The following is a 72,089-nucleotide window of genomic DNA, read 5'->3' as shown; positions in this document are numbered from 1 at the left end:
AGACAGGAGTAAATCAAATTATATGAAAACATTCCCACGGTTTTGATTTACTTCACAGAAAGAAGCAAAATATTAGACATCTTATATTACTTTACATTCGCCTGCAGGGCAAATGTGAGGTAAATGTTCAGAAAATTCTAAAAATGTAGCAATAAGCCCTTTCTACTAAGTTCTGTATGAGTTCTGCATCACTGAGATATATTATTCTAAGATGCTGAATAGCAGTCTCTAATCCAGTTTCAGAGGCCAATAGATTCCATTGGTTTGGATAAGCTATTCTTTTGTAAAACTGAAATAGGAAAACTAATTAAAATTGTAAACAGAAGGACTCTTAAACTGGGCAAGTTTGTAGTGTTGCTGACATCTACTGAGAGAAAGCAAAATTGCACACTTTAGCAAAGGGATGAAGGGAGGAGATTTGGCCCTTATTTTTTGTTTGCCATTTTGCTTTTCAGCTGTTTTTTATGCATGCTTGCAAATTTACTTTTAATCTTGTATCAATACTTAGTTGCTTCATTTAAGGTGAGTCAACTGAGATGCTATACGTAATGTTTAAGAGGAAATATCAGGGATATTCAGGAAATAGATGTATCCCTTACATAAATGCTGCAGACTTGTTCCAAAAGTCAGAATGTCTAGACTGACATACAGCATCAGGTTCATCAGGACACATCTAGTTCATTCTCACTGCACATAAAGCCCTCAAATTGTGGCAGCTGAAGACAAAAATCTACTCAGGGCAAAATACTGGACTGGAGAAACCATACTGCACAAGTGATATTGAACATTTACACATCATTTGTTTCCCATAGGAAACTGATAATTTAGCTAAGCTATGGCAGGAATAAAAATAGCACCACTAAGTGAATGAAAATCAAAATAACAATTCTGAGATGCATTCCAATCTGTGTATCTGGTATCATGACAACATAAAGCAGTCACATTTTTCAGGCAGTTCAGGAAAACATTTTGTTTGTATTTCATGCATTATAAAGCATATTCTTTCACCATGCTGAACAAAGAAGAATCCATAGCCATCCTTATAATCACAGAACAATAACCATTACTACAGATCTCAAGTAGAGATTTCATTCTAACAAAGTTAACAGGATAGGTCTGTGTATCTCAGTTTTGGTTATAGCAGAAATGAATTATGACAGTGAAATTAAAAAAAAAAGAAATGAAATATAAAATTCTAATAGAGTGGGAATGAGTCAGGGTGATAATGATTATGAGTGGATTTGTGTTTTTCTACTTCTGGGCAAATTTCTCACCACTGAAGTTATACTGAATTTACAGGATTATAAATAAAAACTAATTTGGCCAATAAATATTTGTAACATAGGGCAACATTATCAATAAACGAGCTTAATTAATTTGCTTTTTGCAATAATATAAATATTCACAGTCAAAATTAAATATCATATTACAAGTTTTGGTTTGTGATTAAGTCTTTATGAAATTCCCCTCTTACCTTGACAAGGACGGGATTTCAGTGTCTGCATGGGTTTTTCACATTTGTTTCTGCAGTTTCTGAAATGGATATAACCGTAAAGTAAGATTTATGATTTTAGAGACATGAGTCACGTAACTTCTGACAACATAACCTATGAACCTTTTCTCCTGTCAGAAACCAGACTGAAAATCCAGAGTACTTGGATGTGCTTCCATACTGACTGCCTTTTTGTTTTCTGGTGAAATCTGGACTTTGCTTGCTCTTTCAGATGGGACTTCTCACACATTATATAAGAAGCCCTGGTGCTTAGCTTAAGGCTGTGCCTTTCACTCTGTGGTCAGACATCTAAAAACAGCACAGCACAGCACTCAACACTGTAACATACAGGTCTCTGAAAATCTCTTAATTAAATGCCATTTGTACACTCATATCAATCCACATTAAATGGGCATTTAGGAGGGTTAAGTATCTAGCAAAGCAAAATCCCCCAGCCTGGCACTTGGACAAAGTTCTAACATAGTGTTATATTTAAAAATACATGGATCAGAAATAGAGAAGAAGGAGCAGATATATTTTAACAACTGTTCCTGAACAGAAATCATTTCCTTATTCTATTATAAACCTATTTCTGATTACCTAAAAAGAATGTTGAAACATTTGGCTTTCTAGAAATAACTTGGTTCCAAAGATGAGTCTCTGAAAAGGCTCATTCTGGCTTGCACTCATTGAAAACCAAGACACTCAGATTAATATCAACATTTTGGCAATTCTAATAACAGAGACTGCCAAAAGCATGTTGTCTATCAAATGTACAAGGAAGAAAGATGTTAGAATATTAAGAACAGATGTCACAGATATCTATGAAAATACTCATGCTCCCCAAGTACTCTGCAAGGCAAGATGTACAAAAGCTCACGAAAGATGAAATTAATGCATTTTGCTCAAATGTTTCCAAATGCCTAAAATGTATGTAAACTTACTTACAAAATACGTATATTTAAAGATGTTAAAAAGGAGGATTGTGACATAATTTGATAATGGCCTTGTATATTAAAATGTAGAGCATTAACAGTTCAATAATATATTAAAGACTATTGTTCATAGTTTCTTATTTAAACTGCCATGTTCTGTTCCAGAGAAAATGTGAACAGTTTTCCAGTTATTGAGTATTCATTTATTTACATTTTATTTCTTATTCTACTCACAAAAGAAGTTTATAAAAAAGGCTCCTACTAGAAAAAACATCTACACAATCATGACATAAAAAGAGTTTATTGTCTACAATTATAAGACCACTTAGAAAACTTAAATATCTTGAGAGTTTATTTGAGCAGGAACAGAACATGTTTTCATCTTCTGCTCTAGCTATTTTCATTATTGACAATTCCAAACAGTAAAAGCTAAACTACCTTCCAAACAGAAAATCATGGGGATTGGCAGATTATTTTTTTCTCCATCTGAAGCATTGGATTCTTTTTAATTGACAGATAAGAAAAGATTTTACCTCTAGAACAGATGGTTTTGGATTTCAGGCACAAAAACATCACCTTACACAAACGAAGCCAAAATTTTCACATAGAACAGATTCAGGGGGTAGACTATTAAAAAGAAAACACACACCAAAAAAAAGTCAAAAAAAATAATATTGTAAAGCTCACAATATAATAATGGTCAATTACAACATTGTGTTTCTCATGGGATGATATTATTTAAAGACAACAAATAAGAAACTTGAACATAGCAGTTTTGAGCTAACAATTTTGGTATTTATTTCTTTACTGAAATCAGCATTTCAGTAAAAAGAAGATGATGGCTCTCTAAAACTTGTTACAAACTCTCATTTACTTGAGTAAGCTGAGCCAAACAAGACTCGTCTTGATTTTAAGCTTAAACTTGTGGGTATACTAAACTAAAATAAATATTTTAAGAAGGAAAAGACCAGCTATTTGACGTTAAAATAACTGCATTGAACTTAGATGTGTGATGTTATGGATGATATATATAATTGTAATGTGATAACATAGTAACACAATCCAATCACAATGTCATAATAGGAACAATAGTAATATTTTCTGTTCTTTAAAGATTTTAAAGCACTGCTCATTTCCTCTTACCATTTAATGCCAATAGGATAACACCACCACAATACCAACAACTACAACAGTAATAATTTCTTGGCTGAGGCCGGACTAGGGTGCCCCACAGCTTCTTAGGACGCAGCATGCCAAGCATCAGCTCTGCTGCTGCAGCCCTGCCAGAGGCCAGCTCTTTGCTGAACTAGGCCCTAAACCATGACTGCTCTTGTTTTAAAATCACCCCCTTACAATTAACAGATGTGAAGGCAAACTTGGCATATATGGATGGCTGAATTTTTTCCCTTTGAATAACCTGGTTATATCCAGTTTCCGCAGCAATCGTAAGAGTGTTTACATTGTTTTTTTTCATTTCCCTTTTCTAATAATACGAAGCAGACGTGGTGTGTCTGATTTACCTCAGGAGGCAGCGGGAGAGGAAGGGTGCTCCGGGCTCCTCCGTGGAATGTGCTGACGGGAGTGGAAGGGGGTGCTGCGGTCGGGGTTATTTATTTTGTTAATATCTTCGGAACCCAAGGGCCCCGTTCTCGTCCTCCCTGGCTGATCTCCAGAATGAGGCTGTCAGCCAGGGAGAGTATAATATCTTCAGGCTATGGCCCATTTAAAGTTTTTCCTCAGCTCTCACTGAGCTTTTCTCTGGGCTCATGGGAGGCCATGGTGTCCTGCCCTGCCATGCAGCCGCCACGGCCACAGGGCCCCACAGGGCGCCTCATAGGCCTGTGCTCCTCACACCTCATGGCGCCAGGCCCCACAGGGCCCATCTCCTCAGCGTGCCTCACAGGGCCGTGAGTCTCACCTGGCAGCTCCCATCTGCCCGAGCTCCCCAAGGCCTGTGTCACGCCTTGGCCACAGGCCTGACTTCTGTCACCCCAAGTTTTTCTGTCCCCTCACGAACCCTGCGAGAAATCCCTGGGCTGGAACTCGGGGCCTGGATTTTCCCCCTCAGGGGTGACTCACGGGCAGTTACTCCCCTTCTGCATTTTCCTTCTTTTTAAACTCCCTAAAGAGGCCTGATATTTAACTAAGTATCTTGAAAGAATTTATATTTAATTACATGATTATGCCAGATAGCCTAGCTTAACAGGCATTATAAATCCTCAAAAGCGTTTTTATGCTGGTTTTAAGCTGCTACCCAGAAATTGCAAACAGGCCAGTTGTATTCTTCGAGCAATGGAAACAGAAGCAGTATCAGGGGCCACATACACCTATATTTTTCCAGTAAAAACACTAAACAACATTTTAAAACCCTTTTAAACAATATTCAAAATTCAAAATCTTAGGTGCTTATTCTACTGACATGAGAGTACAGTTACCTAGAACAATGTAATTCATTAGCATGGCCTCATTAACCCAAGCAGAGCTTGGTGCTAATGAAACTATATTGCCTCCAGTGCCCTGACACGCCAGCCAGCTTGCTGTGGTGCTGCCTGGTGCCGTGTCGGTGTCTCTAATGGCACTACACCAGGAGCACACCAGCTAATTACGAAAACAAAGAGTTACAATTTTCAAGCCCTACAGCAAGTTCCAAACAAGGCCATTTTGAGGGATATAAAAAATAAAATAAAATAAAATTATATATATATATATATATATATATATAGTGTTTTCTCTCTACCTTAGCGTTTAAAATTATTATGGCAGCCTTGAACCAATGAATTATGACAAAGCCACAAAAAATCATGCACGACATAGCTCTGCAGTGGATAATCCCAGGGAGTCATCAACTCTCCAGACAAAAGCACAAATTGGGATTTTACTAAAGTCACAGCTCAATCTGACAGCAAGCCTGGTTTTAAGCACCTAGTCTGTACCACAAAGACACACTATTGCATATGTGAAAAAAAAATGCTACACTGGTTCAAATTGACCCCATGAGGTTCATATTTGTTCCAGCTGCTCTGAAAAACTACCTCTGTCCCGGAGAGCTCTGTGCCATATTGAGTATAGCCTGTCCTTACGCAGCTGGCATAAAAACATAGAGGCAGCATAACCAACAGTCTGCTCTGGCTAAATAGGAATAAACTGTGCATCCATGTGGTATCCTGGTTGAGTTAGTACTAGTTGGTGATCCAGTATTACACAGTATTACTGATAGTGAAACCATAACTCAAGAAAACATTTCTTGCAGTGACAGGCTGTAAAGTGGAGAGTTTGTCTTTCAGAGAGTGTCCTGGTTCTCTACTGGCCAGACATGGCCAGGTGGTCCTTGATCAAAGCCCATGTGTAATGTATTTAAATGTCATATGATCCAGGGCAGCCCCGTGACATATACCACTCCTACAAACATCATCTTATATTACTACCACAAACATCCATCTCACTGTCCAAGCAACAAAGTACGGATTTCATATCAAATTCCATGATAAAGTGTAATCTGACTCTCACATCTCCTCTAGTCCCAGTGGCAAAGCTATTTATTTAGATATCAATTTAGCAGGGAACATAAGATTAATTGTAACCTAGGTTTAAGGATGAGTGTCATGCTCCCCTCCCTAACATGACTGGAAAAGGTGTTCTAGGCTTTCATACTGATCATTGCATCATAGAGCCCCCAAATATTTTGGTGCTATTCTTTCTTACACGCTGACATTCAAAAGAGGAAGCACACTACATTCTCTGGAGCTCTGGCCTCCTAAGCTGTTGCACAAAATTACAGATCACATAGACAGGTTTGACAGATGTGACACAGGCTGAAACACAAACTGCTGCTCCCTCCAGGCCTATGAAACTTTATCTCTCATCTCCCTGTTTTTAAAAGGTAGGAAATGTGCAGTTTGGGTGACAGTCTCCCACAGATCTTCAAATCACCAGTAGAAGAACAGTCTGATCTCTCTCTAGGACAAAACAAAAGGCAGAGCCCCTTTTCTGTGGAACATGAGTGTGATAAATCATAAAACAGTCATAACGAGTGAAATCTGAAAAGCTTTGCCAATTCCCTTTATGCCAAAAGCCAAACACAATTGATAACCCTGAGCAGCTACTGGTAAGATAGAGAACAGAGCTCCTCTGAACGTCTGGCTAATATATCTGACCTGTGTTCTGTTTTGCAGGAGGATTCTGATATCCTAATAACAATATATGCTGTTTGTGCTCTAGCTTTGGTTTGTTGGTTGTTTTTTTATTTTTTTTTCTTTTACAAAGTGCTACTAACAAAATGCCAAATTGTAGCTTTATTGTGTAATGAAATATATACTTGATTAAAATATTTTTTCATCTTTTTAAAATTATTTTCTCAGCATATAGTGTAGGCGCATGCCACAGAAGTACAAAAGTTGGCTTATAAAGCATATACTTAAAGCTTTGTTATCTTTGGTTCTCTACAACTTTATATACCATTTAGAAAATAAAAATACCCAAGTAGAGAAATGACATAACACCAACGTAAGTGATTCTATGATTCTACATATGTTAAGTGTCTCAGCAGCCACTAAGAACAAATCCACTTCACTTCCTCTCTATTGCATGGTAGTTTGAGTCAAGGGAGGGGTCAAGACACGCAGTCTGAATGCTTTTGTCTTTACACAAAGCACAAAAAGAATGCATAAACAGAACTTACATCTGCTACAAATAATTTGAAGTGGATTTTATTACTGTTTTCTATGAGCATTTTTCATTATTGGGAAAAAGCAATTAATGTTGGAACACGGCACAGCTGATGAGTAAGGAGATTACCCAGACTTCCCCATCCTTTCAGCAAGATCTGAAAACAAAACTGGAGGAGGTAACCAAAACTGTCAATGTATTTCAGATTCAGGATCTGATGAGCAATTTCTATTAAATTCCATGAGAGTTAAGGCTGCCAAACCAGGCTGTCATGTTTTAATTAGCAATAGAATAATAGAATTGAAAACAGTGGCTGCCTTGTAAGAGAAGAATATGCTGCAATTATGGCATGAAGCAGCACAGAAAAAAACAGCACAACCTGATTACTCCTCTACTTGGTCCACACAGGACTGTTCTCTGCCATCAGTAGAACTTTGTCCAGTACATTTTAAAGACCCACAGATGAGAGCCAATCACCTTCCCATAGAAGATTATTCAACAGATAACTCCTCTTTTACAAAAATTTTGTCTTTATAGTCACAATCCATATTTTCTTCTTAGCTACATCCATTCAGCTTTATTCCATGTCTTCCTCAAATGCACCTGAGTAATAAACCTCTGAAAAATTTGTCTTCCTCCTCTGTGTTCCTGTAACAACGAATAGATTACACTGTCTGAACTGTAACACTACAAATTTCTGGCACATAGTTTAGCAATAACGAATGAGGTATTCTAATAAATACAAGGTTATAACTAGGGGAAATGAATTACCAAGCTACACGTAAGCGAGCAAAAGGTGAAACTGCTGAAGAGATGCTCTTATTAGGTTATCCGACTCAAAGCTGATTTATAGCTTTCACTGTGCTTCCCTATCCATCATTTTTATGGTATGTAGAAAGGGCTACAAAGCACAAATTGCCTTTTTTTAATTAACATGGACATTTTAGATAGGCTCAGGATATCAGGATAACCAGCCTATGTTACATTTTTTTCCAAAATATGAAAGCAGAAAATGTATTTTATTGATCTGGAAAAGCTGTAACAGCACTAAATAAATTCCCCCTCAGAGTCTATACAATACACTTGTCAGCCTGCAGCTTCCTAATAGCTTGGCTATGATTTGCCAAGAAATGACAACAAGGTGGAAAGCAATTCTGCTGAAAAGGCCCTGAGGGTCTTGGTAGAGAGCAAGCTGCACAAGCCAGCAGTGTGCCTGTTCAGCCTGGAGCGGGAGAAACTCTGAGGGCATCTAACAGCAACCCTCCAGTACCTATAAGGAGGTTCTCAAATAGACAGAGATAGGCATAATCTGAAACAGGAGATGTTCATTCAAAGTGGTTATAATGAAAACTTTTCTTCCCAGAGGCCAGTCACACATGGGAACAGGTTGCCCATAAAGGTTGTGTAGTCTCCATCCTTGGAGGTTTTCAATACCAGACTGGATTAAAGCTCTCAGAAACTTCATGTGGCCTCACAGCTGACCCTGTTTGGCACAAGAGACTGGATGACAGCACTCCTGAGGTCCCTTCTAACCAGAACAACTCTATGAACCCTAGGCGAGACTCAGGACACACTGATCTTAACAGTAAGCATCAAAGAGACTTTCTAAATTGTACTCGCACACAATTCCACCAATTCCAACTCTGAAAAGGTTGGTAATATGTAGGTCAGGCTAACATAGCTGTTCCTTAAAACCTTCTTAACCTATTGGTATAGCATAACTCAACCAGTGGCTTAACAACGCTGGCAGCCACTGTACACTAGTGCTCCTTCTAGTGACAGCCGAAGTAGGAAACTGTGGGAATGTGCTGATGTTGACAGTCTGGGCTATGGGGAAGCATAAATTAAGCTGAAAGTGGCAATGAAGATTATTCCTAAATCACCTTGTGAAGAATCCCTCAGTTTGTCCAGGGACACTGGCAACAAAGATAGAGGTCATCTCAAAATAAGAAGAAAAAAAAATACATGAATGTAGTCATTTTAACATAATGAGTAAATAAATCTGCAACCTCAGAGGCATGATTCATTCCTTCCAAAATAAGGGATTTTGCAAGTATAGCCCACCCTAGAAGCTTTGCTGAAGAATATAGAAATTGCACAAGAACTGAGCATGCATTTACTAACTATTCCCTCATCACAGTTGTAATGTCAGGATCAGATCTGGACTGTAACCAGTGTTTCACTCAGTCCTGTAGTTTTATTGCTATCTCTTTTAAATACTTCAGTACATATAAACATTTCTTCAATGTCTGTACGGGATACCACATTCTTAGCACTGCTATATTATCAAAAATAAATAAAAATTAAAAATTAAAAAATAAAAATATTTAAAAGTATTTAGAATAACTTTAAAAAATTATTATTTATGATTTTCTTTTCAGCACAATTTAAGTGGTTTCCATAGCTGGAATGAATTACAGTGCACTGTCAGGATTTCCAGAAAAGGCCCTTCTACCCCAGGAAAAGTTCAGTTGCATTCTGCTTTAATGGCTTTTGGCAAGCTTGCCCTATTGTTTTTGTACAAACAGAAGTAAATTTGGTATAAATAAAAAATGGAACTTTATGTGAATGAAGCAAACATCAAATTCCTTAATCTTCAAAAGAAATTCTATCCCTGAATAATTAACTATGATATATTTATAAAACTAGAATAATTGAAAACAGAATTCTAAGTTGATTCATGTAGACTGCGCTGAAATATTTATTATTGCAAGTCCAGAAGATCTGTCTGGGTTTTGTCACTGGAAATGTCTAAACTCAGTGTCCAGATGTTTATTTAAGTTGCTCCCACATAGTTCTAATGTCAATTACCAGGGGTTATCAGAGAGCATCACTGTGTATCTTCCTTGACTAATATTCTCATTTCTTCTGCATCTTTGATGTTTTCTTTCATTAAAATTCCTGGCTCACAGCCACAAAAATCTGCTGTGCAGGCAAAAAAAAAAAGGTCTGCAGACATGACATATGATGATGTCCTATGTCTGTGCAAGGATAATATTTATCATCAGCTATCATTTAAGCAGTACTATAATCAGTACAATGCCAATTTAAAGCAGCTCATACAAATGCACGTGAAACCAAGGAATGAGAACTTTTAACTGATATGAAATAATTTGGGGTCAGTAAAGAAAAGACTATTACGTAAAATGAAGATTTTGTGAATCTGTGTTGCTTTTTTTTTTTTCCCTCCCTCTTCAGGAAAAAGCAGGGAGAAAGCCAATGACAAAGTAATTTCACACATAATTACAACTGGAATTGATGGATCTGTAGCTCTGGAAACCACAATTGCATTGAGACTTTTATAGTAACCAGGAGAAAACACAGGACACGCATAACAGTGACTTAAACAGAAAGAGCTTAACACACAGTGTATGAAGATTTCCTACATTCAAATGTAAATAGTTGACTAACAGCTCATTTATACACACACACACACACATATATATATACCTGTTGCCCAAACTGAGTTGGTTCATTTGGTTTGTAGGCAAGTTCTGGAAAATTTGTTTTTAAATATTTGTAAGAAAACAAGAAAATCAATGCCAATTCAATATAAATGGAAGTAGAAACGTGAAGTGCCTGGGGAAAATACTGCCTATGCCATTTCATGTTTTCATATTAGTACCCAAATACAACAGGTCCCTCTCCTGAGGTAAGAATGTTATCCATTTTAAATCTAATTGATCAGTAAAAGCAGACACCTCACATTAGTGGGTAGTGGTCTAAATGACTCGGAAAGTAAAATCTCATTGATTATGTAATTTACTTCTCACTTTCTACAGTCAGTTTGGGAAGGATGTATGCATCTACCAGATATTGTCCTAGCAGCTACAAGTATTCAGCCTCGCTAGGAGTCATTCTCTCTCACTGAGATCTTCTACAAGTGACATCATTGCACCTATAGTTTCAGTTGCAATTCCTTGTGCATAATAATAAAAAAATCCCGTAGTTTCTTGCAGAATGGGATTGCATGCAAACTGCATTCCTCGGGAGGGCAGTACAGATCATAGCCCCAGTTCAGAGATGGATGCAGGAAATCACATGCTGTTCTAATCAGAGCTGGATATTCCCACTACCGTCTGACTAATCTCTGAATAAATTAAACATATGCATTACTGGCATCATGTAACTGAACAAATATTTTGAAAACAAAAAACAAAAAGAAGAAAAACATGGACAGAATTTTGGCAACTGAAATTTCTATTCAGCAGAAGTATGCAAAAATATCTCCTATCAAGTGCTCAGCTTCAGAGACTCAGCAAAAGCTCAGACTGCCACTACTTGCCACATTATATCATTGCCTTGATCTAATAAGCAACTACATTAATACCAGCTGTGTGGATAGGGGGAAGAAATATGTATATGTTCATTAGGCATTACAGCCTCATTCATCTCCCTCATGACTGCAGTGGAGATGTGGCAATTTGTGTGTGATGCAATTATGGCTCCCAATACCAAACCTGAAACAAAAGCGTTGAGGGTGTCACTCAGTATTAATTCTTCTAAATTTCCCTGACAGGAAATCATTCTTACGCTTAATACTGGAGAACACATTCACTCACATTTGGATGATTAACAGTAAAATACTTAGTTCAATGATTCTACCAAGTTAAAAATCAATTTGCTTCCCATATACATTTAACTGTGCTTGTTTGTGTCATCTCCTCACATGAAGTAATTGCTTCACAACTGTTATTCATGTATTCCCTTGCACATAGAGATTAAACAGAACACAGAGCCAATATCCCAGCTCAACAGAGCACTTCCATATAAATGGTCCTAGAGGAATCAAGCTTTGACTTCGGTACATGCTTTCATGCTTCCCCAAACCAAGGGCCCATTTAGTAAAATCTTAATAACCAAACGATCAAAACAGTTGTTTTAAATAAAAGATCACTTAATGCCTCCAAAGCTTTGCATACATATGGAATAACAATTACAGTATTTACAAAGGAGTCAAATGGACTTAGACACTCATATCCCATGGAAAGTCAATGTGAGTGGAAGATGTTTGGACTAGTCAGCTAACATTTGCCCACCACAATGTCAGCAGTGACACAGCACTGCAGAAGTGTGAGAATAAAACACAACCATTAGCTTACTGGAAAAAAAAAACACAGCAAAATAAATGTTGTTTTCACACAGCTGTCCATTCTACTTCCCTTTCCCTCCCAGAACGTGGGAGTTCACAACCCAAAAACAAACACTAGGAAATGAGGAAATCTCAGTGGTGATCTCCACAGTTACCACCCTAAGAGCTGTGGATTTGCAACAAAACATGAACCACAAACTCAGGAAAAACATAGTTCAGTTACCACCTCCCCGGAACAAGACAACACCGTGCAAGACCCACTCCCTGAAAACGCTGTCCTTACAAGACACTTGGAAGAAATTACACTTCCTACACTGCTCTGAAAAAGAAGCAAAGATGGCAAAGCAGAAAATGCTACCTTTTGCTACAGCAAAGTCCATAGGGTAGAGAATAGCTTCTTCCCACATAGGACCTGCATTCCCTTATATGCCACTCATTTAGGGGAAAAGAAAAAAAAAAAAAAGAGGTCAAGAATTCATTGCAATTTGCCTGGCCCAAGGATATTCCTTACAGGCACTAACTTGCTAGGGGCAGGTGATAAGCCAGATGTTACTCAAATTAGGCCAAAAACGTTCCAAAGAGGGCTCCACTACAGTTCATTTTCACTGGCAAAACCCAGCATAGTACACAACTGAGATTACAATCAGCCTTCTGGATCCAGCTCTGCAATGGAGCTGCACAAAGCAACCAGCCAGCTGGATCTCTACTTGCAGCTCAGGCTAGTCAGGTCCTCCTCCGCGAGGCTGCTAAAGGCTGCCAGCTTGTGGTGTGTCTGCAATACGGGGTTGTCTGTGAGTTTAAGTAAACACACAAACTATTGCCCAGAGGCTGCACACCGAGTAAGACCAGATTTGCCATGTCTTTCCACACAAGTTTTAATTCCTAAGTCCGTAGTGTCTGAATGTTTTTTTCCCTGACTCTTGATACTGTGTCCCTATGACAGGTCGAGAAACTCTGTAACACAGAGCTGTACTTCTTGAATTCTCTCACTTTGCAGGCTCCATTTCTTCCACACAGGAACTTGCAGCTTTTTATTTTTATTTTTGGATTGTAAGACACCTAGAACCAAAAACTACTAACAGAGAAATGCTGATCTGTCAGTTAGGTCTATGAAAACAATGAAAACCTCTGCATCTTTTCTAGCCTTTAAATTAAAAAAATAAATCAAAAGTTAAAGTACAGCAGCATTTAGATTTTTAATTCCTTCAAATGTTATTTCCCAAATAATTAACATAAATTTTTAGGCTGTTAAATCCTCTTGCTCATGCTATCTCCACACCTGGCAAACCAGACTCCATGCAGACCCCATGTTCAGGAAACCTCAGGAAATGTTACAGCTGTGAACAGAAATTTGCCAAGAGGTACTTTCCTTCTATGCAGTTTGGGGATCAGGTACTCCTACCGTGTTTTAGACAATGCAAAAATCAAGGGACTGCAGATGCTGCCACACTGATTGATACCTGCCTCACACGCTACAGCTCTCAGACTTGCAACACATCATTTAAGCTCGGTCTGTGCCATCTTTCAGACCTGCATGACTGCCCAGCTTCAGGTCTTGCAGATCTTTTCTTATGCATTTACGTTCCCAAAAGTTTTCTTTCCTTGCACTGCAAATGTTTCCTAACTTCATCTCCAGTGTTTTCCTTGTTAAGCAACTGAAGCAAGAGTTCCTGACTTTCCCCAAAATTTGACTGCAAGCTTTACATGGTCAAAACAAAGCATTATCCACACAAGAATTTCAAAAACACAATTTAAATTCTTTATTTTCTGCCAGATTAACAGTCCAGTCCGACAAAACAGTTCACTCCCATAAAACAGAGCAAGATCCTCAATTCCCAGTCTATGTTTTGAAATGTTCTGTAACCTGAGAACAGTGAAATACACAGTAATAATACTACATACGATAAGAAACTTAATTCAGGATGACTAAACCCTTCAGGATTCAACCTCTTATTCTCTAACCTATTACAAGCTCCTGGATTGCACATCCTCCTTATCATGGGACTCTCTTTATACGTAACTCTTTGCTCTTCTGCCACTCACAAAATCTTAGCATGGAGTACACATCTGCATTCAGAATCTGGGAGCAACAACCCCCCCATGACAGCTTCCCTATTTTGCAATAGCTTACAAGTCACACTTTAAACTTAGTTTTGTGTTCTCACAGCACTCCCTTCTGCGAGGATTCCTGAACGTTGTGCTGAACAGCTGCTAAATGTATAACTATATAATCCACTTTAACCATTACTACAGCAATTCTTTTTCCTTAAGGGTGAAGTTTGCCCATTCAGGGGATCCCCTTTGGCAAGTCCCAACATGCTGAATGCTGTCAAAACACAGATCAAGAAATCTGCCTCTGCTTCACAAAGTTTAGAAAGCAAAAGTAAGCCTTGAAAGCACAATGAAGACAATGTAATTTTCGTTATTATGAAGCCCACATTAAGACTTCAGTAATCTAGAAAACAATTTCTTAATTGCACAGCTTTGTGAAAATTCCTTTAGCACTGAAAAGCCAGTATGGAAAAACCACACACAACTTGAAAAGGGTGCAACATAGCAGTCAGTACAAGGACAAGGGTGATGATCTTAACAGGGACAGATACACACAGGCCTGGAAATGGTAACAACCTGTGCTTTGTGCAACAGCAAAGGGAAAGCCAATACACCTGTGAGGCCCCTCGTCCTTAGGCAGTTCAACAGACTGAAATAATAGGAAGACCAATGACGAGACTCAACTGGACTAGTAGCAGGGAGCATGGATGGCAATGCAGGCAATAGTGATCTGAGAGGTGAACTGCATCCATGAGAGAAGAACTGGCCTCCTGTGCAGCCAGAGCCACACACTGAAGAAAGGGGCTGAGGAGAGAAACACATGCAGGGGAGGGATCAGGTGGGTTATCAATATGGGAACTGAGGTCTGAAAGACTGAAAATATGCCAAAAATTAGTGCTGATAAAGACAAGTGACATTAAGAAGCCGTGAGGATGAAGCAGGAGCACAAAAACAAACAAACCAACCACTCAACAGCAGAGGTACGTGGTAAGGAGAAGGTCATAAGGCCTGGAAGTGGCAAACACCTGCACAATCTACAGTCTGAAACCAAGATAGGAAATGAGAAAGCATAAGAAGCCTCAGTAAGAGAGCAGCTGTGGCAGAAAACACAAAGACGTTCAGGTCTCCGCAAGATATTCAAGTGACTGAGGTATGCAGAAGGTGTCCAGGTGCACAGCTGGTTATTTAGATGGACCCGCAGAAAGCGAGAGGAGATAACAATGGCAGGAAGATGCATGACACATGACATAAGTTAAATACGTTTGCATTTAGCTGGAAGTGGTATGTGATACAAAAGGGAATAGGTGGTGCAGATGTAGAATATGAACTTGCTCTTAAGAGCAGATGAGTCTTATGAGGAGAAGGGAAAAGCAGAGAGTCAAGAAGCCAAGAAACAATTAGAACAAGAAAACAGTGGGAGGAAAGGGTATAGGAAGAGGCATCACAGATGACATAGCAAAGAAAAAAAAAAGCCACGTATTAGCTTAGCAGCAGTTCTGCCTGTCAAACTGCAGTGCCAGGGTATGGACTGTACCACAGGGACTACGTAGGAGCTTATGGAGTGTTTGGGAAAGGGTAAGTGCCTGGTTACAAGGCACTGTTGATAGCATTAACTGATTTATGCACTCAAGAAGTGGTAGGGACTTTCAGTCTCCTTTACTAAATGATGTTGTGCAGCTTTTTGAATGCCTCCTGTCTTGGTTTCCAGGGACACCACTCCTGCAGGAATATGTTCACATCCAGCGGAAGCCTTGCACACAGAGCTGCCCCTTATGCATTGCTGCTGGAGTACCTCAGAAAATAGGATTTGCCAAGCCACACATGGAATTTGAGAATGTTTTTTTTTTTTAAACTAAAATGAACTCATAATAGGGTTTGAATATGCTAGTCAGCAGTGCAACATCATTGCGAAATACCTCTCATTTGTGTTCCTTATCTTTCAAAATTCATAATGAAAGGCAGAAAATGTTACTGTAAGGAAGACTTTTTTTTTTTTTTAAATCTTCAAAGAACAGATAAATCTGCAAAATACAGAGAACTTATTTTCTCTAAGAAAACCACAGGGTGGATCTGTTAATTTACAGTATCAGACTATGAAAAAATAGTATTCCAAAGTTTGAAAGCACCGTACAAAAATATGGAAAAACACTGAGGCCTTTAATAAAAATATTAAAGTCTTCAGATTAACTTGATCTCTTGATGTGCTTTGCAGTAATCTCCAAAAATGAAACAGCAGAATCCCTTAAAGCCCAAACAGAATTTGAGTTAGAAAATAATGAAATTTTGTACCTGTTTACAGTACAATGGCAGAAAGTGTTATTTTAAGCTACGGGCACAGAAACAAGTTCTCATTTGATAAGAAGATAAATGTGTGATAGTTAGGCTGCAAATTACCAGGCATGTATTGTCACCATATGGTAAAAGCAAGATAATCTTAAATAGTTTATGCCTCAATAGAGGAAGTATCTTACATTTATACAAGACATACATGCATACATTTCATACATGCAGTTTCCATCCAGCAGTTCACAGGCACCTTAGCTAACTTTATGGATATGAGTTATGATGCCCTTTGCACTCATATTTCTTCACAGAAGAAATCTTCTCTTATAAATGATTTCATCATAGCCTGCAAAAGTGTGTTAAGGAGCTTGTTTTACTATAGTTGAAAACTATTCGGCTTTCCACAAGGCTTAACTGCCCAAAGTGCTCCTAAAAAGGTCTCCAAATAACACTTGGGGTTGCCACTTAACACTTAAAAGGTTTATAAAGAACCCTTCCCACAGCTGTAATGTTAAAATTTTCAGAAATAACTAACTAGATCAATGATTCTGAATATTCACGTTTGGGTTTTAAGAAGTACTGCAGAAAGATCAGTTACATGGTTCATCCTCAGACATCCCTTCTTGAATTCAGTCCTCTGCTGAAAAATAATCTTCATCTCTCACTTCTCTGTATTGCATTGTGGCCTCCCCCTCTGGTTCAAAGCTCGTCATTTTTATATTCAATCTCTCTGCAAGCTTCTGTGCTGCAAGCTTGGCTTGCATTTCCTATTAAAAAAAAGACAAGTTAGAAGTGTTTTTGTCATTTTTATCAAACAAATATACTAGAGGAGAAACTCAATGTAATAATATCAGTAACTTCACAGTAAACTTAATTAAAATTTCCAGTAACTGATGAAAAAATTTTACATTAGTACATAATTGTGCCATTAATATCTGAAGATTGACTTTTTTTTTTTGAGTTAAAAAGCTGAAATTCCCCATATGGCAGTCCTCATCTGTGATATACTTATGACAGCTTTAACAGAACAAAATCAGTCTATATAGCAGACTTGTACACTATCCATGTAGCAATAGCAATGCTCTTCATTCAGCAACCCCAGAAAAAAAAAGTCCTTTTTACAAATAAATTAGCTCCCTTCAAGTATCAAGAAGACTACATTAGCAAGTGCTTGTAAAACAGTAAGTAGCAACAAACACTTTTACAGTAGTGTCTAGTTTAAAACATTAGCCCAGTATCACCTAGAAAGTTAAAATCAAAGTCCATTACAGGTGAATTTAGCAAGAAATTTCCTTAATATTGAAGAACTTCAGAACTTGGATTCTTCAGACACAGCATAAACTAAGGCAAATACAGCTACTTGCATATTTTAAGAATACCAAATACTATTAGTCTTTCATTTATGGAAAGACTGAAAGCTATTTAAAGGCTAGTAGGCAAGGTTTATACTTTCTAGTCAGAGGTAAAGAGACTGTAATGAAGTTAACGTAAGTGCACATGAAGAGTAACATTAGATTTTGTTTAATGCAGGAATAGCAGTTTCAGAAGGGATTAATATATTTTTTAATCACAGCTTTAAGAGATTCAAATACAAGAAAAGGTGTTTTTCTTCAGTCTGGCAATCTCAATTTCATCACCAAATTCAACAGTATCAAAGAAGTTATATCTTTTTTTGTGTGTGTGTAGTAATTAAGTAATTACTTTTCAGACTAAATCAAAAATACTTACCTCATAAGCTTCTTTTTGCTGTATCTGAATTGCTATGGATTCCTCTATGGATAATAGCTTAGCAGGGGCATGGTGAAGTGGTGGTAGCCGAGCTGCTGTGATGTCATTCAAATGTTTCTTATCTCTAAGTCGTCTTTCTTCAGTAGTAATTGGAGAGCCAAATCCCCCAGGTGACTGACTGGATGAGGAACCATGTGATGATCCACTTTGCTCTCCTGATAATCTACAAGTAATAAAACATAAAAGTTGTGACCCATATTTGAAATACAAGGTTGAACTGCTTCAGTTCTAAAACTTATTTTCAGCATGCAAGAGCAGAAAAGTTGAAAGAACATGTGAAGTGTTGTGATGCCATCCACAAAAATCAATTGGGTAAACTACAAGATCAGTCTTCTCCTTAGTAATATACACCGTCTCTACAGATAAACAATATCACAAGTTACTCCTGAGAGTGAACAAAAAAGGTAGGCCAATGATTTGGCAAGCACCAAATAGCAATGCTTTGGGAGTCCAAGGAAAAAGAAATTGTTACTATTGCCAATACAATGTGAACTGCAGTTTCTGTAGAGATGCAGGAAAACGAAAGGCCCCCTGCTGTTAAAGTTTTATAAATTCTAGAATCAATTCAGAAGAATTTTTTGCCAATTGTTTAAGAGTTTTGTAGCTTAAGAAGATTTATGACTTTTTTTTTTTTCCAAATTTGTTGAATTAAACCACCATTCAGTATTGAGGCTATACAGTACTTAATGCTAAAAAGCCAATATGTTAATATACAATGTCCTATGGCTTTAAATCCCCTTGCTTATAAGAAAATAAACTTACCATACTTTTTCTGCAACATTTCCAATTTTACACAAGTCAATTATTTCATTTTTTTTCTAATAATACTTACACATTTGTTTTGAATTTGCTTTTTTTTATGACTGGGTTCTTGGCTCTAGACTCTAGAACTTCAATATAATGTGGTGTCTTGGGGTGCAGGCTTCCAAAGATATTGCCCTTACGTTTAGCCACGTTCTGCTCTTTTTCCAATACTTTTCCACTATTATCACCATCTGCAATCGTAACTTTTTGAAAGGCATCAACCAACGTGTCTCTGCTGTTGTCTGTAGCACCTGTACTCTCTGTACTATCGTCAGCACTGCTCTGAGATATCTGCTGATCATTTTTCAGATGACTGCTTGTAGCTGACTTGGAGACAACTTCACAAAAAAGACCTTGATCTTTTGAAACAGTCTTTATTTTATCATCATCTCTCAGACTCCTTTGATTTTCTAAAGCCGTTTTTGTGGCATCTTGCCCAATACATTCTGCCTCCTGCTTTTGGAAAGAAATCTTAGAAACTACTTTAATATTAGAGTTTTTGTTCAAGGCTGAGGAATCTTCTTGGCTTAGCGTGTCCTCCTTTAGGGTAACTTGCTGTTTGCTTGTATTAGCCTTCTCCTGATTTGCCTGGAACTCCAACCTAACAGCAGTTAACAACTCAGCTGTCCTTGCTAGTTCTTCCTCTTGTAAAATGGCAAGCTTAAGCTTTTCAGCAAAATCGGAGATCTTCTTACCCTTATCTGGAAGCCTATCAATGAATTTCCTAAAATAAAAGAAGATAGTTATTTAACAGGGTATAAACAACCCTACTTCTTTCTGACATACAGGACTGTTATATTAGAACCGTTAATCTGTCAGGCTTCAATTCTATCGATAAGTTTCTTCACAAGTTGCATTTCTGAAAACCAGCCAGACGTAAAGCATTTACAGCCCCACAGCTCTCCGCTCCGGCGCTTACGGGGGGACAGGCGAAGGCGGCCAGGAGGCCCGCCCGCTCCGCCCGGCCCCGCTGCCCGCCGCCGCGCTCACCGGTCCGCCAGCAGCCGCTGCTGCCGCCTCAGCATGTCCCGCAGCTCGGGGAGGCTCCGGCCCCGCAGGCCGCCCGCCGCCATGCCGCCCCGCAGGCCGCCCGCCGCCATGCCGCCCCGCGCCGCCTCGCACCGGGGCCGCCGCCCGGGCACGGCGCCGCCGGCCCCGCTTCCGCGCCTCCCTGGGGGCCGCCATCTTGGCGGAAGCCACGGCGAGGCGGCAGGGCCAACCTTGGTAGGAAGGCGAAGGCAGGGCGGGCTCAGCAGAGCCCGGGTGCTCAGGGAGCTGCAGAAGCCCAGATAGTTCTTACGTTAACTAGTTTGTATTTTCGCTAATTAAAGCCTTGCCCTGCCCACGTGTTGAGTATCTTCTAGCAGAGTGCAAATTGCTGTTCAGGACTCGAGGTCCAGCTTTCAGGGTTTTGTTACAATTTCTCTTTTTGCATGGTATTTAAACACGCTTATGTTTAACGCGGAGACCGAATAGAGAAATTCAGATCATCGTGTAACGTTGACTTACTTGCTTCAAACTGCCTTACTGCTACAAATGCCGTGGACTTTAGGACGTCCCTTCCATCTAGCAGTGATAAGGTCGTTAGCCAAATGGTAGTTCCCAGGAGGCACAGCTCGGCCTTCTTAAGTTGATCCTACGCGAGGCTCCTTGGTGCATGTAATAGTACAGAGACATTTCTCAGAGATTGTTAAAACAGCTGTTTTAGGAACAGGATGAACAGAGGCCTATCCCGGAGGGATGGAGGAGGAAGCATTTTAAAATGGCTGCCCACCCCTTTGTTTGCTCAGCTGGAAGGTGAATGGAAAGGCTGAGGACCAGGGGAAATGAGATTAATCAAGTAGGCAGCTACCCATGGAAAAATACCACAATCGGGGTGAGAAAAGCCAAGTTAAGTGCCTAGTTGAAGAGAACATTTTGCTGCCTGCAATGTACAACCTTGGTCATTTCCCGAGAAAATCACTCAGGGAATTTTCCTTAAGAGTTCAGGGAAGAGGAATTTTTTTATATCTTTTTTTCCCTTACCAGGAGATCACTCAATGTTGTAGAACACAAGTTCTCCGAGTTGCTGTCTCTATAATGCCACCCTAAGTTATGCTGTCTATGTAGCATTTCTGCAACTTGCAAGAAGGAATGCTTTATCTTTCCTTTTAGCCTCCTCCTGCGCACACTGGAGAAAATGGGAAGGTTGGGCATGGAAACTGCTTCTGCCCATGTGGAAGTAAGTCTAAATGGAACAATCTCATTAGACTTCTGCTCTACACTCACATGATGACGGCTCATCTCAGTTCAACTGCTGTTACTACATATGCAGAAAAGTGACACTGGTGAGTTAGTTTATTTGCTAACCTGCGTAAACACAGAAAAAGGAAACAAAAGATGAAGAGGGTAAAGTGTCCTAGTAGCGTGACTGCTGGGATCATGATTGATCATTCTGTATCCTCACTTGGAATATCATTCACCAAGTCATTATTTGTCCCAGATCACTGGGAAGTAATATTGCTCATCTTTAAAGTTTAAGTGTTAAGTTTTGGAATACCATAATCTCTTTCATGGATAACGCACAGTTCCAGTGGCCCAAGAGTATTCATTGTTGCGTATAATATAGATGAAAAGAAAGATATTCAAATAACTAAGTAACTTGTTCTAGCATAGATTTTTTTCTTTTTTTTTTTTTTTTTTAAAGTTTACACCAGTTGCAAGGAACATTGCGCAGTCATTTGACTGTGCTTTTAGTATTTCTTTTTTATCAATGACAAGTACCACTCGGCTGATGTATTCTAGTCATATGGCATTTTGAGTGAGATAGCTGTGAAGTTTACCTGCCTAAATTTTTTCAGGTGGAAAAGTTTTTCCATCAGAAATATCCAGATCTGTCCAAAACTGGTATTAAAAGTAAAGCTAACACTCTTGCTTCTTTTTTGTTACGGGTATAATTTCCATTGTCCTCCTTCCCTTTCTTCTATTTTAATAAATGTGTAAATGTTACTCCTAATTCTCTTTACTAAGAAAAGGAGGAAAAACAACTTTAGAAATTAGGCTTTGAGACGGGGTAATATACTTACAGTTTCTCTGCTGCTAGTTGGAAATAGTGGGGGGCAGGGGAGGTAGAATCAACCTACACATTGAGTAAACCACTCCCCAAATCATAGAAAAAATAGTACCAATATTTGGACTGAACATGAATCATTTCCATTTCACTTTTTTTTTTAAAGGAATTTTTAAAATAATAATTTATTTTCCTTAATTTAAAGGAAAAAACTCCTCCCTTAACCTTACTTCTCTAAAAACAAAACAAAACAAAAACATTTTAAAGGCTATCCCATGTTTTCTCATACCTTTCAATGTAGTGGTTTACATTTGGGAAGCAACTCAAATTACTGTAGTATGTCTACAGACCACACACACCTTCATAGAATACTGTAAACTCAGATGCACATTTTTACATATTTTTTCTTTAATCCACCAGGTTCTTTTTATTTTTGGAAGTTTTCACATACCTGAAGTTATAGATGACTTCTACCACCTTTGTCTTGTTTTCCTGTGCTTCTTCCATGTTCTAGTGATGAAACTAGAGTTGGAAGGGCTTTAACTCTTCAGGACTCTTAAGCACATTTCTTCTTCTGTGTACAAATATCTCCAAGTACTGAATAGGAATGAAATAAAATGCAAGTGGAATGAAACTGTTCAGCATGTACACCTCCATTCTTGGAGCAGGTATTTCCCGTACAGAATTACAGACTTAATGTAGAAAGTACTAACTTGTTACCTGTTTGCTTACCCATTCATGTCTAAAAGCCTTTGGATGTCAAAATGAGTATTTGAAGCCTCTCCCAAAAGTCTTAGACTGCAACTTGCAGGACCCTATTTTCTAGTTTCAGCACTGAACATTGTTGATCTCAAGATTTTACAAGGTACTTTTGGCAATTTCTTCTGACTACACACACAGGGAAGCATTAGTCAAGTAAAAACCTTCACATTCTACAGCTGAGCACTGCAAACCAGTAACACTGTAATTGTCATTTTTGTAAAACCTCTTCTTATGTAGTTTGACGTAGCTTGCTTAATTGTGATTGCCTTTAAGATAAATTGCTATCATCAATGAATGGATATAAACTTAAAACAATGAAAAAAGAAAAGAAAGTGGGCCACATTCATCCCAATCCTATTCTTCTTACAGTTCGAGAGCATCACTCCAGATATATTCAGATGTTATCTGTGGGATCTGAAGATTTTTGTTGTTTTTGTGAGTGCTACATTGCCCAGTTCTTGTTTATCCTGTGCACGTCAATAGTTCTTTATTTCATAAAAGAGTTTGTCTACTTTTTTTTACTTGGCTTTGAGAAGAGTCTTTAGTCTTTAGCAAGGGAGTGTCTTCCTGTTCTCAAGAGCACATCTGCCAAAGGAAACACTGACAAGAACGTCAAGGCTGCAGAGTAACCACTTTTGCATTCATACATGTTTTGAACAAACAAGATTATGTAGAGTAAGAGTTTGCAAGGTTTTAAGGTAAGTTTATTTCTGAGTGTTTATACAACAGAACAAAAAGTTTAAATACAATATTTATTGCAATTTAACCTTTTCAGGTCTTACATACAGGATGTTTTAAAAGCATGCAATTTAATTGCATTATTTATACAGCATATATGAAAACTGTATCCCAAAATACTTTCCAGAAGATCTGGAATCACAGAAGAATACTTACCATGGTACAAATGAAGTCATACAATTGACTTACATTTAATGCACTTTCTGGTACTTAGCTATATGGCTTTTGTGGATGTTTACAGAAATTTTACTAGTTTCTAGTCTTATAGTACTAAGTAATCCAATCTCAAACTGAAAAAAATTATACTGAAGCATTACAGTCTTTTCAGTCAGATTTGTTATTATTTCTGCTAATTTACATGGCTGCTGATTTGACTGGAAAGCTCTATATTTTCATGTAACAGAATTATATAAATACTGTTCCTCTGCTTTTCTTCACAGTTACCAAATTTAGACCAATAGTCCAATCAAATAATGGTCATCCAGCTCACTAAGTATCAAAATGCTCCAAAATACAGCATAAACTTCAATTCTTATTAGATTTGGAAAAAATGTCATTTTTCATCAAATAAAGAGAGCTTACACAGAACACTTTTGCAGGAAAGATTGCTGCAGTCTTGGTAAAGTTTTGAGCAGATGATTATAATTTTGCAAGTCTCAAAGTTGAAATATCTTGCAATATTTTCAGAGATATACTCAGAAATATGTTAAAAGCGGAGAGAACTTCCTTTTGAAGACTGTATTAGAACAGCATTTTGATTCATCCTTCTCTCTATTACCATTCTCTGAGCTCCTCAGTTACCAGGTTCTGTTTTCTGAATTCTGGCTAAAACCAGACAGAGCAATAAAAGTATTTTAACTTACTTAAAATGTCCAGTCCATGTCTTTCTTTTACAACAATCTGCATTTCCATTATTCTATAAATAAAGCCTTCATCTATTCATCTTGTTTTGATGGTAACTCACCAACCATGGTTCAGAATTAAAATTCTGAAATACAATCTGTTTGGGCACATAAAATGGTAACAGGCATTATGCAATGAACTGAGATTGCATCCCTTATGGATATTAATATGAACAGATAGGATTAGTCTCTAGTATTTCTCTTCAAAATTGATTTTCTCCAAATATCAGCAAATATTTTTGCTGTTATCAGCCACTAGAGGGAGATATGATTATACATGTCCAAAGCTTGTGCCTGAAATTTGGGCTGGGTCATTACCCATCATCTTTTGGGTTCATCAACATAGACTTCCAATTTAAATATATTCTCATTTAGAGTTTCACTTCAAGATCCTAGCTGTACATAACCTAACTCAGTTATTGATCAAATTAACTGTTACTTGGGAACTTTGTTCAAACCCACTCAAGCACCAAAACTTCTTTCAATCAGGTTAAGACTACAGCTGTTTCCTTGTCATTGGTATTGTGGTGCAAGACAATTCCTCTGCTTTGCATAATGAGGGTGCTTCCTCTGAAGGACTTTTGATAGGGAGCAGTTGACTTAATTCTCAGGGACCTTCTCTTCAAGCCCTTTCTAGCTCAAAAAAAAAAAAAAGTTTTACACCTAAAAGAGGTGAGCAATTTAAGCAAATGTGTGGTGTTATTCCTGTTCACTAATGCAACAGCTGGGGTTTTCTTTGGCCTTTTGATACCTATGAGATCATTCTCACTCGTTTATCACATGCAAAGTAAATGAGTTTCCTTTTAGAGCTATTAACTTGGTGTAATTTTGCATTGTTCTTTTTAAAAGAAATGCTAAGCAGCTGTTAATGTTTGTGACTTCTATCCCAATGAAGATTACAGGCTTACTTCACACAGTAAACATTTTACCTTTTTGTCAATGACTTTGATTGCAGTTTCTCTTGATTTCTGTGCATAATACAACCCACAGTACTGTGTTTGACTTTCTAAAAAATAACAACCATTCTAAGTCCTCAAGAGTTGAACAGGTCATAAGAGAAAAAATAACTTACATCCAAACAGAGGATGATCTAAGCATAAAAGCTGGAGCTTTAATTACATCACGCAATTCTCATTCCTGTGAGGTACTTGTACTACATCAAAACATCCTCCAATGCAGGCTTCTTTATTTACTAGTTAAACAGCACAGTTACAGAATAAACAAAACTATCTAACAAATTCAGAAAACCGTGAAATAATGCAGGAATAGAATTGGGATTATGAGGTGAGTTTTATTATTTTAAGTACAACTCTGAGTGTATTTAATTTGAACAGACTATTGAATTTAAGAACTTGTATTAAACTGGAGACAAAAGCAATCACTATGTGAAGCCTTGTGGCAAAGTGAATACCTCTGGGGTTGACATTCAGTACAAGAACAGTATCAGTCATACAGAACGTAAGTTGTTTGTTTTCTATAGCAGTTACTGTAATAAAAAAATAATCTGCCCTGCATTTATGTTAATAGCACTACAAGAAAATACTAATAAATTCGTTTTAGTTCAGTAAAAGTAGGAGATCTAAACAACATGTAAAAAATACATTATATATATTTAAATAAGTTCAGTAGTAGATGCAGTAACTCCTGCTGGTATTTTGAAGACAGGGATAAGATTTTAAGTGTTTTGGAAAAAAAACTACTTAAGATCAAAATCCCGATTCAGAATTGCTATTGCTGTAGGAATTGCAGAAACTGCTACAAGTTGCTGTAAGCAAAATGCTGTTTAGTGAGAATTCCTTCCTCTAATGCAAAAGTAATTAAAAAAAAAGATTTTCCTACACAATTCCTATTGAATGTAAAACCAATGGTCACTCTACCCCATGACTGGGAAGTACAAACCAGTGCCTCATCTAACAAAACAAAACCCATCATAAAGCTGCTCTGTCACTTACTGTTTTGAGCAACAAACATGACATTCACCTGCATGTGTTGAGGGCATTCTTTGAGAACAGCCCAGTTGCATCACTCCCTTCCATCAAAAGAGTGCTGGTTACTAGTGAATCTATTCCAGGGGAATGGAGCCCTCAATCTCCGCAGGTCTCTATGATAGATATGAACAGCCCTCACTTTGTACACAAAGAGGGAGCTTTCAGATTAATGCCCTCTGCCAGGGTGGTTTCAGATTCTTCCCCTGGTAGTACTGAAAATAAAATATATTAGAGATTCATTGTACAAATAGAACACATTTGAAGAAAATCTGTACAGCTATACAACTCCTTCCTTACAGTTATTTGAAATGACACATTGCACTAGACAGCTTCTAAAGAAGCAATAGTGACTGCTGTTTCATTTATCCCACTTCTTGCATATCTCCCTCACAGTTAATGTCTGTAGTAACTTCAGATATGAAGCTACTAAAAAGCTGCTTTCAGGATAAATTTAGCAAGACTCCATGCTGCTGTTCTTCTCTATGACTTGCTAAAAATGTATCTAATCAAGCTGCAAAAGCGCAAAATATTTGCTTGTATTTAGAAAGCACATTGACCTGAATGCTCAAGACGTACTGTTCTTTGTGCTAAATTCCAGCACTCTCTTGAATGGGGTGTATGTCCTCACTGGCCTTGCACTTTCAGGAGATCTTCTGTTCTCAATACTTGTACTGTTAAGGAGACAAAACAAAAATTACAGAATTAATGTCAGAGGGCTCTAAGTGCCACTACAATGAACTTGTGCCTTGTTATTGACATTGATGGGCTAAAATTAAACTATTCAATGCAATGATATGTTCCATATTTCTTTTCTATAATGCCACAAAGTATATTTGATAAAAAACATGGCTGATACTGACAAATTTACATGCTGGCTACAAATGTACATGGCTAAAAAGTCTCTAAAGATATATATTTAAATTTCTGTAGTTATGAAATTAACTATCATTTACAGCTTTGACAAACAAATTGACAATTTGAGCTCTGCTGGAGCTCATATTGGAATGTTCAGCAATAGAGCTGCTTTGCTGAAGGATCCTGTAACAGTGAAGATAGTAGCATTAAATTTAAGAACGCAACTAATTGTGAAGTGTAATTCCATAAAAGCAAAACTGCATAGAAGTCAAAGATAAATCTCAAAAACAGAAAAAATATCAGATAAGTAGGATTTGTGGTAACATACAAAGGGGACCCAGAGAGGACAACAAAGACATTTACATCCTGACGCAAACATATGTTTGCGTCCTGAGTGAAAAGCACTGTTTCTGACGTTTCAAAGTTCATACCATTAAAATCTGCTCTAGGCTGAACACTGTCATGCGTGCATTTTTAAATTGGGAAGGGAAATTTTAGTTTGCATTTCATATGCTAGTGCGGATTTCACATGCTAATTTACATTCCTCAAACTAAATGATTCAATTTGCAGCGCAGTTAAAATGAACTAGTTTACCTGTTGATAGTAAAAGTGCTATGCAATGATCCTTGTTACTGTACTGTTTTGCCCCTTCTTTGTGAAGGTTTGCTGGGGGAGAAATACAAGTGCAAGTCCATAGCATTGTTTCCAGGGCTCAGTACAACCCTATTGCAGCGTTTGGGACAGAGGATGGAGAGGAGGAGGAGAAGGGAAGGCACTATGGCTGAATCTTTACTAAACCTGGCTACAGAGCCACCCGCCACCACAGAACAGAGACAGGCGAAGAAATGGTAATCTGACTGTGCTGTTTACTTGGCAATCATCCACTTAGGCCTAGCATAGCTCCAAAAATTTCTGCAGCCCTGAAACATTTCTGTTGGTGTTACCTGCCCTTTAAAATGGTCCTTGATGCATCTGATGGAACACAGAGAATAAAGCATGCATGAAACCAGCATTAAACAGGCTCAGGGCAGTGGTGTCTATTGTCTTCTGCTGTGGTGCTAGCAGACATACTTCATCAATATTTTCTGCATTTCACAAAGTCAGATCTCTTGACTTCTAGCTTTACTCCCCGCTTAAAACATGTTACTGTAACTAAGTACTCCCCAAAGGTCTGCAATACATTTGCATCTAAAACTGCTTAAGTCATTAAAGCATATTACACCTAGTACCTACTAGTTCCTCTTTGAAAATTAGGAAAATTTTGCAAGACTTCACAGTTTGTGCTAATAGTGTACCAACACAGTGACAGTAAAGGACATTATGAATAAGTTTGCTATAAACAAGCAGAAAATTGAAATACCTGGATGGAAGATCACATCCTACACCAGCATCTCTGGTTTCTACGTTGGTCTTTGGTTGATTTTCCATTAAATAGTCCAATTTATCTTGTAATTCTTTATTCTGGAAAACAGTAATTTTCAACACAAGTTTATTTTATTTCAGTTATGTTAATTAAATTAGATTAATTAAACAAGAAAAAAAAGTTCCAGACTGGCTTTTCCCCATAAGAAATAATGTAAGAGTATTTACTGAAAAAATAGAGAGTCCTTATTTCTCGGAAAACAAACAAACAAACAAAAAACACTTAACTGTATTTGTTAAGAAGCTTCTAAATACTTATAATACCGTTATAAAATTCTATGTCAAGAAAGCTAGCACTGAAATTGTACATCTGTCCCAGTTAATTGAGTAGATAAAGCCATCACATGGAGCACAGATGTGGAAAAAGTGACCTTCATGACCACTCAAATCCCAGGCTACTTAATACCTATACCTCTTATTACTCCCTGCTACTTATTGGAACCTACAGCCCCAGGAAGGTGAGAAACAACAGCAGAAACTTTATTTGTCTCTATAGTAGAGGTATCGAGACTTTGTATTACATACATTCTTCATGTGACTGGTATTATAAGTTTAATTTGCTGAAGTACAGGAAATATATACAATAAACATGCATTTAGGCAACATCAGATCATATCAGTTCAAATTTTATTGGCTTTCATAAAATAATCACAATAATATAATGCCTTACCTCACATTCTAGGAAAGAGATTTTTTCTAAAAGCTGTATGATAAATAATTCCTTCTCTTTGACTTTCTTCTTTAGCATTTCAATCTGTGAAGAAAAAATAAAATAAAAACATTTGGTTTAATGTGGATGGGAAGCACAGGAAAAAGACCTAGATACTGCAGGAAGTTAAGATGTTTAATTTTATTATTCAGCAACTATTGAAAAGCTATACATATTCACAAACTACTTATAAGCTACTTAACTGTGGCTATCATCCATACAGTTAAGATAGTTTGTATATAGATGATAGAATCATAGAATCATAGAATCATTAAGGTTGGAAAAGACCTTCAAGATCATCTGGTCCAACCATCCCCCTACCACCAATGTCACCCACTAAACTATGTCCCTAAGCACCACGTCCAACCTTTCCTTGAACACTCCCAGGGACGGTGACACCACCACCTCCCTGGGGCAACCCATTCCAATTCCTGACTGCTCTTTCTGAGAAGAAATTTCTCCTGATTTACAATCTGAACCTTACCTGGCACAACTTGAGGCCATTCCCTCTAGTCCTATCACTAGTTATCTGCAAGAAGAGGCTAACTCCCAGCTCCCCACAACCTCCTTTTAGGGAGTTATAGAGAGCAATAAGGTCTCCTCTGAGCCTCCTCTTCTCCAGACTAAACAACCCCAGTGCCCTCAGCCGCTCCCCAAGCCCTATGGGGAGCGGCTGAGGGCACTGGGGTTGTTTAGTCTGGAGAAGAGGAGGCTGTATACTAACATGTATACTACACGTATACTAACATGGCTTTTAAGAATCTATAAACCTGCATACAAAATGAAAACTCAAACATTGTCATGTAACAAAGCAAACTCAGGAAAACTCCATCTCTGATTCAAAGGCCTTTGCTCTAGTGAATTTTACCTACATCCAAAAATAGGTTGCACATTGCTAGTTTCTTGAAGGTCATATTTGTTCAGTTCTTTCCTGGCATACTAAACTCATTAAAAAAAAAAAAAAACACTTTTTTCATTTTATACGAAGGTAAAGGCAATAAATTATTTAAGTGTTCATGAAAATAAAAGTTAGCTGCACCAAAAGTATTGCATCTTAATATTGTTCTATATAGAACAGTGATGACCTTTGTACACTCTGGAATTTCTGCTGATCACAGAGTCATACAACAAGAACTTTAGCATTAAATCTGTCCCTGCTACCAGCACAAGCAGGTACGGCCAGAGAAACTGGGTGCACCCTGGATTTCATAACCGTCTCTTGTTGCTGGCCCAAAGCTGGTCTCATTGCATGGAATTGGCTTTCTAAAGCTCTTAAAGCCACAAGCATTTCTCTTTTTCCATTCTTCTGAACTTCTTGCTTAAAGCTGATTTGCTGTGTAAGGTGCATGCTGTTATCAGCAACAGTCTAAGAAACCTGTTGACTTAATTTAGGAGACAATAGAATCTTGTGCAAACACATCACATTTTCTCCTTGGACCAAAGGAAAAATCACTGGTTATTCTCTCTCAACTCCTGCTGACTGCACCTACTAAAATGGTGACTAATAAAAAGAGCAAACAAAAACAATAGCTAAATAGCAACTTCAAATGTTACTGCTTCCCCAGGAGGAGGTTCAGGTTCTTACTCACACAGCTGTAGACACACACACCACTTAACAGGCACAACAGGCAAGGTGCTTCCTGTATCTGCAGTTACGGTCTGCTTCAGGTGCAGAAAGCACTGATAAAAATACTTCTATGGTAGGTCATCAGAAGTGCACTGAAAGATCAGTCCTTGGGAGACAATGGATTCTGCATCGTGTTTGTATGCAGGTAGGAACTGTGAGAAGATAAATTTCCCACTTTGTCCTGTGCTCATGCAATTTTTGTCTTACAACAGCAATGAAAGCTGATAGCAATGGACAGTATTTATGCGCTCAATGTTAAATGGTGTCAAGTCTAATTCTTCTAATTACATTTAAATTGACCTTTTTTGAACATGCTATTTCACGTCAGATGACGTGAAATAAGTATAAATTCAGGATTTTTTCCCCTTCAAAGTCCATGGGAATGCATTTCATATAACTTCAGTGCTGGAACATCATTAATTAACCCCCTGTCCCTCTTCCATGCCAGCTCTCTTTAACTAGGCAGAGCCCAACAAACAACTTCTGCTGTACTCAACAGTGCATTATCTGAGTCAAGTGTCTCCATGGTTCCTCAAAATTAGAGTTTAAAGATTCAAAAAGCTTTTGATCTTACACCTGAAAGCTGAAAAACAGATGTAAACCAAGGCAGTAAATGGATGGTCTGCATCACAAATAGAATGCCAGTCTACCATGCACTGCTTTTAGCAAAGTCTTTATTATTGTATGTACAAAAAAGCTAAAGCTGTGTTAGATGAGGAAAGATATAAAATGCCTTTACAGCACTAGAAAAGCGTGTGTTCTGCACATTCCTTGCTATTATGGGGCAATATGCCAACAGTGAAAAAAGTAGATCCATACTTATAGCTTTCTTCATCATAAGAAAAGTATAAAAATATCCATACATAATAAAGCATAGGCATTTTCTATAAAACTTCACATAAAATGAGGTAGCCTTTTTTGTCAGGTTATTGGTTGGCTATGGGTTTCACAATTTTAAGGAAAAAAGGAAAATATATTACTAAAAACCTAGTGGATTTTACTAAAATGAATTATTTTATAGAATTGTATAGAACCAAACAAACCTCAGAATACATTTCTTTTTCTGGCAGTCACAAAGACAGACCATTTCCAATTGCTTGGTCAGATTTTTTCACGTGCTCTCACCAGTCACTTTTTAATTCTATATTTTAAAACCAATTTTGTGAAAGCAAATTAATAAAACCCTCCAAGGCCACCAGTTTAAAACTTTTCAATACATCTAGAAATAATGATTAATAAAAATATTCACATCATGTTAAAAGAGAATGATAAAATACTCAAAAGTACAATAATCAAAGCACCAGTAGTACTATCACCCTCCCAAAAATCTACAGTGCAACCAAAACTCACAGAAGCATTAAAAAATGAAGAACAGATAAATAAATTCAACCGAAGTTATAAAATCACCAAATCCACTTTAATTCAGTCTTCCCAATTTTCAATTAACATTAACACAATAATCAGTTATTATTAGAAAAAAAGCAAAATGTAAATTTCATAGAGTATTTTTATCTGAATAGTTACAGAATATGAGTGCTGACATCATTCATCTTTCTCAAAATCAGTTTTTTGTTGTTTGTTTTTTTACTTTGAGATGCATGCAAAAGTTACCAGTCATCTGAAGCTATTATCATTTCAGTTTTCTGATCACAGAAATCCAAACTTGTAGCATTTTCAGAACTGTATAACTTCAGAATTTTCAGAACAGTGTAATATCTTCTTATTTAATTACTACTTTGTTTACTAGTGTGACTAAATTAAGTCACTGGTTCAACAGCTTCAGCCCTGCCAGTAAATTCCACTTGAGAAAAGATAAAACAGTTCTTTTAGGATTTTTAAGTGGGTCTTCTCTGTCAATATTCTGTTCTCCTACTGTGCATACAAGTAAATAATTTTAACACCTGTAATCAGTACAGTGCAGAGAAGACTGAAGCCAAGCAGAGCTATGGGATCAGGGGAAGGTTTTGCCCTGATAGCTATACATTCTTGTTTTTGAACAAGAGCTCATCAGCTGCCTTTTTTTTTTTTTTTTTTTTCCCCTGGTGGGAGGGGGGAAGACTGACAAACTGCTTCCTCCTCTTCCCAAACACAAACCTCAACTCCAAAAATAAGATTTTGTAATTTGGTGGGAATGTTACTGCTTTTACTTTTTTTTTTTTTTTTTTAATTAAGAATCCTTTAAGAACTGGCAGACTGGACAACATACAACAGCACTCCCTGCCTCCTTTTAACACATTTACATAGCATCAATCAAAGCCCACTTAATCAATCTACTTTGTCCTTCTAAAGAATTATGCTAGAATTTTAAAATATGCCTTCTCTTTCTAACATATGGAGAAGAGGCAATGTTGTAGTGTACCATCACATGCAGTCTTAGTCTAGCAGTAAAACAGAACTGAGTGATTAGACCATGCAGATTACAGATATGATAAGGCTGCAAATTATGGAACTTATATAAAACCTTTTGGTAGATCTTTACGACATTATCAACTCAACTATAGACAACTAAACTCAACTCAAGGCAGCTATACAGGCCAAATACATATCATGAGAAATTTAGCAGCTGTTATAATGGCAGAGGCTGTTTCAGGGCCAGGAAAACAGTCCGGCAGCCTCTGCTCCCCAGATGCAGCAGAGCTACCCTTTGAGGCCACTGCAGAAGGAAAACAAGCCAGAGCACAGCAGGGCACCCATACAACATACACACATGCTGTACTCCCCAACACACAGACAATTAATTGTCTCAGCACTACTGCTGTCCAAGGGCTAAAATGGCTTCCACCGAGGTTTTGAAACACCTTTAAGCCTACCACAAGGCTTGACATGGATGACACATCCCACCAGAGTAGTTTACTACAAAAAAAGTTTATTTACAGAATAAGAATTTGGGTACACATCATTTTATGCCATTAGCTTAGGGAAGACCAGGAATGAGCAAACCTGATTGAATTACTCTTCAAGGGGACATGCACTTGGAAGAAACCAGGAGAGAGAGAGGGAGAGAGAAAAACAAACAAACAAACAAAACAGGAATAAGTTTGGGGGATTATATTAATATATTACTGATATTACTATATTAAATAAAATGAAACCTTAATTCAGTGCATTTATATTGGTTTCCTTTGAGAGAGGAATGTAACAAGACAGTGGCTCATAATGCTGGTGTTGGGTAAAAGCTCTTCAGCAATAAAAATAATGCCTTGCTACTTAACATTATATTGACTTTTTTTCCATAAAAATCTTACTTATGGCAAACTAATCTAAGATAATAATGCTTAGACGTGTATTGCACAAAACAATCTCAAGAGGGTCTTTGATCCAAGGAGTTGTATAAAGTGAGAGAACAACTAACAGATGACAGAACAATAGAAATAGATTTTGACTTTTGGTTGAACATAAGGTAAGGAGAAGGAAAGGTGAAGGAGGATAGGTCAAACACAATACCGAACTAAAGGCCTACATGGTGGCCAGGCCATTCTAGGGTCAAAAACAAATTAGTGCAAGCCAAAGACTGAATCACTTCTGGACTGACTCCAGGACAAAAATATCACCAAGATCTTCCTACATTTTGGGGGGGCAATGACCAAGGCCTGTAGTCCACCTCACCCTTGCTGTATCTGCAAACTTCGGCATTTCAGCTCATAGCCAACTCAGCAACTTGCTCCCAAATCTGGCTTTTGCACAACTACCCTTTCAGATTTCTCCATCATTTTCCTCAAGTACTACTGAGATGTAGCCTTCAGACTCTCTTCTTCCAACCTTGTCTAGAAATGCCCAGGCAGGCTTTTCCTTAGTGCTCACCTCTTCCCTGCCTTGCATTGCTAGACTCACTAGCCATTCATTTTCCTCCAATTTTCCACCAATATTTACTCACACCCACATTAAGCAGTCAAACAAAAATCTGCTTAACAACATAATTTGTGTTAAATGACCCACCCACTCATTCCTTTGAAGACAGTTCTGCTAACAGTAGAAATGTGAATTTAGCAGTCCTGGGTCACATCACCCTCTTTTCCTATCACTTCATTCTCTCTTAGCTCTCCCACTCCACTGCATTCATTGTTGCTGCCTTTCCTCCTCCTGTTGGGTAACAGATGACTATTCCAGAAATTAGGAAGGGAAGAGCAACAAGGCCCAAGCTACAGTATTGTAACTTACCTGGTCTGCCAGGAACTGAGAGGCGTCATGTGCTCTTTGGCCATCCCAGGGCTGGGGAGCACCCAACAGGTCAACAGAGTGAGGGCACACAAGCTCAGCCCTTTGTCTACCCCACTTCAATCCCTGACACTTGGCTGCTGAGCACAGGAAAGGGCACCTGATCTCTCTCAGTCATGGCCAGATCCATCAAGATCCCTGCAGGTCATGTTGGGTGTACAGCTTGCACTGCACATGTCTACTGCAGTTTACAGTGATCAGAATCAGCCTATGAGACCCCCCATGTACAATGTGAATCTTGTTGAATTTATTCACTGGCTGAGGATTACTAATGCCACAGTACTTTTTTTTCCAGGCTCTCTCCTCCTTGTGCTATTGCTGTTACCACCTCTATACCTTTGCCTCCTTCTAAAACCTCAAGGTTATCTCTCTCAAACTCCCTCAACTTCCAGACTGACATTATCTTGTAGCATCTCCCAGAAAATTCAATTATTGTTGTCTGTCCCATCAATGAAGATATGTTTATTTCTCCCTACTGTACCTTATGGGGTCTCCAGTAAGTGTCCTCAAATACCAGATGAAATGCTCATGCTATTTGAATGGACAGTGTAAATATTTCCTGGGAAGAGCTGCACTTCTGAATTTCTCTTGCTCTGTCAACCAGCTACTTCAGTAAAGATAGATAGCTAGATGTATAAGTCAACAGCATTACACTGATTTTATGGGTAGAGCACCTAAGAAGAACAGTCAAGAGGAGTATCAAGAGACCCGAAAGAAAGAGTCCTCTAAATAACTGCTGGAGGAGTAGTGATATTAGAAGGGAAATCAACAGAACTATGAATCAATTAAAGGAGAAAGAAAAAGCATCATAAGAGAGAATTAAAGTTATGTCCAATTGTAGAGCCTTTATAAAGAAAGTCTGAAATAGCAAACGATTTTATTCTGTATACTTAGTCACAGTTCTGGAGGCTCGAAATATACAGTTATCTATTGAATTGGAACAGATCCAGCTGTTAGGTAAATTAAGTCAACATTTACCACCTGATAATATCTTCCATTAATTTAAAATATTTAACACATTATGACAGTACTAATATAGTTAAATATTATATATTATTCCAGTATCATGCATTTTTCTTATTCATCTACCATAAGTCAATTTGGCATCTGTAACACTGATACAGAGACATGAACAAACTGGTTGTAAATATGACTAAACACAGGACAAACACATATTACACCATACAAAACAAGACAGACAAGACATTGCAACATCAGCCTGAACTCTCAGACAGTTGCTGTACAAGGAAAACAAGATTTTACTCAAGATTCCAATATTTCACTGGACCTTAAGTAGTACCTATCAGAGGCTAGTGTTGAAATTTTTTTCAGGTAACATAATAAAGCAAATAGAAATGATCACCTTTTTCCTTTAGCCCTCCTTAAATCAGTACTTCTTGGTATTTTAAAACTCCCATTTTATATAAAGAAAAAGTAACTACTTATTGATTTAAGTTATTGCACCAACTTAGCAACCTTTCTAAACTAGTGACCTGTATGAATGTATTACAGCAGTCTTTGATGTCCATCTATTCCTACAGCAGGCCCACAGGGCCTAGATGTCCTAATGGGTTATAAATATCAGCACCTTGTCTAACAGTTCAACACACCTTATTAAGAACTACCTTAGCGATGTTTAAGTCTTCTAATTAACAACTTGGCCAGGCAATTCCCAGCTGAAAGAGCTGATGCTATGAATGTATAAACAATCTCACTAAACTCCAGCAGTGATTCTACTTTTGCCAATAGATAAACAATGTATTGCATTGCTCAAGTCCACTGAGGCATGACGAACACTTGGACTGCGGGTGTATAATTTATGTTCTGCCATATATCTTCTTTCTCCAAGCTCCCAGGGTGGGTTTCTTTCTACATTTGTTGTTGTGTTTTTGCAGTTGCTGTTGTTTTTGCTTTTACTATGGGTACTATACAATGCAGATTTTGGTTAGTAATAATTTGGCTTCTGTCTGTTGCTGATAATTTCATCTTCTCATCCTCTATGCTTCTGTCTGTCTTCTTTTACTTGACCTAAAATTGAAACTACTTCCATATTAAAACTGGGCTATTTTTCAATGTGTCTCAAGTTGGAGTATTTTGATAAAGAAGTTTGCAGCTGTTTATTAAGTCTTTGATGGGAAAACTTCTGTATTCTTCGTTTGTGCAGTACAAAACATCACTTGCTCGTTAGCACTTTGTCCTTTCATGCAAGTATCTTCCACAACAGAACAGGATAAAGCTTCTCTCTGGTGTTTGGTCACCATTTATTATCCAGTGAATCTGAGACTAAAGCTGGAGAACAGCTCATGGGCCATGACCTAGAGACAGTTCAATTCAGTAGTTAGGGAATTCCATGTGAAATCTGAGTTCTGTTGATAATTCTGTGCCACAGAATCAAATATCCTTTTCTCTTTTCAGTCCACTTCAGAACAGCTCTTTATATCTGCATCAACCCACTTGCCTTGCTTACAAATGTAAATACTTTTCTCCTCTCCCCTGCTTCGTAATACTAAATAATATTATGTACAACATGAGCTTTTTGTGCCATGAAAGTGCATTCCATTTCATTTTCAACTGCACAGATTTCAAATCTAAAGCTCTCTTAATCTCTCCAGGACTGAAATGGGGATAATGTCAAGAAATGCTTTTGTTGCTCATATAAAATTTTGGATTTGATTTGAAGATTTTTAGCTTTATCTTACACTAAACTGTTTCCATTCTCCTACACAGACATAAATGGTTTAAACCAACTGACCATATAGAATAGATAACCTAAAAGAGCAAGCTTTCATCCCTCTCACAGAAGCATTTCCACCCTTAAAGAAGCAATGTGGTTGCAGCTTCCCTTACCCTCCCCTAGCGCCGCTGTGGCTCCATCTGCCTATCAGTTCAGTCTCTGAACTGGAAACTCCTTAGTGGAAGGGTCTGAAGTTTGCATCCTTCCACCTTTTATGTTGGGATTCTCCCTGTGAATTTTCTGCTTCTGATCAAGCTAGCTATTTTGGGGCCTGCCATTGAAAGCCTGTCTCCGCCCAGTCAACATTTTAAAATGATTACAAAGGAGAGGGATAAAAAAAAAAAACAGAAGTGAAGCTAATCAAGTCTATCATTACTAATGTTCACTGATTTCACCACTGAGCTCTTAAGTCACCCATTCCTCTGTCCATCTCTCTCTTCTTTTTTTTTGTTTTGTTTTGAAAGCCTGCTACGTACAAATAGGAGATAGAGGCTGGACTTCTGCACACTTGCCAAATGCAAGTCCTGCACTTTCAGCTGCAATAGCAGGGAAATATCTGTAAACCTTAAGACATCTGCAGTCTCTCTCCAATGATAACATCAGGCTTCAAGACTATGCTGGATAACTTTCAGGTCAGCTGTTGCTCTAAAGGGTTCTTTCTGATCTTGGTTCTCACAGAAGAGAAACCCTACGAGGCTGAAAAATGGTTGTGTGAGAGATGTAACACACAGAGATGTTGAAGGTCACAGATTTGAGAAAACTTCCAGAATTTTTCCTTGTTTTGTCTTTTTTTTTTTAATCTCTTTAATTTTACCTCTTATTTCTTCTTTATTTTTTTCTTCTGAAAATTGTTTTCCATGCTCCTGTTTATGACTGGTCTGTCTAGGTCAAATTGAAGAAGGTTTTATTAATGCCTGAAATGTCACATAAGCACACTGAACTGTGATTGTCCTTCTCTGCTTGGGCTCAGTTCCACCAAAGGCAATTCGCATATTTACAGCATTCAGTATCAGCAAGATGGGTCCTTTGGAAATGAAGACCTTAATACTCTTTTCCCCTATGCCTTCTACAATTGGTGCTTCTTTGTCAGTGTCCCCTTTCCTGCATGCCTAGATTAGGACTGACAACAGCCTCCTAACACATTTTAAATGCTATTAAAACAGCACTAAAGGTGTAAGAGCTGCCGATTGCATCTCAAAACTCCACACTAAAGCTTTTCCTTTCACTTCCCTCTTGACTGCTTGCTGTTCTCTAACAGAGTGCCTCCCATTTATCACTTGCACGTGATCCATCATCTTTCCCTAAAAAAGAACTGAACAGCAATCTATTTTGTGATTTTTCAGCCATCAGATTTGTCTGAGTATTTTTTCAATTTTGACAGTTCTCCATATGAATTTGAAGCAGCATATTTTGTTTGTTCAGCGCCCCTTTGAAATGATGTTCATTTCTGTAGCTGCACTTTGTCTAAATTGGTGATGCTAACAGCACAAATCTGTCGTGGTTTACATTGAAAGAATAAATGCCCATTTATACTTCAGAGCTATATCTGAATATACCAAGCTGAATACTAAACACTAAGCTTATCCTGTAGTCAAGCAAGTGTTTAGACATTGTTCTCACCTAGTTCACAGAGTATCTTTTTTTTTTTTTTTCCAGTTTCTAACAAAAATACTGCTGATAATTTTGACTGTCATTCTACTTCTGTTCTGGGTTTCCCAGGTTAGCCTGTTAGCAGTCTCTTCCCATGCATCAGAGAAGCTAAGAGTTTCAGAGAGCATGCTTCCTAGCTCCTTAGGTCATTCTTTCTCAATTATATTATTTAAATACAAGTTATTGATCATTATAATACCCTCATAAACCCTAAGATGTAATGTTATTTTACAGATATCAAGCATAAAAGTATTTCAATGATGAGTAACATGGCAGGTTTACATGAGATTTTACTTGATCTTCCTAGCCACTACATTCTGCATTAGGTTAAATTTAATGCAGAGAGATATGTATTGTTCAAGTATACTCTGATGAACACATTTCCTGGGACTCAAGTAGCAGTACAATTATAAAATTTTCTCTATCTACTCTAGTGTGTTTTAGTGCTACTGCTCACTAGTTTTTAACATCTCCAAATCATCTCTTCAGATAGTATTCTCTTTCAACGTCCTACCTTTTAAGAAGTATTTTTGTTGTCAGTTTCTCAGCTACTATGGCATAGTTAATACGTGTTGCTGAAAGTGAACCTTAAAACACTTTTCTAATATTTACATACAGAAGAGACGCAAAACAATGCCATGTGTGTGGGCAGTTCTGATTTTTAAAGGGCATACACATCGCAATGCTTTCTTCCCCACAGTGGGCAACTACAGCTCTTTGTATCCAATTAAAGCTTCTATTTTTAAGCCTTTAATTAAAAAAGGTTTAAATGGAGCATGCCAGCAATGTGGTAGATGTTTTCTGAAACATACACCACAGACACCTGAAACATACACCATAGACACCATGAAATTAAAAATATTAAGTGCCTAATTTATTTGGCACCATCAGACCTGATCAAATTTCTGCTACTGAAATCTTAGTTCATTAATCAGAATATAATGTAGTTACAAGTGTTCATGCAGCTTTCAAGTTAACTGTATTAAAAGAAAAACTAAAATAGACAAGGAATAAAGGAAAAAATAAAGTATATTCTCTATATAAAGCAATAAACAATTTGCATAGAGTTAATTGATCTTGAAAAGCAGGTAGCCAGACAGCAAATAAAGTAGTTATATTTGACAGTTAAGTAGTGAGTTAGACATTTAACATTCTACTTTTTAAAGAGGATGACCAGAAGATCTAGAAGGGCTTTCTGTGTAGATGACTACACCAGTAGATACATCTTACAAGGAAGTATTGGTAAAAGTTAACATGGCAACAGGTATATTAATAGTAAAAGGAGTATTGCTGCTAACAATGCATACCATAAATGCTCATTGGATCTAGAGATAGTAGTTAGGATAAATATTAGGGGTATCTGGGAGATTATTGCTAGGTGAATAAATGGTTTGGAAACTAAGGTAAATACCACTGAAATCCAATGTAATCAGTAAAGTATCTAAGTAACTGAAAAAGGGACCAATCAGATTAATAAAGGGGCTGTGATTACAGAAGATGGAATATACATTCATCCAATGAATATGAAGATAACTGATGATTATGAGTATATTATGAAAATGTGTGTTTCTAAATAGTATAAATGTTTGTTGTGTATGCAAATCGAACGAAGTTAGATTTGGGCAGACATGCCCCTAACTTCCGGCACCTAATAAAAGCACCTTCATATAATCACTCTGTAGTTATGTGTCTTTACGAACGCTAACAGAATCAGAAAGCTAAACTCTCCAATTAAAACTATTATTTTTGAGATAATAATCCCTGGCCTAAGCTTTATACATGTTTTTGCGAAAACACTCCATGGAATTGAACGTATTTGTTATACCAACGCAGTCCACTAGAGGTCGTTACGTTGAGCACTTTAGAGTATACTTAGCAGTAACTACTAGTGTGTATTACTAGAATGTAGTATGTATTACTAGAATCATCTGGTTTGCCACAAATATCAAAGTGACAAGTCCTATAGTACTTCAGAGCAGGGAAAAAAAAATGTCTCACAATATGCTGGTTGACTTACTGAGATATAAAATAGACTCCAGATTAAATAATTGTTCCAGATTAATTAGATTGGGTTATTAGATTGGAGATGTTTTCCTTACTAGAGTACTGTGGCATAAAGACTGCTAGCCCAGTTTTAGACAACCTTCTATGATGCTTGAAAGTAGTAAAAAAAAAAAAAAAAAAAGCAAGCTGAACTAGAAAACCTCAAGACTTTATAACAGTACACTATTGAATATATGTGACGGAAGAACTTGAATGCAAAGAGAGAGGTAGCATCCCACTTTTTTTCTATTCAGTTTTGCATCTCTCTGCATGTAAGACAGGATCACTTAGTATCAAACATCTGATCATATATCAGGACTGCATCAGAATCTTGTAACCAATATATAAAGCAAGATAGATATAGGTAAATAGCATATAGACAGAGGTGTATATAATAATACTAAGAAAAATCCAAGTCTAATCAGAAATCCTCTAATAGCATATTATGAATGCAGAAAGAATGCCTTAGAATAGAATAGTTTCCAAATATTTGATTTTGTGGAGGTGTGATGTTGAAATACAAATAAGAGATATTTCATGAATGCCCATCCTCTGTGCAGGAACAAGGCTCAGCATAATAGTGCTGTCAGTCTGTTTTGTATAGCTCCAATTTAAACAATTTACGTATATCCCATGTCAGTCTATCGCTGACCTGGAGAAACAGAAATGTCTGCAATCACAGCTTTCTGACTGCTGAATGGTTTCTTGGCATGTAGGTAGCCTGTAACTTAAAGCAGCTTTCCAGCAAAAAGATGCTTATAATTTTGCAGAAAATCAGATCAGCTATGATGATATCCCAAGTTTTTTTTTTTTTTTTTTTTTGTTTGTTTTTTTTTTAAGTTGAAATCCGTATTTGTCCTGCTATTTCTATAAGGAACTGAATCATAAAATATAAAGGGCAGCTTCTACCTTACCCTTGTGTATAGGAAGAAGACCCTTAATAACTAGTCTGCCCTGTTTCTGCACTCCGAATGCTTCAAATTAAGTTGTATTTCCTGGACTGACATAAAGAGCTCAAAGACTTGAGTCAACCTAAAGATCACAGTATATAAGCCAAAAAACATTGGATTAAACTGCTTTTAGCTTCTCTTTCTGCTTTACTAGCTTCAGATGCTTAATTCGTCTTGTATTGTATTTGTAACTCAGGTGGCATAAGGAAATTGCACACAGAACATAGCTCTCTGGATTACGTACTAAAAGAATCACCATTCCCAGAAAAGTCAAAAATACATTGTTTTACTGGATCTCACCTCCTCAACCATGTGCTTGACTTTCTTCTGTTGGCAGTGGACCATATCATCCAGATGTTTGATTCGCTCCCTGAGGCTTGCTGCTACCTCCTCCAAATGCTGTGACCTAGCAAAGATGGAAGAATTAAGCATATAAATGTGGAGGTATGCAGTATGAGGAAAACAAGAACAAATTGCCATAATCCCACCACAAATCAGGAAGATTAGGTCCAGAGGTAGACAAGCCAAATTCCACTGGCAGACGTGGATTTTATTTGTGTAAAGTACGTTCTAATGGTACTCTTGTAGTCAAAGTTGCTGTCTCCACCCGTGTTAATTCACCTTTGTCTCACATACTGGTGTGCTTACTCAGAGCCCAAAGTGCTGACAATTAAATGATATAATAAAGCACATCTCCTTGAGATGTCTGTTTTTTCTTGGCATTTAGACAACTAGATCTTTATCACCAGAAAGGCACATTTATACGGACTTATTAGCACCTGCAAACTTCTTGGTAATGCATACTAAATAGAAGCCAGAAGGCACATCCGCAGGTGTCCTTTTAAGTGCTCTCCTATTGTAGGGCAGCCATGAATCAAGGATTTGGCATAGTTGCCAACAGTACTAGAATGCTAACTGGAGTAGTTTTAAGTCAACAACAGTCAGCAGGAACTGGTGTGGATGTTTAAAGTTTCTATGTATCACTTTGCAGACAGATTCTGTATTTCTTCAAAGCAGTTTTACACAGAAATAGAACACCCTCAGAACTCCTATCACAAGTTAACTTGACAGCTTGCCAGGAAAGTAGTTTTAGCATATGTGAAGAAACAGGAGGGAAGCATAGGAACCTCTGTTTTTTGTTGTTGTTGTTGTTTTTTGTTTGTTTGTTTTTATCCGAATGAACAATTCCTGAAATTCTTAAAGAAATCCATCACTTGCCTGCAAAATAAACTTCTGTACTCCTATGTTCAGGACTGGACAGGATTTGAGAAGTGGAGGAGGGGATTCAAAAACAAAAAGGGATCTTTTCATCCTGCTCTGTGTACAGCAGAAGAAACTGCTGAAGCTGCAAACAGAATGACCATTTTAAGGCAAAGCAGCAGATGGCAAACTGTATGACATGATTCCAATGAATGACTGAATTGTATGCTGTTTCTCTCCCATAAACAGTTTCTATTAACAGTAAAGTAGTCTATGAAACTGTAACTGCAGCACTTTGACAAGGACTCAAAAATCAAGGCACTGCTGCAGGTTTTTCAATCCTGCATATTAAGGTCTCACAAAGTAAGTTTCCATTTTGATTGCAATTGTAATACAGAGCTGGTCTCTCATTGAAAGATTCCAAATTTTAAGTACTGATAGTAACAGAGAAACAACAGATGTCATTGCTCATGTGGAGATAAGTGTGTGGCTAGGAATACACAGGTGAAGAGAAGTTAAGCACAGACCTCAGCATCTGAATAGAGATTCATTGCTTGCATTACATAGATTACAACCACATGCTTGTTTTCATTGCACTGCACAAATTCCTGTCTTTCCTTTACCCTCATTAATGCAGCATAACTTTTCATGCTGAGTGGATAGGGCAGTATTCACTGAAGTGAGAAGAGTATCTGTTATCCGGTGGTAAAGAAAGAAGGCAATTATCTTTCATCTCCATATTCTATGTTGCATGCAACATCTGTACACTCTAAATTGTTATTTTAACAGGCTGATGTAAAAAGATGTTTTTTTCCTGAAACCAGATAAGCAGGTCACATCAATACAACTAGTAAGATGCTCTGGGCAGGGACTTCTTTTTATGATTATACTTCATAAAGAACAGTGGGATGTCAAAACTTTAAAACTCAGTTTCTAGGTGCCCCAGAAATATTAGTAATAATCAAGTATGATTATTCAGTGGCTGCTTATAATTCATCTTTATCCATTCAAGTAGTGTCACATAAATTTCTTTTGCCTAGTTGTGGTGCTTTGTCAGTCTCAAAGTAGCAATGGATGCACATGCCACCCGTTGGCAGAAACAGCACATTCAGGTGCCATCAACATCACCAGATCTTCCTTTTAAACCTCATGATTTCCAGAACCATTCACAGAGGTCTCACTGCCAATAACATGACCTTCAACTTTCCTCAAATAACTAACTCCACAGCTGATTTCTGCACTGTGATGTTACATGACAGATTTTTTTTTTTTTACACACCTTCATTTGTTCACGTGCATATGTTAATGTCCCTCACATTTGTAGACCTGCTTCTCCAAGCCTCAAATATATTCCATTCTCCCTCTTTTATACATAAGAGATGTTGGCAGTCATATGCAGAACTTTTGCTCTCATCATGAGTTCATCTTTTCAAAGATGAACCTTTTTTATCCTACAGCTTAATATTTATACGGAATGTCTTTTCTTTTAAAACTGCATTGAACAGTCTAGAAGGAGACAAAGTATTCATAGTCAGGATCATACTATGCTGAATTTGGGAATGCAGATTTAAGAAAAATGCAATCTACAAATATGCCACTATGTGTTCCATCTAAAATGTATTCTGCATGTTTACAAACAACTTTTCAGGAAGAATGCATGGAAATGATATTTTATATCTAAATACAGGAACTCATCAGATGGATTATCTCTCCTAAACTGCAGTGTTAAAGTTAGGAAAGATAAAATTCAGATGTCTTCAAAAACAAACAAATCAACTGACCCCCTAAAGTTACCTACCAACACTAGAAGTTCCACAAACAAGACATATCTCACCTCTCACTGTCAGAGTTTTCAGATTTTGCTCCAGATATTTGTATTTCATTTAGTTCCAGTTGTTTTTGCAGCTGGTGACGTTCCTAAAAAACAATAAATGCTATCCTTCAGTTCTTCATATGTCAATATATAAAGGCTTCACTATGCATATTTCATTGCAATTTCATTGCAATTCAAAAGATCATTTTTGAAATTAAAATAGAAACTAATTAAACAAAATTTACAGATGTTTCAGAGGATTCATGTATTTCCTATAGCCAAGGACCACAGAATGCAAATAATAAAATCAAATTCCATCTATCCACAGAAATAAGATCAGATTTTTCAATTTCCCATTTGAAGATGTGCAGTTGTACTTGAAACTGAAATTTTTGCATAGAGATGAGTCCTCACAATCTTTAACTACATAAGTCTCATATTTTCCATTTTATCCCTCCAAAAAGATATCTCAGCCCAAGGCAGAGATAAAAGCTATTGCTCTATTCCTTCCCTCCACCTCTACCCCATCTTCTACCCAAATCAAAAAATGTTCCTGTTTATCTTCTGGGCATCCACAAACATATTGCTTGTGAAAGTCTATCAGGAATTGGGAACTGTCAACACAAATTAACAGAAGCTATCCGCTTTAATGGGAATTTAACAAAGGCGTTCAGTTTTACTCTGCAAATATGAAGCAGATAACAGCAAATTAAATAACCTGAAACTTATCTGTACTGTAAGAACTATATTACAATCCTTTTTTCACTGCATAATACTTACAAGTGGTATGCCAAAACCCAGATCAAGTTGATAAGGGGCATATTAAGCTGACACCATTTCTCAGTGTAATCACTAATTCTACCTGCAAGCACTAGACAAAAGTGGCTCAGTATAAATGCACATCAGACTAACCAGTTAAGACAACAAGACTGTCTTATAAAAAAATTCTCAGTAGTAGCAAATATTTACTAAAGTTGGTGAAAAAATGCTTCACTTGTAAGACCAGAAGATTGTACTCTATCCACTTACTAGAATTTCCCAGTATATTCTCTGTTCTATATGCTAGATAGCAAGGCCCAGATCTTTAAAGATAATGAGAAGCCTGTGATTGAATTAAACGAGAGACACCCAAGTACATCCAAAAGTATTGGAGTCTTACAGAAGGGCTGCTCTTATGCCTTTTAGAGTGACACTCTTCAGTCTAAGGACTAAACAATAACATTCATTCTCAGTTAGGTGAAAGAGACCAGGAAACAGAGAGTCATAATCTAAACAAGTTAGAAATCTTTGAAAATTAAGTAGCTGCTAGATATCCACAAAAATTCCTCCAGAAACTTTTAGTTTGAAGCCCTCAGTTTAGCATTTCATTGAAACGTGGATAAATTTGGAGATGCAATTCCAGTCAGAACTAACAGACAGCTTAATGATAAGGTCTTAATCTACCTAACTAAAATATATTTTAGTGGACCTACCAACAGCATTTTTAAGAGACTTCAGGTCATATACGATTACATCATTAGACTCAGGAGACCTTGGACACTGACAGAAATTATGGTTTAGTAAATAAATTTTGACGCCTTAAGCAGCTCTGACTGTCAACACAACTAGAAAAATAGAAGAACCACTTAATCACAGTGTCTCTTCAGTAGTCCAGGTGCATTTACTTACATGGATACAATAACTACATAAGATGCAAACAGCAATGGTATGTCACTGAGCAGGGTACTGAGCAGCAGGCAATTTCAAAAAAAAAAAAAAATCAAATTCCCTTCCTATAATTCTGCATTTTCTTTAAAGAATGCAAGCAACGAACTCTCATACCTCTTCCATGCGTTCAATCAGCCGATCCAGCTCACCAATTCTCTGATCTTTCTCCTGTATACTTGTTTCTGTAATTTGCATCTTTTTATTTGCCTCTTCAATAGCTTTCAGAAGCCGATTTGTTTCCTCCTTTAAACAAGAACATTTACGATCACATTAACATACAATATGTTAAATTATTGTATTAATATATATGTTTAATATGTTAAATTATTGTATTAACATACAATATGTTAATGAGGAATAAACATTTTTTAGCCCAAAGAGCCAGGCTAATAGTTTTTAAGCAAAGCTCAAGGCTTTTCACTACACTTGCCCAGAAGTCTGGAAGAGCTGTGACCCTAAACTTTAATTGTATGTAACAAAAGATCTAGGGCACTCTGAAGTGCATACATATTTGTAAAGCATCATTATGAAAGTATGAGAAAAACATTTCCCCATTTCTTAGATATTTGTTCTCCCTTCTGAGTATTCCGTGAAGTAACAGCACAAGAAAATGCGCTATTCCAGTTGACAGCATTTTAAACACTACCATTTACCCTGTTCAGCTATGTACTTTCTTCACATAAAAAACAATATAAATAGGAAGAAGCTAGAGAATCTACCTTCAGTCTCAGTCATTATCTGTCTTTACCAGGTAGAAGAACACAATGACCAACTGCTCAAAGTTAGGTTTTACTTGGGGGTGGACCAAAACCAGTGGACAGAAAGAGTTATTGCTCCCCTAGTGTCCAGCGAAATTGTCCCTTCATCCCCTTTTAAAAATATCAATAAAATTGGACATCCTGTTTTCCTCTTTTTAGAGGAATGGAAGTAAAAAGAGCCAACTTACTCCATTTCAGACTTTGAAATCAACATTATCATTTCTGTTACTGTGTTTGAACATTCTTTATTCAGCCCTACAACCCCAATAGCTTGGAAAACTTAGTAATAGTGGCATGACTAGTTGCAGAGAAAGGAGTGAAGTAGCATATGTACACTCTGGAGTAAAAAACTCTACATTACTAGGTGACTGAGAAATGACATCCAAACTGAGCGCCACAGACCAGCTATACGTACTAGGAGGATCTCTTTCTCAGCTTTATGTTTCTGTTCCTCTTCTCTCATTTTTTCCTCATATTGACTATACAGTTTTCTTGTCATCTCTCTCATGACTTCAGCATTGGCTTCTTGTGATGATTCCACCTATAAGAGAGAAAAGGATGAAAGTCATGGATGACCCATCTGTCAGCAGAGCACTGCTGCCAGCAGGAAAAATGAAACTCACATGATGCAAGAATAACACCTTGAATTTCAGTTCCACCTTGTTATAAATTTGACATTATTGAAGCAGACTGTCATTTGCATCAAAACTATTGCAATGCTTTGGCAATGTAGAACTTATTCAAATTTGTAGAAGTTACCATTTCATCAAGTTTCACGTTGCTTGAATTTAACTAGCCATCAATTGTTGAGCACCAGGCCACACCTCTTTACTGAGCCCTTCCATAACAGCCTCCAAGTCACTTGGTTTGTTTCCCCATGGAAAAAGTTTTGTTTCCTGCCATTTTACTGAAGTGTAGATTAGAGATGGCGTAGACTTAGCTCCCGTTTCTAGATAGCCACCAACTCTCAAAGCAACGATTACTTTAAGCTGAACATAAGTATGTGCTGCTAACCAGAAGACACAGCTGCACCCTCCCTCCTCTCTCTTGCTTTTTCACACACTGCTCTGAAGGCCAGCACAGGAACTGGGGTGACCATCGAGCAAAGTTGATCAGCAAACAACTCAGACTGAAAATACCCAGGGGTAGGGGAGGGTTAATTTTTAACCACAGGACCAGAAACTCTACTACTGCTACAGGGAAAAGGGCAAGAATGGTAATTCAGAGACAGGATTTCCCCCTTATGTTGGTTCAAAACACTCACTGAACCACACCCTCATTGATTAAACACAAGATAATACATTTACAGCATAAACCCATATACTCTGTAAACTGCAATAAAAAGCAAAGTAAAATAGCTCATCTAGGACTTAGTCCTCTTAATGCACATTCTATAAATCGGAAACGGTTATACTGGAATGCCGTGGCTGCTAAAGCCACATCAGGGAGATGAGAATACACTGTCATCTGAGAAAAGAATAGTGTTCCTTGCTCATCACTAGAGGTTACAAAACCACTAAATAACTTGTTCAGATTTCAAGGTCTCAGTTGTGCATTTATTTTGTTTGCTTTCTTCGCTTCAAGGACTGAATGATTTATTAAAATTTGTGTTTATCTTACATGGTGGGAACAACTGTCTTAGTGCCCTGTAGGATAACAACAGTGTATTTCATCCTTTGACAAGGGACTAAGCTCAGAAGGACTCCACTTGTTCTACAATTGCCCTCTTTTGCAACTCACAGACTGATACTGGCACAGAGGTAGTAACTTGCGCTTTGTGAGAGGGACTGAAGATAAATTAAGTTTCACTATAACACAAGACCTTTCTTGCTATAGGAAGCCTGAAAGAATCATGTAATTCAGAAAAAGCCAACAATCAAAACCCAAAGTCCTTGAGAGATATTGAACTGGAATATGATCCCTGGCACTGACTCTCCATCATTTCTTTGCTTATAACTTGAGCAATGAGGATAGTGAAAACAAGCATTAAAATATAGATGCATTATGGCATCTGTCACAGTATTCTTAAGCAAGCTCTCCAACCTCAGCTATTGTAATGAGAAAACGGTCAAGCTTTCTGCCATGTAAAACCATATAGTTTGCATTTTATTCCCTTGTATTTCTCTGAAAGAAATAGCTTAATTCTCTTTCCAAAACACTTGCTGCTACAGCACTTATCTGCTGACCGTATGTTCATAAAACTTGATTACCTATTAAAAATTAAGCAATATCATATAAACAGGCTCAACATCAAGACATTCTTACAGCACTGTGTAAAGTTATAAAATTCCTTTACTTACAGAAATGGACACTAATTACCTTTTAATAGTTTGAACTTCCACCTGCCAACATCTCTGGATAGTAATCCCATGTTATGGAAAGACTGACTGCTGCCAGCTGGGATTCTTGTTATTAACACAGAACCATTTCACAGGAATATGACAGCTCTAGGGAATGAGCAAGGTGTGATGGATGAAGAATCATTTACAAATAAGGCCAAGGAATTCATTTAATATGCTCCTAAATGCCCTTACTGTGCAATATCTTCAGGGAAGTTTATATACTGTACCTTTAATTTCAGTAACTGATTTTCAATTTGTGCTGTTTCCAGTTGTTTTTGCTTCTCTCTCAGCTTTTCCATAGATTGCTCATGTGTGTGTTTTAAATTCCTTATTTGTTCCCTTATATCAGTGTTCTCCAAAGTAACATCCACTAGAGTTTTCTGGAGGAAAGAGGCAAACCACATATTAAAAATCACAAATAATCTAGTGTGCTAATGTAGTCAAGAGATTATGGAATAGAAAAAAACATTTAAGAGATTCATGATTAGTCAACACAACATGAACAGTTTTGAAAGTTTTAACATTTAAAATTCTGATTTTTCTTGTATTTGGTTTCCTAGAAGGAATTTCCATGAGGAACATATTCATTGAAATCAAGTCCTGGAACACTATAAAAAAAATAAAGGAATATGGATACATTTTAGTACAAATGTTATTCCCAACAGTCTTCCTTTCTCCTCACCAAGAGTCACGCTATACATATTAAACACATTAAAGTGAGAAAAACTGTGACATACAAGAAAACAGGATCGTTAATTGTTGAGCTCAGATACATGGGAATTTGAAAGTCTTTAAAACAGAAAATACGTTTCCGCATTCTCCCTCCCCCTACATTTTGCAGGTATATACAACCTCACAAGTACTTATTAGCATCAACACATGCCACTTCCATTTCTATTACCTGGTGAAGATAGGTATAAGACAGAAGATGTTCTGTTTTGCACAATACAGAACAAATTACATTGTCACCTTACAATATTCTGTAAAGACATGACTAGTGACATTAGTCTGCTGCAGAACAGTGTCTCTTGACTGTACACTTTTTTAATAGTTGCAGATTTTTTTCCTTAGTTTCTTAAATTAGATGCCTCAGATATCCAAGACAATACTTTATGGACTAGCTTAGGGTTAGAATCTGTATTTGTTATCCATGTTTAATGTACGCTTTTAAATGCACGTCAGAAAAGGAAGTTGTCAGCTGTCAAACAGCTATTAAAATGTACCTGCAAGTCTATTGATGCTGATGTCAAGGAGCTGTTCATTTCACTAAAGCTATCTAAGGCTGCAGCCTGCACTCGCACATGATTCTCTAAGGATTCCTGATGAGCATTTGTCACCTGAGCAGGAAAAAAAAAAGAAGTTTTATATAGAATAATGATCAAGTTTACCTACTGCTTCAAAGGGACCTACAGAATAGACAGACCCCATGGTTAATTTCCACAGTACTAGGATGCTTAAAATACATAAACTGTGTCCCTGTACCTCAAAAACATACAAACAAAATTTGTAATTCAAATACGCTAACACAAATAAGGCACACGTAGCTATGTTTGTTGCTGATCTGTAATCAGTGTAAAACCTGTCTGTTTTCTGAAAGGACAAGAAAACACTTGGCAGATGTCTGTTCAGAAAGCTTATATAGACAGAGTGGGTGGACTATAAAAAGTCACAGGGTGAAAACCAGAAGAATGCAAGAAACGAAGAGATCTAGAAAGGTTTGGGTGAACTGTAGAATAGCCTTAATTAAGAAGGAAATGACTAACTGGATACATAAAGAAGCAACAGCAAGAAGACTCAAGGATGAAACAATATGAAGCAGGCAGGAGAAGTCAGTAGAGAGCTATGTTATACAAAAATTTGTCATCTGTTATACACACACATGCATGCTTAAAACTGGAGGGAATAAAAGCACAAAATGACATCATTTAAGAGGAGACAAACTCAGAATAACGTAAATTATTATGAACCATTTAGTAATAAAAAAGGAAAAAAAAAGGTTACTAATGGAGGCCAGCCCAACTTGGATTCTTTGATGAATCAGATTTGTTTCTTGATAAAAGCATAAGAACACCAGGGACCGATATGGACAACAATTAGTGTTTAGTAACCAAGTCATACATGGATTAGATCAACACAGGGAGCAGAAGCCAAGTAGTTACTGTTAACCCTATACAAATGTGTGCTCAGGTAAAACAAACAAACAAACAAAAGCAGAAATGCTTTGGCTGGATTAAGAAAGTTACAAGATAAGAACTTGTGTGAAGAAACATACTGCCCAGGGCTGAGTATTTGAAGTACAAACTTCATACAAACTCCATGAACAAAAAGTAGTCCTGGAAATTAGTGGGAAAAAAGCGTAGTGGTTCAAAGCTGAAGCAAAGAGTATAGAAAGGATTTTAAATAGGATCCTCAAATAGCATGTAGGATGGCATTGATGTAAAAACAAACAAACAAACAAACAAATCAAAAAGCATATGTTATTAGGTAGAAGAACACCTGTACTTTCTTTCAGAAACTCTAAAATATTAAGAAACATGGTGGGGAATGTCTCAGTGAGCTGTTTATGTCAGAAGGAATCCTTTGTAAACTACATTTGCTTCAGAACTAGAGATTCTGAAAGAGCTGGTCAGAAACCCCAGAGATTTTCAGGCACATGCACGATTTTTACTGGTCAAGTGGAAGATCCAGAAATACAGAATATCATCACTGGTACTCAGTAAGGACCAGCCACAAAGAAGACAACACCACATTTGCCTACATGTTACTCAATCGGGGGTATATCTTGCTGGCATCATGAAGACTAATTAATTCAGTTTTCTCTCCTTCTTCCTCTCAAGTTGGGGTGATTTTTTTATTATTATTATTATTATTATTGTTATTATTTTATTTAAGTATACTACTTGCCACAGATTTCTGTTCTGTGTTGTGATCTGTATACATAAATACAGCATGCAGGGAACTAACAGTCTCCAAATAAGAATGTCAGAAGGGCACAAGTCAGGGTCCCAGACCCTTAAAAGTCAGGCTATGTTTAATTGTCAAAGCTTCATCTGAACCAGGGCTGTGAATAACAGTATTGAATATAAATTCCACAGCAGGTTTTCAGGGGGACTTTTTGGAACAAAGAACCCAACTTAAATAGATGAATGGTATTTCTACAGAATGCAGCAGCTTTTATTGCTAAAGCACACATCAGAAGAAAGGTCATCAAATGACCATCAAAAGGTTCCATTAAGAACCAAATGGTAATTTTAGGAATGCCATGCACTTTAATACTCAGTAATATTACTACTTCTTTTGTTATCATGTTTAAACAATAGAGTCAGTAAAACAGAACAGTCTGTTGAAATTACACCAAATTTAACTTGCACGTTACTCGTAATTATATAATTGATATTTTTTCAAATCACCTGGCAGATGACTGCTCCAAACACCTCCAATAATTACTAAATTGTCTAGAATGAGCATGTACTCAGGTGACGCTATCAAGATTGTTCTTTTATTTCCAAGAAACAGGCAATTAATTCCATATGCAAAAGCATCCCTGTCCTACTTTACCTTGCTAGAGGGAAAATGTTGATAAATAAAGGAAGGTAAATATGTCATGTTAAAGAACAAACCAGAATGGTTTGAGATATTATTTCTGTTTTTCTAAAATAAAATAAATAAATAAATAAAATTTTAAAAAAGGAGAGAAAAATGTCTCTAGATAGTACAGGGATGGTTATTCTTTCCCTACAATTGAATGCATACTTACTTTCAGTTCATTCGTAAGCTGTTGTATTTTTCGTTTCATTTCATCATATTCCCCATACATTTTCTTTCTTACTTTTTCCAGAGTTGCTCTCACCTGGTGTTAGAAAAATCACATGCCTTATCAATCAAACTTACTGATGATACTGTTTATACTGGGACACAATATTTTGCTTCTGTATCTTTTATTGTTACTTTTGGTAATGGCCATTATTAATCTAACTTTTTTTCAACAATACTTTATACTTAAGACAAGAAGTTAAGTCTTAAAAGCTGTCTACATAGGAATGATCTATATAAAAGTCTCTGAGTAATTCTAGACTTCTCTGTACACACTTAAACACCAGTAAATTAATAATTTAAATGAATTTCAATTATCCATAAGTCATTCTAACCTAATTTGATGGCTAATGGAACTAAAACTAATTTGAACATACAATGTTTTCTTTCTCAAAAAAGCATCCACACGTGGATTTAATACACCTTCATTCTATTTAAAGTGTTTAATTAAGTTTTCACTGAGTGTCCTTTGAAGATAAACCCTTTAGTTTCACTGCATTTGGACTTTTAGGCTCGTAATTAACTAAACAATATATTAGCATAAATTTACCAACATAATTTCAAATCTGAAGAGTATTTGATTTTATTTAAGAACTATGGATGTAAATTATGTCTTGCCTTTCTAAACAAAAAGTAGAAGAAAAAAAAATATGTTAGAAGCCAGCTTGGGTTTGCATGCCATTACAAACATGCAAAGAACCAATTTTCTTAAGAGCACACATTGTAAACACTAGTTAGATGTTCACCTACAGTCTACCTTCCAGCTATATAATTCAGATTTCAGATTCTTTTTTTTTTTTTTTCTCCCTGCCCTGAATTGAACACACACTGGCTGCAGATAATCTAGGGCAGTGAGCTTACCTTACCTCTGCATAGCCGAAGTGAGACTTGGGGAAGGAAGGAGGGGAAAATATCTAGAGGAGATATTTCTGGAAGCTCTGTGGTATACACACTCCCTCCCAGAAAGAAGGGTACTGGCCACCAAACCTATGCAAGGAGTGGGCACAAGCCTACTCCCAACTACTTGCTCCCTTTGGGATGAGAAACACAGAAGGAAGCTGACTCCTGCACTTCTGAAGGAAACCCTCCTTGTCCTGTCCCTACACATGTGCATGCCCCCTGCAAGGTCTAAGTTTGACACTGATACAAAAGAAATGATCAGCAGTTCTGATGTGGCCCACCATTTTTGGTCTATTTAAGTCAGCAAATACGTGGCACAAGCTGAGAACTCTTATTTAAGACTCTACTTTTAAAGATTGAACTTATCTGGCAGGCCAAAGTTCACAAATTAGCATAACTGAACATAGCCTCTAAAAGACAGCAGTGCAAGGGTCAGTACACCTCTTCAAAGGTCTTTCCCACATTTTCTGAAAGAATCAGTACCCTGAACACAATGCAAGACATGCTGTTGAAATGCCCTGCCATTTCCCACCATGCCACAAGCTGGAAGTGAACAGCGAAGGAGAGGAAGATGGTCCCAGTCCAAGCAACCTGCATCAGGTACCAGAAGCAGTGCAACCTAGGAAGCTGCATCACGCTGTATGCCAAGCCACCCATCCCCTGGCAGCACTTCAGCAAGGTAGATAAACTACGTAGGCAGGAAAAGAGCAGCCAAGACAGGTCACATGCCTTGCCTGCGCAGCAGTAGCAACGTATCCTAATTGGCAAGTGCAGGAACTGGAGAGTGTAAATGCTGGGAGCTGGTAAACTGTGAGTAATAAAGGAGAAAAACAAGTCCTGATAGCTCAAGACTGGGCAGATGCTAGGAGTACACATAATTACAGTCTCTTACACTGCTGGCTTAACTCAGTGCTCCTCCCTTTTATAGCAATGCAGTTCTCTTGCACTTGAATCAGTGTAAGATGACAGCCACTGACCAACAGTGGATAGAAAGAGAAGGTCAAATTATTTGCTCTGGGCTAATTAAGGAGTTATTGCCAAAGTTTGACACACAAAGAGATGGTGAGTTTCAGGCACAGAAATGAGCAGCATCATAAATGCCTTTTTTTTTTTTTTCTTTCAGGAGAGCTCCTGCCAATTATGATAAATGAGCATGCACAAAGAAAATAGTACAAAGTCATCCTTATTAGGCTGACTATTTTAAGACGGCCCCAAAACATACCCAAGTGATTTTAGTGTATCACCTAATTTAGGAGCCTTTCCAAAACTGGGATGGGGGAAGGGAAAGCAGAAGAGAACAGAGTTTATCCTTCCAGGTGTCTGCTTACATACATTCTCCTGTATCACATTGGAAATTATGAAGACTTCAGGTCAGGGCCCCCAAGATCTGTTTGGCCAATTGCTTGTCCAGGTGCATCCCTCACCTCAGTCACCAAGCATTAAGGACTATCATTTGTCACAGAGGACTTGAGCCTGAAACATGTAGCTCCCAAGTACCTAACGGGTGTTTTTCTTTCTTTTTTTTTTGTTTTGTTTTACCTTGAGTACCAACAAGGCAAGCATTTAACTTCAGAGTGGGTTCCTTATTCAAATTTGGGTGTTGGCCTAGACGTCGGTCGTCCCACATACACTCACAGCTCTACATGAATAAATGGAAGGGATATTTGACAAATTTTGAAGCTGATAGAATAACTCACTTCTTTAATGTAATTCATCTCTTCTTTCAGCTGATCAGCTGACCAGCCATAAACCACCATTTCTCTCTTATGATTGTTGTCAGTCCGGTGCACGACACCATACACCATTCCATGAGAAAGTGTCCCTGGAGACATGCCATTTGGTACATGGTAGAGCTCCTTAAAAACAAATAAATAATAAATTATTTTAAAATCAGTTCTAGAATAATTTAAAAACAAAACTAAAATACAGTAACATGGGACCAGGAGAGACAGTCAACTAGAGTGAAAGCACAGCAGCACCTAAGAATACTAGTTCCCAAATGTTTTGGGGCCAAATTGTCAACCTTCATACTTTTGGGATGATCAATAATCAGTTCATAATTGACACAGATGATACAGATGTCTAATTTCCATTGACTTTAATAGAAGTGGTATATGTACAGTCAGGAGCAACAGATTGGATTAGTGCAAGAAGAGATGGAGGCATAGGAGAGAGAAAACTTACATGCTACTTTTCTGCATTCTTCTAGAGCATTATTAGCTCTCACAGTTTCCCTTTAAATTCTTGAAAAGACAGAGTTCCCTTCTGCCCTCTGCAAAGTCCCTGCTGTGCAATATATCAAAATTCACAAGTTTAATAAAATTATTTAGAGAGTTCTCAGATGAAACTGATATTGCAACTTCTGAGCTCTTACACAGAGCACAGAAAATATCATTTTATCTTGTAGATAAACAATCTAGGATTTTAGTTTGCATTCTAGCAAATTCTCCAAAATTCTCCAAAGTAATCAAACATCCATTTCAGTATTGCATATCTCTTCCGGAAATTGTAGAACTGACACTGTAAGAGCCAAAACAATGTTATGAAACACAGCATCCACATGAGTGTTTCTGTGTTATGAACTATTATAGGAGGACATAACTTCAAGCACAGATCTTGATAGTTACTTGATTGGCAGCTTTAAAGTGCCTACATTTGTTATTTTGACAATCTGCAGAAATTTATAGAAACATACTTGTGATAAATGTTTTATTTTAAGGTGCTCTTTACAACAGACTCCTCTTATTCATCTCATCAATATAGGTAAGAAAAATATTCATACAAACAGTAGGAATCATTTCCCTCAGCATGTAAATAAATATCTGCAAGATGAGATGTAACCACCCATCCTGACTACTCACCTAGCCTCCCTTCTAATCAACACAGAGAAATATACTTCTGTAGCAATCACCTGAAATAAGTCAGGCTCCATAAGTACTAATTTATCTTCTTGTTTATGAAGAATTTAAACAACTAGCTCAGATGAAAACATCCATGTTATGGCTTTTTAAACTGGGGGGAAAAATAATATCACCTAACTTTGGATGTTTGCAAATTGGGAACCTAAAATGAATGATTCTTTGTGAATATAAAGTTAGAAAGATACAATCTTGAAAAAACAAAACAAAACAAACAAACAAAAAACAGCTGTTACTATGTAATTTTGCACATTGCCTTTTAAAGGCCAGTGATAGAGATAAATTACTTACGGGTAATTTCACTAAACTTCCTTTCTCACAAAAGATTTCCCAGGATGTGGATAAATCTGATAATATTTGCAACATTGGCGTTTGAATATATTTGTTTTTGCTTTGTTGTTCAGTAATGATACAGTATGAAAACCTACAGACTTTGAGAGTCTTTAGTAAATCTAAGGAGCATCTAAATGCTGTATTTGACACCAAACAGAAGCAGGAAGAGATGAAACTCATCATCTTGTATCCACATGAAACTGCACCCCAGCTAGTCTGCAGTTCTTACTATGACAAAGGCCAATGGTGGTATCTGCATTCTCAAGCAGTAGCTCCTTCAATTTTTAGCAGCCAAACCAACACAACTACAGTGGAAATGTAAGGATAAATATTTCTTTGGGTAGGGTAAAAATGAACAGGAAAATCTATTTGGATTAAAAGAAATGGTTAAAGATGGACATCTGTTATACATGATAAAAAAGAAAGGCGTGTCCCTTCTGCATGGCACTGACTGGTTTTCTCAACATTGGAAAACCTTTACCGTATCATTGATGGCTTAACTATTTTGCTGAAACTCTGTATGTGTGCATGCGGGGCTGGGAGGGGAACAATCCTGGAGCAGACACCTGATAAAGACAGTTTCAGGCAAAGAACAACAAGGCTACAAGTAATCATTTAAAATGAATCGGTTAGAAACACCTAGTGGAAAAATATTGGGCCACCAGTCCTACCAATAACAGATATAATTCTGCAGTTTGAAAACACTATATGCAAAGCTTCATATCCTGATAACCAAAAGTTACATAAGTACCTCTTTTTTTCTACTTTGGATGCATACAAACAAAAAACCTAGAGCTGATTTTTTGAGAGTAAAGAACACAGGAACTAGATGGGGACATGACTCAAAACTTTAGTGTCTGTTTACTTCCAGGGTTGTACAGTTTCTTTGATAGTTTCATCTCAGCTCCTCCCCTGCATCTGGATAAAGGGATTACATACAATTTTCCATCTTCCAGAGAACCAGATGAGTAATCACTTCGATTGCTTAGAAGTTACTAAGGCCCCAGACATTGAATTTATAAATCCATACCCTTTACCAACTCTCATTCATTTTTTATGAGGTGAACAGCTGAGTATCAGCAACTACTAAGACCCTTCGTGCCTCTAAAACATTAGCAGAATTGTTTAAAGTAATATTGGCAGAGTTCTGCATGAAGATTATGATCAAGTTCCTTATTTTTTGAACATCATAAACAGATTCCTAAGGAACGCTTTAAAGGTTCTTCCCCCTCTAGCAAAGACCAGCAGATTCAGACCACTAGGTTTGCAGCCAGAGAATCACCCATGACACTTAAATATTTCACAGATGAACAGACTTAAATTTACATCGTAATGGGCACACAATGAGCATCATAAATATGCACAAAGCCAGACTGGTTTCACTTCTCCAGCAATAATAATACACTTGTCTCTAGTCTATATCTGCACAAGCCTCCCAAAATGTCTTTGTCATTTCTCTTTCAGAAGATTAAAAAGAATCTCCATCATCTGTTGGGTGTTCCAGTTCTACTATGTGCTATTTACAACACAGGATATTGCTTTAACTTCTCGTTGTTTTCCTCTGTCTCCCATACATATCCACTCTCACTACTCATATTTTTCTGACAAGGTCCTCGCCTCTCTCTACTTTGATCTGCAGTGAGGCATCTCAGTGATGATAACAGAATAAATAAATACATGCAAGTATTTAGAAGCAAGTAGATACTGTAAAGTTAACCAGAAAAGTACATAAAGCTGGAAGGTTTCCAGCTGTTTAAGGTCAGAATATCAGCCAACTCCAGAGTACAGGGAAGCTCTTACTCCCTACCTGCCTATGCACTTGATAGCACTGGAACAAGACCTTTTCTAAGTGCAATTTGTTGCCCCAAAATGTGCTGAAAACCCCTTCTAATATGACATGCTTATCTGAAAAGGCAGACGAAACTCAAGAAACTCATGAATATTTTTTTGTGGCTACAGTCAATTATATGACAATCCAAGTTAACAGCAACAACACATCATGTTGCTGTACATGAATACTATAGCAGCTTCCAGGAACATGCTTTGGCTAAGTTGTAGCAATAGTCATGTTGCAGTTGGCAGCATCACACAGCATGTCTTAATGAAAAGCAGACTGTGTTTACTTAATTAATAATTATTTAACACAGGAGCCGACACCCCAAGGTTGCAAAAGTCTTGATAATTGCCATACATCCTGTTTATGTCTATGTCCAAGGAAGTAGCACAAGCAGCACGTAATGTAATATAAAGCAAAGATACTATAAAAATAGACTCATATTTAAATATGATTTGTGAGCTGCTTTTTGTACCGCCATAGTTTTATTAGCATTATGTAAATAACACTGAGGGGTGACTTCTTCCAAATCTGTCTCCATCAACTTTTTAAATGCAAGTCAGGTACCCCCATGCTTCATACTTTCTCACTGCCCAGAAGTTGGAAGCAGAAGCATAGATGAGGTATCTTATTTTGAGGAAAAACGACATTTCATATAATAATCTGCACAATTTCAGAGATAGTACACACATGGTCTCGAAAATTCACTGTGATCTTCTGTTTATCAGCACCACCTGAAAACTTTTCTTTAAACCTACAACTAAATTAGTTAGGTAAGGCTTTATCTTTTCCTCATCTGCTGCATTCCAGGGGGGGTTCTGAAATATCCAGTTATCTTTTGTGTGTTCACTGTGTATACAAAGAACAAGAGCATTCATATCGTTACTTAGGTTACATATTTCCTGTCGAGTAAAGTGACAAATTTACAATACTGAGTTCACCAAGCAAAGTTACTGTGCTCTTACAAAACGCAGCAATGTTTTCATATTTCTTCATATTCCCCTACAGCGCATGGAACTCATGTTACATTTAGGGATGTTTCATATATAAATAGTATTAAAATATGGAAAATATGCCAAGACATAGACACGAGTGTTCTTAAACTCATTGATGCTAAATCAGAAGCATCACTGAACACATTCCAACTTTTAAACTCTGATTTTTTTTAGAATTTAGGTGCCTGCCTCATAAAACAGAAGTAACAGGCATTACACAAAGTCACATCTAATCAAAGAAATCTGTACCCAGAACACCAGCATTTATATGCTAAGAAAATAAAATACAACAAACACAGTAGTAATCACAGAGGTCAGTGGAACTCTTTCTGTGGTCTTCATGTAGTGCTATTTTTAATGAAGGAGTTGCTTAAACAGCATTTCCAAAAACAATGAATTTGTGCTGGAGAGGCTGAGAAGCAGCCACCTGTAACAGGTGAACTACATTTGTTATGTCACAACTCGTGCTATGCTGCTAGGAGTGGGCTGGCAGCCACAGATCAGCAGAGAAAATAGGCACTGTCCTAGATTCAAAGTGCACAACAGCCTCATGTTCATTGCACTCATGTTCTTTGATCCAGCCCTGACACAAGTTTCTGCTTGGTGTTCTGCATAATACACTGGAGCAAATTCTCCTTCTGGCTTCCTTACAGCCTACATTTTTGCTGGGAGAAAAATGTTTACTCTGCTTTTGTATTCCTACGCAAGAAGCAAAAAGGGTTTCACCTCTAGGATGTGATGATTTAAAAACGTAAATTAAGGAGTTTGAGCATATACACAGCCAAAGTACCAATAACAGTTAAGATTAAATGCTGTTCGAACTCTGTTGAAAGCCACAGAAACAGGAAAGTGAGACAAATTTTTATTTTTCATTATCTTGTCAATGTGTCCAAACAAACAAAGAAACAAACAAATCTCTCTATACATATCTCAATATTCTGCCCTCAAATATCTAACTGCAGCTTTCAATGACACTTCCAAATTTAGGCATGACAGCGAAGAAAGGGATAGATGGATAAAAATAAGCCCAGGCCCAAACAGAGACAATACAATTGTCTAGTAGCTCTTTATTATGCAAGACAATACAGGCCTCAGGACACACAGATTTTGCATACAATCTGACCAGCACAATATTCCATTGTACTTCATGGTGAACTAAGCAGCCTCACACCACTTTCATCCATTGTCTAACGTTAACAGAAGAAATACAACAAAATTATGATAGTTTCAGATATTCTATCTGAAGTACAACAATTCAGAGATATTTAGCAGTAAGCTTTTCACCACTAAAAAGCAAACCAACCAACAAACCTGTACTGGTGTCTTCAAATCTCACATATTTCTTTCAAGGTATCACAGCCTAAATAGGAACACAGAAATCTGGCCTGACAAATACAAGCACAAGCTCTCTCTTCCTCCATTTTTAGAGATCATCCTCTAACCGTGTACTTATCCGCCAGCCTTTCACAGAAGACAGGGAGAGGCCATCCTGCTGCATTAATGCCGGCAGTAATTTTCTTGCAACAGAACTGCCCAGCTCCGTCACTTCCTTTTAATCTCATGCACTGGTTCATTTTTATTTACTAGTAGTATAGCAATAAATAAGTCAACCTAGAAACATAATGTACTGATATAGGTTTAAGGAAATACAGCATATATCTTGGACTAAACTTGCACTACAATGAAAAAGGCCAAGTTAACATCTACTAACATAACCAATGAAGAATCAGTTCTGAACTGACAGTGAGCTCCAAAACAAGGTACTGGCAGAATCACCGCTAGCAAGACCTTCTGTACAGTTCACTAGCTGATTTTGTAACTGACACATCTCCTAATGGTATCTAGTCCCAGGAAGTATAGAAGATTAACAAATATGCACCAGTGAGCCACCACAGTGTCACATCAGGGCAGCTCAAAATCACCTCCTTCCAATGAAAGATTAGAAAGAGAAGATTACAACCAAATGTCACGCCATGGTGTATTTATAGTTTTCTGGCATTCCCTGTGACACAGCAAGGTCTCTGCTCTCCTTCCTCATCAGCAGCAGGCTGAGTCAGGGAAGAGTCTCTCTCTCTCTCCAGCACTTGGCCTGCCAGAACAGGCGAGTGCCCAGCAGCCAAGCGCAAACTGCCTGATCTCTCTGAGCACTCCAGCAAAGACTGGGTGATCCCACAGGTTATGGAGTTTATTTGCGTAAGTCACACTAGTGCTTTGTAAATATCAAAAACATTTTCCAAAAGTTTTTCCTTTACATTTATTTTCTTAATACCCAACATTTAAAGACAGAACAGAACTCTAGCTTCCAACGAGTCCTGCTGTTCAGTTTGAATCTTGGTGAAGCTGTATTTTTTGACATTAAATTGTAAAGCATAAAGCAGAAAACTGAGCAGTTCTCTAATTTTTTTTATTATCCTTATTTCCAAAAGAGGGACATAGTTCTCATAGAACTGTGTGAGGATTATCTAATATTTGTAAAATTCCTTATTCTCATAGTGCTTTATTAAGAGAGTCAGTTGAACATGGGTGGATCAGCAGAGATATCTGATCATTGCTTTCAGAAGATTTTTTTTGTTGATTTTTTTTTTTAATCAAGTTTGAAGTAAGATAAAACTATCACAGTATGACTAGTCAGGAATCTTGTGTGCACTGTAAGTTACTGTGTAACTAATTCAAATATATAAAGCAATACATTGCATAGACAATAAAAATCTACAGGTAATAAATTACTGTCTTGTTTCAGAGGCATGAGAAAAAACAGTTCATAATCGTGATTTATTGTGGCTGCTTCTACACCGTATGGTTATAGAGTTTATAAAATATGTAAAACATAAGTACATGGCATAATTACTCTGTATTTTTTAATTGATATGACACTGAATAATTAGATCCCATCTGGTTCTGAAGGCTTTCTTTATGCACACTTTTGTATAAGTACTAAACTTCAGAAAATTACTCAGAATATGCAATAATTGAACTATATATAACACTTTTGTTCTCATCTAAAAGGACCCATCTCCTAAAAACCACCGTGCAGTATACTGGAATGTAGCATGAGCCAAATAGCGTATTTATTATCTTTCATATCTTCTTAACATTCTTTGATATAAAACCCACTTGGATTTATTTATATTAATACAATAATTACAATACAGTTCTCATTAAACACAGAGTCTCACAGAGAAAAAAAAAATAAGTCACATAAGAAAGTGCCCAAGGATTGTCCAAGCCCTAATCAATTACACTTCTTTCTCATTATTACACTACTCAGCACAGTAAAGTGAGTAAGTCATGAGTCAATTTCTATCCTCCTCAAAAACAAACTTGTATTGCTCTTAGGGCAACAGACGCATATGCTTAAGCTAGACTAAGGGTTTCTGCAATCAGATACAAACTGACAGAGAACTCTAAGTGGTGGGCAAAGATACTCTAATCGCTGCAACTAAACACCTCTGTACAAAATTAATTATCACAATTTATTGGTGGCCTAAATGTAGTTTGCATGAAGGCCTTTTTACTTCATTCTGTAAATAACATCTAAAGATCCTCAAGGACCTATTACTTTGCCAGAGCACTGTATGAAGATCTGAGTGCGTACACAAATATCCGATAATGACTCTTTATTTTGACCATATTACTTTGCATTTGTTTTTATTGATTTAAAATGTTTCTTTCTGATTCATTTTACTGTTACTTTTGCTTCTGAGTACCACTAAGAAATTATTTCAAAGAAATCCTATTGTTGTATTACTTCTTATTGTCATATTGCTATTCAGACATTTTACTGGTTAAACAAGACAAATTAAACATCATCTATTGCTCTGAAACAGCTCTTGGAGAACAAATTCTGTACCAAAGCAGCTGGAAGATTTTTTGTGTGTATACTACTTGCTTCTATGAAGAATTGCCCTTCTAAACCCTTCTACATACACGACCTTCAAATCACTTTCACTTCAAAACAATCTTGAATTCTTTTTCTTATATTTCTTATTAGTATACCACTCATTACCAAAATCAGCTGACACAGCAGAGCATCCAAGCCCCAGCTCCCCTACATGTTAAGGACCAAATCTTGTACACTGTTAAGCTTATGTGAAACAGCATTCAGTCTAGGATCAAGATCCTGCTTAACACAAGACCCTGCTTGTTGACAGCAGTTTCCTACGCTTCCTGCTATATAAATATTAAAGAACCAAGTCTTAAAAGTACCTCAGTCACACATCACCTTCAAAGTCCTTCTGTTTTATATGCAGTTTTCCTGTCCCCAACTCAGGCTCAAAGCTCACAGCTGACTTGCTCAGCTTCCGTATGTTCTTCAGCATTCCCAGATGATCTGGTTCCCAAAACAACTAAGATCAGCTTCTGTGGATGTCTGTATTTACTCCCCGTTTACACAGCTTTTAACTTTGATTGTTAAAACTTACGTTTTTCTTTCTTTCGGGTTCCTTTGCTCCCTGTTCAGGCTGTGAGCCTTCATCAGGTGGCACTGTTAAGCGTAATCTACAAACATTCATCTGAAAGAAAAACAGAAGTTTGCTTTTAGTTTTAAGAGTTACAAAAAATTAATTTTAATAACTTGTTTTGCAAAATGAACTGTACTAACTTTCGGGTTTTCATTTACTATTTTCTACCTTCTGTCACATAGCTGACAAAGAAAAAAGTTATTTGTTAAAGGCTAGAGTTGTTTTTTTTTTTAGCTGGTGAGAAATAATTCAAGGGCATCCCCATAATTACATACCTGAAATAGCAAAAATCCATTTTAATCAACAACATGTTCTTATGTACTCATAAATGACATTGAGAGCTGAGATATCAGAGCACTGAACGTAATTTCCTAGTTTCTCAGCTTTGTTTGCAGATTTGGCATACTTTTAATCTTCAAAAGGAATTATTTAGAAACAAAAAGTGCATTCTGGAGTGGATGCCCCTTTTTTGTTCAGTACACATAAAAATATTTGATTCTAGGATACTTCATTATTGGAATTCCACTGAATTCAAACAGAAATTATTGAAATGTGTTACATACAAAGCTGCTTATAAATGCTAAATGTAAAAATGCGTCACAGAAAATTTAATAAGTCTTGTTTCCTACCTGACTTCAGAAAAGTCATCCTATTGCTGGGGAAACAAAAATGTCCCAAACAAGACCAATGTGAAATATAACCTACTCTTCAGCAGGTTACATGTGGAGGCTACTTTTTTGTGCAGAGGGTTCCTCACTGTTAATTCATCATTCAGCTGTATGCTATCAACTCTGTAACAAGGAGCCTCATAGAAAGCAACAGAAGAAACAAAGCTTAGCATAAAAGTGGGTTGGTTATGCTTTCATATTTCCCAAAGAATTCTGAAACAAAGAAACACATTTAAAAATGATGAGTCCTTGCACACTGGCTTTAGACACTGACTGAGTGTGCTGAGAAGAGAATACCATTCTTCCCTTAGCCACAGAAGCAGGAAGTACTTCCTGCTTACAACTAAATTATCAAGATATATTAATAATAAACTCCCCAACATTGGAGCTCATTGATTCATATAGTAACTAATACCATGTTCTCTCACCTATTTAAATTTCCCCTTGCTCTTTCTTCCTATTAGCTTAGCAGGGCTTTTTCCTCTAAAACATGAGTGTTGACAACAAAAAGGGAGAGTCTGGCATTCTTCCATGTAGGCAAACAAAGAAAGACCAGACTCATAAATAGGAAATAGGACTGAATTTGTGCTGTGCTGTGCAGGAAGCGACAGATGAGGCCAAATTTTCCTTACAGTGATTTCAATGAAAGAAAATTGGGTTAAAAGAAATGAAAGGATTGTTAGGATAAAACATGAGAAATACCCTCAAAGAAACAGAAAAAGATAATGACTGGCAACTCAATGTGAGGAGAAATGAAGTTGTATAATGTTCTCTGAAGCTGGCAAATGGATTGCCTGTTAGTCAGTATAGGACTAATTATAGCCAACACATTTATAGATTCACAGTGCAGTGATTGTAAATAAACAATTTTTCCCGTGCGTGTACACCAGTTAGTGAATCATGACTGCCTGTCACATTACAGCGATTTGTGTGTTACAAGGTTACCATGAAGGAAACCACAGAAGCCCAGTACAGAGAACAAGCAAGTTGTAACAACTAGCTTGGAAATATAAGGCAGTAGCAAGAACTTGTTGTGACTAGGAGCACTCTACAAAGGGTTATCATCATTCAAACTATTTTTCTTGCCCTTTTCTTTTCAGACTGCCTTCTTATTAACTCCCTGAAGCACATTTTTATTCCTTTTCCATTTTCTTTTTTTCCAAGCTAGCTCCTAATTATTAAAACACCTCGAACAAGTATCATATTTTCAGCAGTGTTTCTGACACAAAATGAAGATTTAATGCTTCACTTTGCAGCCTGCTGCACAAAAGTACCAAGCAGAGGGTGGCATTAGCAGACATCTGAGAATTCCGGGCTTGAAGTCACACCCAGCAGGGCTTGTGCGGCAGTGGCAAAGTACCTCCCAGTTTTGAATTCCTCCCTAGGACAACCTTATATAGGCTGTACTCTTGTCACTGTTTATAACAATAGCCCTTCCATGGCATCCCTGGGGAAAAAGCAGCAAATGTATAAATTCACTCCTCCTACTCCTGGACCACAGATGATGTACTCTACCTAAGGACAGAACTACAGACCAATCTGTTGAAATTCAACAACACTACGGAGATTAGAAGGGAACAGGCAACACTTCCCTTCAACTTTCAGAAGCAATGGATATTGTGTCTATAGTGTTCTTGCTATATAGTGTTTCCTCTACCATTTGTTGCCAAGTTTACATGACCAAATGAATGAGCAGGTTCACATGGAAATCACAGCTAGCCCTCCCCTAACAGTAAGACATGGCTGTAGCGATGCCTTAAAATGGAAATGAAATCCAAACAGGAAGAGCCTCAACTCAGTGCCAAACAGTGGAAGAATAATGTGCAACTGAGGATGAAGCAGTAATTTACAGAAACAATTGGGTTTTGTAGGGAGAAACCCAGGAGGAGAATGAAAGAGAACTCCACTAGCAGGGAAAAAGCTGTGATTCAACTTCCTTCAACTGGTAACTGACAGTAAGAACAAGTGATGAAAAATGGAGGGACAGATGTGGCTTTCACCCTACCTTTATGTCACCAACATTGCAACTTTGTGAGCACAACTTTAAAAAAAAAATAGAACGCGTGCAAGCATCAAGTTTCCTAGACTATCAAATTTTAGTTTGGTTTACAGCATCAGTAGCTTTGACAAGCTAACAACATAATTTTCATCGTGCTGGCATTTTATGCTCACTCCTGGCTTTTGACACCAGCAACCCACAAGCAGTATTTCCAAAGCGCATCTGACATCATTTGCAAAATGAATATGCAGACAGGAAAAAAAAGACTGGAAGGTTCACCCCACCACAACACCAAACAGCAAAAGTTTGCTGACTGCACTAGAAGTTAACAGGTGAAGACATAGTCTTTTATACAATTTCTAAGAAGCTAGTGGGACAGCATAAGTGACAGGTGCTGCAATACGGCACTTAAGAAAAAGCCAATCTAGGTTAGTTAAAAATGTTAAAAATTCATGGCCCAGATCCACAATCCACATTCATGTTTACCATCCTACTCAAAGCACTAGGGTGCAACTTCAGATAAATACAGATGACAGATTCACTTTTAGCAATGTTCTTCAGACTCTTCTCCCCTTTTTCCAAAAACCAAAATGGGATTGATCATAGTTAACTATGTACTGAAATAACTGCAAAGCTAATGTTGAAATAACGAGCATTGGTTTGATAGAATAATTAAGGTTACTAGCATAGCACTAGAAAAATAGAAGCTGCTCTATTAACAACCAGTCCCAATTTAAGATTTTTACAGTATCCCCAAAAAGGAAGATGTGGTTCAGTATTGATCTAACTTCAACTTTGGACTTAACAATACCAGAATCTATTTTCAATGACCAAAAATCACTTCCTTTGCCTAAAACCAGATATTAGTTTTAGAGTTTTGAAGGTGAGAGCAAAAATAAAGCAGGTTTTTAATTCCAGTCGGTCTTAAAAAGCAGAGAAGAAAGTACTTTCTCTGGGCATTTATCTACTGATTTTAACTCTGCTTCATTTATGAAAACTCCACTGTGAGACTCCCCACATCACCACAATTAAAGGACACTTTTCCTGTGACCACAGGCATGCAGGAATGTGACAGGCTTTCATTTGCAAATTAGATTTTACCAGTTTACTTAAGTTTTTATCATCCCTAAGAAACTCAAATTTTTGGAGTGTCAAACCCATGTCTAAATATTTCAAGCTGCATCATGATCACAAAATTGGAATTCTTTGGAAGAACGAGCTTGCCATTTGATTTTGTTGATTTATTTCTGCACCCATACAACATGCAGCCCCAGTGATAAGTGTGGCTACTGCAGCGCGAAGGGACTATTTAGAGAAGGGTGGCTGCAGAGACACTGCTGGCATATCTGCCAGAGTTTTAACAACTTTTTAGACACGATTCCCAGCAGATCAATTCATCAGTGTTATTTATCTCAGTTACGAAACTTACAAAAAGCAAGTTAGTAAATTGTATTTCTGTATCTGGTGAACTGATTTTAACAGAAATGACCTTTACCATCTAAATCATTACTGTAAGCTTCCTCGTGATAGGAAGTCTTGGTGGGCAAGTTCTCCGCTGTAAATAGGAAGACGCGTTTCAAGACGAAAAGAGTCTCTAACACATGCCCAGCTTCCCCACAGGTTTCCAGAACGGCCAGGGACGGACTAGCGCTAACAAAAGCCCAGCAGGACGCTCTAAAGGCTCTGCCCTTCCCGGCACCTACCGCAGCCCTAGCAAAGCCGCGCAAGAAGATGTTTCCGCGAGCTCCGCGTGAAAACCCTGCAAACGAGGAGGTGAAGAGCAAGCAAAGCACTCCGCTGGCAACCCCAAAGGGGACGGAGCCGGGGGGCGAGACCGCCGCTTCGCCCCGCGGGACCTCCCGCCGTTCCCCCGCGCTGCCCCGCGCACCTTCCGCCGGGCGCGGCCGCTGTCCCCGCCCGGCCTCCTGGGGGTGGTGGCGGTGACGGTGAGCCCGGAGCTGTAGCGCAGCATCCCCGCGGGCCGCCGCGCTGGCGCTGACTGCGGCTGCCTTTGGCCGGCGGCGCCGCTCCGCCCCGCGCACCCCGCCGCGGGCGGCCGCAGGGGCCGGGCTGCGCAGCGGCTGCCCCGAGCGGGGCGGGCCCGGAGCGGCGGCCGCTCGGCTACCGAGCCGCACGGGCGATTCCCTCGCCTGGGAGGAAGTCCCGGGGGGGCTGGCACGGGGGTTAAGGCTCCGGTACCCGCCGCCGAGCGCTCGGCCCGCGAGGGCCGGCAGGGAGGCGAGCGTGGGGCGCCGGAGGCAGCCGGCACCGAGCGGGCGATTTACGCTCCTGGGTTCGGACTTCAGCATTTGGGATGCTTCGGCTCTTCCGGGACCTGCCCCACGGGAACGCCGCGAGCCGCACGGCCCTGCGCCCCCGGGTGCACCCGCACCCCGCGCTCCTGCAGCTCCGGGCATCTGGCAGCAGCGGCACAGCCCCTGGGGACCAGGGGAGTCACAGCCAAAGGAGACAGTTGTGGGGAACAAAACGCAGAACTAATACATGGAACAGCGGTTTTGAGACAGATTATCCTTTCTCTCCCTGTAATTACCTTGAAATAATTAAGACCACGAAAGAGCACACTTATGGCTATGTGGTGTCCTTGCCCACTACGATGCTAAGGAGCACACTGCTGCGGCTACGTGCTGCTTCCTGATACGGAGAATGACAAAGAAGGGGAAGTTGCTACGCACTGAGCTACTGGTGCCTCACCCTCAATGTACAAAGTGTCTATTCTCTTCCACCTCTCAGTTCCCTGTCCCTACGGCAAGATGCTGAGCCACCAGGGCAAGACGCTGAGCCATCAACATGATATGATCTGAGGAAGAGAGGAAGAAAGTGTTGTGCAGGCCTGGAGGAGGGAATGAAGGGTCTGCACTTAGAATTCAGTCTTTTCTGTTTTCCCAGCTACTGTTCTCTTCTCCATCTGAGGGAGGTAATACAGCATCAGGCAAATGAGCTAGAACAATCACTGGTATTTGGATTTCTCACAAATTGGGCTGAATGTTATGTCTACTGTTTTGCGTGAAGATGTCTCATGCCCACAATCACATTTCCATACGAATCATCCATTGTCCTAACTCACAGCAGCAGTCCTGCTTTCAGAGGGGGGTTGCAGGTCGAGGATCCCTTTCAATAACAGAGATGTGCTTTTTCACAAGTATGTCACTTTCTTGCTGGGCTGTCTCAGCAGCGGTCACTACTTGTTCCTAGTCATTCTGGCAAGCAGAAATGTCTCAGCTTAAATGCTGGTGTGCAGCCAGCCGATGGCCTTTGTGTGGTTTCAGGTGGGAAGAAGTTCACATACCTGTGAAGTTCTCCTTATTAGTGAGAAGCTGTGCCTTCAGAACTTCATTCCCCTCTGAGAAAATGTGTGTACACAGGGCTGTCTAGTCATTGCCAGGCACAGACAGGAGAACTGCTTTTCCAGGAACAGGCACAGCAACTAAACTTGCACCACACTATGGGAAAGGACCTTTCTTCCCATGCCCAACAGTATGATGAAGTGAGGTACAATAATCGGATCTCTGGGAGAACTTGCATGGTCTGCATCAGCTTTGAGAATTATGATTAATTTGATGGAAATCTTTTTG

General features: G+C 37.9%; 1 protein-coding gene across 1 annotated transcript; it reads right to left on the bottom strand.

Annotated features, from left to right (window-relative positions):
- Positions 1 to 13,920: 13,920 nt before the first annotated feature.
- Positions 13,921 to 70,563, bottom strand: LOC308200942 (uncharacterized protein). The gene is made up of 19 exons (XM_080607561.1): positions 70,385 to 70,563; positions 65,791 to 65,880; positions 56,987 to 57,145; positions 54,334 to 54,426; positions 51,800 to 51,913; positions 50,804 to 50,956; positions 48,650 to 48,775; positions 47,591 to 47,719; positions 45,791 to 45,873; positions 43,057 to 43,162; positions 29,499 to 29,582; positions 28,767 to 28,867; positions 27,127 to 27,221; positions 25,492 to 25,568; positions 24,439 to 24,485; positions 20,102 to 20,386; positions 19,140 to 19,835; positions 18,248 to 18,470; positions 13,921 to 17,286 (listed from the first exon to the last, which is right to left on the bottom strand). The coding sequence occupies exons 1-19, from the start codon at positions 70,466 to 70,468 to the stop codon at positions 17,149 to 17,151; spliced, it is 2,883 nt and encodes a 960-aa protein (XP_080463687.1). The 5' UTR covers positions 70,469 to 70,563; the 3' UTR covers positions 13,921 to 17,148.
- Positions 70,564 to 72,089: the final 1,526 nt, after the last annotated feature.

Source organism: Anser brachyrhynchus (genome assembly GCF_964034855.1).
Source record: "Anser brachyrhynchus genome assembly, chromosome: 11".
In the NCBI taxonomy this organism is placed as follows: Eukaryota; Metazoa; Chordata; class Aves; order Anseriformes; family Anatidae; genus Anser; species Anser brachyrhynchus.
Note: the sequence above shows the minus strand (reverse complement) of the source record. Positions and strands in the feature narration are given on the sequence as shown.

What these genes read in the sequence shown, in the direction of transcription:
- LOC308200942 (XM_080607561.1), bottom strand. Translation starts at nt 70,468, where the DNA reads ATGCTGCGCTACAGCTCCGGGCTCACCGTCACCGCCACCACCCCCAGG. An exon ending in CAGCATCAATAGACTTGCAG is followed by an intron (nt 50,957 to 51,799) that starts GTACATTTTAAT and finishes TCTTTCCTCCAG; the next exon opens with AAAACTCTAGTGGATGTTAC. An exon ending in GAAAACTCTGACAGTGAGAG is followed by an intron (nt 43,163 to 45,790) that starts GTGAGATATGTC and finishes CATCTTTGCTAG; the next exon opens with GTCACAGCATTTGGAGGAGG.